Source organism: Macaca nemestrina, chromosome 5, assembly GCF_043159975.1.
Source record: "Macaca nemestrina isolate mMacNem1 chromosome 5, mMacNem.hap1, whole genome shotgun sequence".
Taxonomy (NCBI): domain Eukaryota; kingdom Metazoa; phylum Chordata; class Mammalia; order Primates; family Cercopithecidae; genus Macaca; species Macaca nemestrina.
In genome coordinates, this window is record NC_092129.1 from 141,916,859 (window position 1) to 141,988,636 (window position 71,778).

At 46.5% G+C, this 71,778-nt stretch overlaps 3 long non-coding RNA genes across 6 annotated transcripts; 2 read left to right on the forward strand and 1 right to left on the reverse strand.

Annotated features, from left to right (window-relative positions):
* Nucleotides 1-1,262: 1,262 nt before the first annotated feature.
* LOC105489653 (uncharacterized) lies at nucleotides 1,263-4,928 on the forward strand. Its single transcript, XR_011623134.1, has 3 exons — nucleotides 1,263-1,538; nucleotides 3,677-3,791; nucleotides 4,723-4,928. It is a non-coding gene; the product is annotated as an uncharacterized lncRNA (long non-coding RNA).
* Nucleotides 4,929-23,699: 18,771 nt separating this feature from the next.
* Nucleotides 23,700-43,785, reverse strand: LOC105489654 (uncharacterized). Of its 4 annotated transcripts, XR_011623748.1 has the most exons (7): nucleotides 43,543-43,785; nucleotides 42,689-42,865; nucleotides 42,546-42,609; nucleotides 42,189-42,274; nucleotides 37,436-37,550; nucleotides 35,549-36,457; nucleotides 23,700-24,929 (listed from the first exon to the last, which is right to left on the reverse strand). It is a non-coding gene; the product is annotated as an uncharacterized lncRNA (long non-coding RNA). The 4 variants fall into 4 exon arrangements; XR_011623746.1 differs by lacking the exon at nucleotides 43,543-43,785 and having other exon boundaries at nucleotides 42,689-43,375; XR_011623747.1 differs by lacking the exon at nucleotides 43,543-43,785 and having other exon boundaries at nucleotides 36,984-37,550; nucleotides 42,689-43,375.
* Nucleotides 43,786-53,276: 9,491 nt separating this feature from the next.
* On the forward strand, nucleotides 53,277-55,929 carry LOC139363182 (uncharacterized). The gene is made up of 3 exons (XR_011623135.1): nucleotides 53,277-53,393; nucleotides 54,112-54,213; nucleotides 54,738-55,929. It is a non-coding gene; the product is annotated as an uncharacterized lncRNA (long non-coding RNA).
* The last annotated feature ends 15,849 nt before the right edge of the window (nucleotides 55,930-71,778 follow it).

A 71,778-nucleotide genomic window follows, 5' to 3' on the forward strand; every position in this document is an offset into this window, starting at 1 on the left:
GAGGGCAGGGGGAGCATCTTCAGAAAGAGAGGTCAGTACAATCCTGACCTTCTGTCTCATTCACATTGAAGATTTTTTGCTTTCCGTTGCTTCAAATTCTCTGAAGGGAAGAGGGAGGGAGGAAGGAGGGGACAATCTGGTTTGGATTACATATTGATCTCTTGAGCAAATGCATCCAGCCTGGACAGCCTACTGTCTCAAAGACTGCTCTCCTCTCTTTCTGAGAGCCTGGTTATCGACCTGTGATTTCATCCAGGTCCCTGTGGGCTCTACCCAAATGGATGGAGCCACTGCCTAGCCCCTGCCCAGGAATTCTTTCAGGAAGCCAAAGCTTTGTCAGCCTCCTCTGTCTGCCTCATAGAGCCATAGACTCTAGGTTCAACCTTGCTCCGAAGTCGCCACCCCTCTCCCACTCACCAGGAGAACAGGCTGCCTGCTTTGATTCTAACCCCAAAGGGTGTTCTGCTATTCCCTATACATCCTGCCATCGCCTAAATGGCTCTTAAATATCCTACACTCCACTGATCTCCAGTACCGAGAGCAAAACGCTTCATGCTGTAGTAGGCATGTTTGTTAACTGAATTGTTAAAGCATTAGTGATCCGCCTTGGGTTGTTGGAGTATTCATTACCTCTTAAAATGCAAGTATATTATCTTAGTGCCCTTGATGTATTCCTGTGGTTTCCTTTACCAGGGTAGCAGCTTGCCACCCTGCAGAGAGCAGGAATGGCGGGGAGTGAAGCACAGAACAGGTAGGTGTGGGGAGGGAGGGGGTAGGTGGGAGAAGTGGAAGTAAAGGTGAGGCCCCAGGAATGGGAGTGTTTGTGCTGACAGTGGTGGTGGAAGCTGGTGGGGGGTGGGCACCCAGGGCAACCCTCTTCTACTTCACTGCTTTCCCTGGGGCAGGGGGCACTGTGCTCCTCCACCAACGGTTTTATACCAGCATTGCTGGTGTCATCCTTCCCCCTACACAGTATGCAAAAATCCTGGTTATCCTCAGACACCCCAACCTAAAGTCTCCATCCACCAAGTTCCCAGTGCCAGTTCTGCCAGGCCACTTTCCTCTGTCCATTCCTGCCAGGGAGAGCAGGTGTCTGGGATGCAGGGTCCAGTCCTCACTCCGCCCTTGGCAACATCTCTCTCCCCCATGGCACCCATGCCACGGTTGGCAGTCTTGGCAGGCTCTTTGAATGGGGAAGCTGGGCCCTCCAGCCCAGCCCTGCTTCCAGCCCCCTTTCAGTTATGATCCTTGCTTCTGGCTCACCCTTGGACCAGTGTTCCTTCCCTCTTCCTCTCTCCCAGGCTCCAGATTCTCAGGAAGCCGGGTTTTGCTCTCTTCACAGTGTCCTCAGCTCACCTGTCAGCCCAAGGCGGGAATCTTCTCTGGAGCTCTGGAAGTTCAGCTCCTCCCTGACACCAGCAGCAGCTCTGTGAGAGGAAGCCCCCTGCAGAGTTTAAAGCCTGCTCAGCCTCACCCCCCTGTGATGCAGCTGGGGCCGAGCTGTTTTCCTCTGGGCTTCACTTTCCTCTTGTAGACAGGTCTGTCTCATGCGTTTAACACCTTTGGAGCCCTTGCCATAGTCCGAGGAGTTACAAGCAAATATCTCCTTGTGGAATCCTCATAATAACCTGAGAGTAGTGCTGTCATCCCATTGTGCAGTGATCCATCTGGCCCCTGGGCTTCACTAGTGAGGCGCAGAGAGGTTCAGTGACTTGCCCAAGGTCACAGAACTGGAAATTGGCAGAGCTGGGCCGGGAACCAGGCCAGGCATCTGGCTCCTGAGTTTTAGCTCTAAGCCTAGGCCATCCTACGCCGACCTCCAAAGCCTATCTGCTCAAACAACTCCAGGCTATTCCACCCCTTATTTGAAAACCTAGCTTGGTTTTCCTGGACTAATTCATGCTTTTATTAATCCTCTCATTTACCATGTATTCACTCAACCAACAACCATCTCCTGTGTACCAGACACTGCTCCGAGTGCTGAGGACATAGAGAAGTGTTCATGCCCTCAAGGGAATTGTATTTAAGCTGGAGAGACAATAATAAAACAAGCATATTATACTTATATATGTTCTAGATAGTGTGTTTACCGTATTTAATAAAAAATGTGGCAGGATGTGATAAGTGTAATAAAAAGATATGGTAGTAGGAGGAGGTAACGAGTCCAGGGAAGGCCTGTCTGAGGCGGTGGTATTTGAGCAGAGACCTGAGTGAAGCCAGGCAGGGAGGCTCTGGGTCCAGGAGGGAGCACTGCAAGGAGCAGGGCCTCTCAGTGCCAAGGCCCCAAGAGGGCAAGTGTGGAGTGTGAGGGACCCCCATAGTTGTGGCTAGAAGGGGAGGGAGAACTGGTGGGAGGGCCATTTCCTCAAGGGGACAGGAGAAGGCAGGGGTCTGGAGGGAGTTGAGTGGTGGAGAGGTCTCCCCGGGAGCAAGAGAAGAGCTGAGACCCAGAAGAATGAAAAGCCAGCCTTCAGCTAGCTTCTGAGAGAGACAGGCTACATTAGGGAAGGGTGCAGTTTTGAAGACTGCCTTTCTCTCTGTCCATACCTACAGACGGGTGGGGAGGGCTGTGGAACAGCCTAGCGGTGCTGGGAAGACCAGAGAGCACAGTCCCAGGAGGCCAGCTGTTGGGGGCGAGGGAGCTTGGGGAAGGAGGGGAGGGAGAGAAGCTGGAGCCATAGATATCAGAGATGGAAAAGACCTGCTAGGTCATCGAGTGGGTCCCGTGGGGCCCATGGAGGAGACACAGCTGCAGGAGAAACCCCGCCTGCTCGTTTCATGCTCCAGCTGAGAGCTCGAGCTGGAGATGGGAACTAGTTGAAATTAGATGGGAATTTATTTAAGGCTTTTAAACATTGCCGCACTCAGAGGGCCTCAAGAGAACCACAGATCATTCCCTCACAGCCTGCCCTGAAGCCATAGCAGTGACACATCTGGCCCCTGGGCTGCCCTAGTGAGCTGTGGAGGATGGGGGAAAACAGGCTGCCTCCACCCCCGTCTCACCTTGCAGCCCTCTCAGTCTGGAATGCCACTGGCTGGAGTGTCCTGGAGCTTGCAGTGGGCCACACCTAACCATGTCCCCTGTCTGGCACATACAGATGTGGAGGGCAGGTACACTGTATCGTCTCAGCCATCCTGTTTTCCAGGGGAGGGCTGAGTGTTAATGGTGGAGGGTCAGAGGAGGGCAAGGGCTGCTCTCTAACTTCCCCAACTGAGTCTATCCCAGTGCACTGGGGCCTTAACAGCCTCTTTCTGGCCTGGGGGCCAGATGCCTTTACAAGGTTCACTTTTTCTAGATATTGTTGACTCACAGATTTCTCTAAGCTTCACCCAGGGTGTTCAGAAACCATTTTGCAAAACGTGTGAGAAGGCAGTGAGAAAATGGTATAGAGACAATTGTGTGCACAGCTATGAGCATAGACTCTGGAGCCCAGGCTGCCTGGGTTCAAATCCCAGGTCCACCCCTTAGAAGTTGTGTGACCTTGAGTCAGTTACTTAACCTCTCTATGCTTCAGTTTCTGAATCTGTAAGGTGTGGTTACCTATAAGACCCATCCAATAAGCAGTTGTGAGGATGAAATGTATGAAGGTAATCAAGTGCTTAGATAGGTGCCTGGCATATAGGGAAGGAGTAAAAAATGTTAGCGATAATTTTCATCTGTGTTTCTAATAATTAGTTCCTTGAGGTGGTCCTGATGGAAACTGGAGAACCACTGTTCTACTGAATCTCAATGATGATGGTAAAGCTCCTGTCCTCAGCCTACTCCAGGAAGGATCTTGGAAAGCATTCAGGTGAATATACCATTTATTTGCTATTTACTCATTCATTCATTCATTCATTCATTCATTCATTCATTCAGCAGACATCTGTTGGGTACCTTTGAGCCATGGGAATCCAGACTACTGCATGGCCATTGTTTCTGCATGCTTACACTCACACCCACACACAGATGTGGACTCTCTTGTCCTCACACATTCACTTTCACTCATGTCCCGACCTCGAGGAAGCAGCTCTCAGTTCAGAATCAGTCCAGAAGGAGATTCAGCCACGTAAATACCTAATTCCAGTACAATGCAGCATGCTAATGGAGGTGCACAAGCCATTGTGGGAAGGAGAGGACAATGAATCCTATTTGTGGCAATCATAGGGCTAGTGGGATCGGGGAAATCTCCACCAAGGAGGTGACTTTTGGAACAGGAAGAGAAAGTCAGGATTGTGGGCACTTACTGGCAGGAGAACCACAGTGGTTAATTAAGAACGTGGACTCTGGAGCTCAACTGCCTGGGTGTGCATATGGACCTGCCACTTCCTGGCTGTCTGTTATGTACCCTCTTTGTGCCTCTGTTTTCTCATCTGCAAGATGAGGATAACAAAATACCTCCCTTGTAAGGTTATTTCAAGGCCTATATGAGTTTATATATAAAAGGCATTTAGAAGATTGCTTGTTACATAGTAAATGGTATATACTGTACACGTAAACTATTGTTATGACTTTACCAGGTGTGCATTTGACTATAAATAGCAGAACACTCAATTAATAGTGATTAAAATGAAAGAGGCATTCTTTGTGCTGGCCAACAAGAAACCTGGGGATTGGAGACTGTGGTAGGCAACCTCTATGATGACTCTCAGTGACCCCCAACCCCTCTTATTGATGCCAGCCTGTCATTTCTGGGACTAGGCTGTGACTTCTAACCTGGGTGCTCCCTGGCTGTCTCCTAGGTCATCAGCTGCTATGCTGTGAACATATGCAGGCAACTCACAGAGAGGCCTGTGTCTTGGGAAACTGAGGCTGCCAGAAAGAAACCACCTGAGTGAATTTGGCAGCAGATTCTTCCATCTCAGTCAAGCCTTGAGATGACTGCAGCCTTGACAGACAGCACAACTGCAGCCTCAAGAGAGACCCTGAGCCAGAGGCACCCAGCTAAGTTGTGCCCAGATTTCTGAACTACAGAAGTGATTAATAAATGTTTGCTGTTTTAAACCACTAAGGTTTGGAGTGCTTTATTATGCAGCATAGGTAATGGATGCAGAGGCCATCAAGGTCTTGTGTGGTGGCTCCATGCTGCCTCAGTAGGGGCACCACTGGAACTCAGGCCCCTGATGTCTTTCCATCCCTCTTCCTTAGCTTGAAGCTTTCATTCTCATTGTTCATTCATTCATTCAATCCAGGGCTGCTGCATTTCCAAATGTCACACCTCTTTCTAAACAGGACAAATGCCTAAAGCCAGACAGATGGCATGCTCATGGAGTCTGTCCCTTTTGCACGAGTTTTCCTAGAAGAGCCATCCAACAGCTTCCAGTTTTATCTCATTGGCCAGAAGAATTCTGTGGCCACCCTAGTCCCACACTGAATGGAAGGCTGGACCAGATGACTCTAGCATTCCAGGATGCCAAAATTCTATCCAGGAACCCAGCAAGGGCAGTTCAGGTAGCATTAAGAGAATGCAGCTTCCTTGAAGGTAGTAACTGTCTAATTTAGCTGTAATTCCCAAAGCCTAGCCCAGCACTTCACAAATAATGTTTATTAAATGAATGAACCAGGTTATAAGCTCTTCAAAGGCAGGGATCATGTTTTCCTTATGTTTATATCCCTTGTACTTGGCAGGAATGTTAGAGAAAGAGACAATTGCATTATGTTGCACATCGAAGGCAGGGACTATACCTTACTGTCTGCATACCTCCGTGCCCACCACGGTGCCTGGCACACATAGAGGAGCACAACTGGGTATGTGGAATGGTTTAATCCTTGGGTTGATCAAGAACTCTGGCCTCCTGCCTCCTAATTCATGACAAATGCTTGATCTTGTGGTGCTGTTCATTAGAAATAGAAAGCAGGTACATTACCCTCTTGTTAAGGAAGCAGAATGTTTTCCTCTTTAATGTGCCTACTCATCCCTAGCTAGAATTGTCACTGCCTGCAAATTGGAAAATGATTAAAGGCAAGCCTACTACTGTCTCTCTCTGGCTTTACCCTGGGAAACTTCTCTGTCAACCAGAGTGGGAGAAGGCTGGGTCCTCTAGGACGCCTTGCCCTGGGGAGCCTTTGCTGTACAATTCTTGGACTTCTGAGCTCAGAAGAGGAAGGCAGGGAAGAGAGACCATTTTTTCAAAGGTAGGTTCTTTCTGGGAGGCAACCAGAGGGTGCTTCTGACCATGATGCCTCTGTTGGGGCATACCTGGGTGTGCTCAGAGTGGTCCTGAGAGCAAAGTTCCAGATGCCACTTGCTCCCTGAAACCCCACCTAATTTCCCTATCTCTGACTGCTCAGCACTCCCTGCTCCATCTGCTTTTTAATCTGACCTTCCAAAATAACTTTCTGAACAGAATAGACAACTTCATACAGAAGAGGAGTTTTGTCATCAAGAAACATTGGTCAGACCCTAGGAATGTTCTGGGAGTTCGTCATTAGAAAACTACTCATGGAACCACCATGCACCCTTTTCCTAGAGATCTGTAGAGAAGGGAGAACTCTCTTATCTTTTTACAGTGCCAGGGAAAGCACCAGGTGAGCACTAGAAGGCCTTTTCCTCATCACCCCCCATCTCCAAGAACCTGATGTTTTTATTTCTTTGCAGAGCATTTACTGCTATGAGCACTACGAACTTGGTATGTCCCATGTATGTCACACCATGAACCCCATGGAACTGTAGAGATGTTTCCCTATCTATCCCAACTTGACAGTAATCACCTTGAGAGTAGGACCATCTGTGGTTTATTCCATAGCTTCAGTGCTTTGTAAACCTTCAGCGATTAAACAAATGAATGATGGAGCCCTTAGAAACCATTCACATCCATCCCTTCGATTTTTATTTTTCCCCTTGCTTTGTGAATGAGTAAATAGGTCCCAGTGTCAAATGAAGACTCACTGTCCTCAGCAGCCAACTGGGAGAAAAAGCAGGATTTTTATATTCATGTGGAGTCAGGTCCATCATCAAGTTACTGTGAAAAGTGAAAACACACTTGGAGACACACCTGAACATGGATGTGCTTTCTTAAATTAAAGGGAAAATGAACAAAAATACCATGCATTTTGGAGAACTCATCATACCGTTAGGTATCATTATCCCATTTATTGAAAAAGAAACTGGGGTTCAAGTAGTTGGTATGATTTACCCAAGATCACATTGAGCACGTAGAAGACTTGGGATCAAACCTAGATCATCTACTTGCAAGCTCAGAGCATGTAACTTACTCTCCTGCCTTTTAGGCAATCTCTAGTAGGATATTCTGTGTGGGGCATTGTGGTAGAACTGTGAGAGTTTCAGAGAACCGTGAGACATGAGCCCTACAGTCTAGTAGTACTGATATGAAGGAGGGAAACCAAATGTCTGTATTAGAGCACCATGTTAGTGTCCTGCTGGTGCTGTCACCACAAACTTGGTGACTTCAAAGAGCACAGTTTATTACCTGATTCTGCCACTGACTATATAGGACCCTAAGCATGTCACTTACCCATCAGTTTCTTATCTTTAAAATGAGCTCATCATCATCATAACTATCTCACATGGTGGATGAAAGCACAACATAAGATACGGCCCTGAATTGCCTACTTGGTGCTGAGGTTTGAAGGTAGGTAGAAGGTAGATGTCTGAAATTCAGGTGTCTGCTGGTTTTGTTCCTTCTGGAGTCTCTGGAAGAAACTGGCTTTCTTTGGCTTTTTGAGTTTCTAGAGGAAGATTATGCTGTGACCCCTGGACTCTTCTTCACATCACTGTGACTTCTGCTTCCATTATCACATCTCCTTCTCCAAGGGATCCTCCTGCCTCATTCTTATAAAGATGCTTGTGATTACATTGGGCCCATTCAGACAATCCAGGATCATCTCCCCATCTCAAGACCCTTAATTTAATCACATCTGCAAAGTCTCTTTGCAGGTCCTAGGGATCAGGATGTGGGCGTCTTTGGGGGGCATTATTTAGCTGACCACACAAATCTATCAGTGTCTAACCTCAGCACGGAGTATGTAATTCAAGGCCATATCTTATTTTGTTCTTACGTCCACCATGTGAGATAGTTATGACAATGATGAGCTCATTTTAAAGATGAGAAACAGATGGGTAAGTGACATGCTTAGGGTCCTATGTAGTTAGTGGCAGAATCAAGTTTCTCATACACCAGGGCCTGTACTTTTAGGAATCAGAATAGATGAGTTGGCCTTGAGAAGGGATAGCTGTGAGTAGGGAGGATAATCCCGTCCTGTAAGGTGGGGCTGGACGGTGTGAGACCTGGATGACAAGCCAAGCCAGTGGGATGTTTAGGACAACCCATTTTGGACACAGAAAATGAAGTAACTATAGGTGATTTGTTTTTTGTTTTTGTTTTTGTTGTTGTTGTTTGTTTTTTTTGTTTTGAGACGGAGTCTCGCTCTGTCTCCCAGGCTAGAGTGCATTGGTGCCATCTCGGCTCACTGCAAGCTCCGCCTCCCAGATTCATGACATTCTCCTGCCTCAGCCTCCCTAGTAGCTGGGACTACAGGCACCTGCCATGGTGTCTGGCTAATTCTTTTTTGTATGTTTAGTAGAGACAGGGTTTTACCGTGTTAGCCAGGGTGGTCTCGATCTCCTGACCTCATGATCCGCCCGCCTTGGCCTCCCAAAGTGCTGGGATTACAGGCGTGAGCCACCGTGCCCAGCCAGGTGGTTTGGTTTTGGGGAGATAACTCAGCTGAGGGCCACTGTGAGTGAGCCCCAGGCTGCTGGGGACAGGACTTGGAGACCAGGTGGCAGACGCTGGTTTTCTGCTTGTCTCTGCTCTGCTCCACCTGGCCCCACAGGCTGAGACTTTCCAAGAATGAAAACCTGAAGGGCAGAACTCATGCTGAGTCACAGCATCCTGAGACATGCCTGCTTGACACTACTTTGCAAGATTAAACGCCCCAGCAGTAGGCTTCCATCAGCTTCCCACTTGGCTACCAGCAGTGACATCTTAGATGAATTGGCTATGTGACCTGGGAGCTGGCTGGGTGGGAGGAAGGTAGGAGGGAGTGGCTTTCTTTCTCAAGGTGCAAAAGGGAAATTCTTAGCATCTGTTGCATCTTACAGGCCACTGCAGACTCCTTCCTCTCTGGGATGAAAGGAGACTGACCAGGCTGTGACCATCTGCAGGACTGAATCATCATCGCTAAATGGTGACCCTGGTGGTATGCACCCCATCCCTCTTTGTTGGGAAATCCCATATCGGACTCTCAGATCCACACCTCAAGACCTTCCTGGAACTACCTAGACCTGTTTCTATATTGGCAAAAGGGCTTCCTCATAACAGTGCCTCCCTCACTGCTGTTGTAGAGGGTAAATGGGATAGGGCACAAAAGGCCTGGAAGGTGGAATTGTTGGGTAATCAGTGTCCTTGCTCTTGGGGAGTTCTTCCAAACTAACCCTTGACCCCTCTTTGGTCATACCGGTTTCTTCTTGTCTCCATCCTCTCTCCCTTTCTCCTTTCCTTCCTTTCTTCCTTCAGTCTTTCTTTTTTCAAAAAAAAAAAAATTGAAAACATCCAGTTAGTAACTTTTACCCCAAGATTACTCAGGAACTTGAAGCTTCATACCCAGCCTTGTCTTTTACATATTTCAGGTTGAGTACCTGTATTCTGAAAATCTGAAATGCTCCAAAATTCTAAATTTTTGGAGCGTTGACATGATGTTCAAAGAAAATACTCAGTAGAGCATTTGGAATTTCAGATTGTCAGATTACAGATGCTCAACCGGTAAGTATAATGCAAATATTCCAACATCTGAAAACATCTGAAATCTGAAACGGTGCTGTCCGAAGCATTTTGGAAAAGAGATATTCAACCCGTAGCAGATGTAACCTCTTTCATCTGTCCCTAGACACATGCTGGACTCATCCATGCTCTTTCATGCCCTCTAAAGGCATGATGTCCTTAAGTGGACACAGAATGTCAAGGGACCCAAGGGCACGCATTTTTTTCAGCCTCAGTCTCTTTTAGCTAGGTATCATCTGGCACAGTTCTTGGTCTGGAATAGGGGCTTGATCAATCCTGGTGAAGGGAGGAAGAAAGGGAGAGAAGAGAGGGAGAGATGGAGGAAAAACAAGCACAGCCACGTTGTTGGGTGTGTGTGGCACCCTGTCAAATGTTGCTCTGTAGACCATTTTTGTGCCCTGGGACATGTGATAGATACCACCATGCAGTTCATTTATTTAACAAGCAAGTATTGAGCACCTGGTACTGTGCTGGGCACTGTGATGAAACAAAGATAAATAATAAGTGGGGCATGCCCTCAGGGTGCCTTCAGTCTAGCAGGGGAGTGAAGATCTGAACACATCATTTTAACTCAGAGAAAGGAAAAAAAGTCGCGCTTCCAAGAGAGATGTGTGGATCTGAGCCCCAGGGCTTCAGGCCAGCAACTTGGCAATTTTTCATTATTGATTGGCTTTGCAGGTGTGGCAGTAAAGTAAGAAAAGTGGGTAGGAGGGCCGTGTCTGCATTTACTGTCCCACCTGTGATCCACCCTCTTGGGAAAGGACTGGGTTGCACCATTCAACACCATTCAGGAAGTATTGATTATGTGCCTTCAGAGAAGCAGGCAAGGCTCTGCCTGGGATAATAAGAGCCCTCAAAAGCCCCCTGGATTGTTCCCAGGCCATCTGCTTCCTGCCTTTGTGCCTGTGCTCTGTTTCTGTGCCATTAGTGCTCATGAGCACACCCCAAGAGGTGTACACACACACACACACACATACGCATGCACACATGCACGTGCACACTATGTCATTACTATTATTTAGGATCTTAAAAATTGCAGCCTGAACACAGTCCCTTCATGGCTGCCTCTCTTTCCTGCATGACTGGCCGCCTCCTCCATTCTCTCCCTCTGAGGATCTCACACCTCCACACCTCCCCTCCTCGACTTCCTGTCCTACCAGGCCTCCGCACTGCAGAGAGCCTGTGTCTCTTTTTGTTTCTATTTCCTTTTATCTCCATTTTTTTTCTCTCTGCATTTTTATATCTGTCGTTGCCTTTCTTTCTGATTCTCTCTGGTGGGGTGGGGTGTGTGTGTGTGTGTGTGTGTGTGTGTGTGTGTATTTGTGCAAAGAAAGAGAAAGGGAGAGGGGGAGACCATTCTCTTTTGGAGTTTTCCTCCTTGATTTAGTTATAGTTTCCTGCTGCAGAATCACAAATGCAACAGAGCCAATTTTAACAGCCACGGAAAAGAGTGATGCATGATTCTTGGCAGGATGAGACCAGGGTATCTGAATGAGGCAACAAAATCTAGCCTGAGTGCCTGAAGGCCTCCCCACAACAGGCCTGCCCCTGCCTACCACATTGCCTGGCTTTTAGGACCACATCTTAGCTTCACAGAGAGAAGGAATACACCAACTTTGGGCAATGGTGATGTCTCTTGGCCCAGGGCCAGGGTTGGAATTTCCCTGTCCTTGAGGGTGTTACAAATCTACGTAGAAGTTGAAGGTTGTTTAGAACCTGGCAGTGTGCTCTGGGCCCTGGAGGGGTAAGTCGGAGGTGCAGAGGGAAGACTGGTTGGCTGATCTTCATTCACATGGATTACCTCCTTAAGCTAATCCTCCCTGTGCCTCTGAGAAGTCTGGGTCAATTATTACAGGATCAGAAATGAGGACACGGAGACCCAAAGAAGTTAAATGACACCTCTGAGACCACATAGCTGCTGGGTCATCTGGTAGACCCAGATCCAGTTCTTCCTTACTGCTTCTTTCCCAGTCAAAGCGCATATAGTCTTTTGGGAAGGGAGATGCTGAGACAGGGTACATATGCACTGACTTTGTATATTGGGGCTGCTGAGATGAAATCTCCTAATGAATTCCAAGTCCTTGCTTGAGGCAAGGGCTTGAGGAGGTCCCAAGATGCTCAGGCTTTAGGTTGTCTATTGAGAGATATGGGTTGTGGAAACCAGATCCTAAAGTCTGTCCCCTCTTAAAGAAACCCTGTGCAGTAAGCTTAAGACTTTCCAATCACAATGTCCATGATGATTCTCTGTTTTTTCTACTTTATGCAAAGGTATCTGCATTTTTAAGTTATGCAAAGGTGTATTGAATGCCATCATGCCTCTCTTTTACACACTGACAGCTTTCACTGTAAACTTTTTGTAAGAAAGCCTGCTTAACCCGGGGGCAGGTAGCATACTTGGGAGCAGCCTACAACCAATAAACAGTGGGGATTGGTAGATAAATATCACAACTTTCTCACCTTGCTGGAAGACAGCTCTGAGGCATGAGTTACACAGTCTCCAAAAGGTTCTCCTGACACTGATCCCACAGTGGTAATCTGCTCTTTAACCTACCTTCGATGGGTTTCTTCCCTTCCTTGTCTGACTTTCCCACTCTGCTATGGGTTCTCTCTAGAATCATCTCCATATAATCCTCAGATCCTTGAATCACGTTCTAGTTCTGGATAACTCAACCTAAGACAGTCACTTTGCAAGGTAAGGGAGTCAGAATTTAAACCCTATTCTGTCTGACTCCAAAGCCCATGCACCTGTGTTCATCCTACACTGCTACATAGCTAGTAAAGCTATCCCCACATCTATGCTTATCTTTTGTTATAGATAGACATGCATTGTACCAAGTCTGTTCCTTCCTCCATTATTCAGAAGGCACTTGGTGAAGTTGCGACAAACTCAGGGGCCCTCATTTACCTTTTGCAATGTGGGTCCTTCTAGGTATTAGCTTATAGCATGCTCACGAACTATCCGAGTTTAACCAAATCTCCCATCTCACCAAGCCAGAGTCACTTTCTAGGGTGCAGAGGGAAGCTTCTCTCCTCTGCTTGCTAGCCTTGGTCAAGGGTAGATGGGCCAGAAGGATACATCTACTTACCTTCAGGCATGTTAAGCAGCTTTATTAAGTTTGTATGAAATGGAAGTAAAATCATGCAGAGAAAAGAAGTGAGTAGTGTTTGCTTGCTCCTCTTGCAGAGGAGGCAAGTTCAAGGGAGAATGGGGAAAGGGGCCGGGTTACTGCATAAACTCTTTTTGTCAGCTTTTGTGCCTGGGGAACTTTTAGACCTTGCAGGGAATTTATACTATGTTCCACTTCTGTTATGTTTTTATCTTTCCTTTTAATCAGAATTTGCTCAACCAGCTTTGATGGGTGGATTTTTTTTTACTACTGAAAACTGTAGAGGGAGGTGGGGTTCTTGAGGAATCATGGAAGGAGAATGTGGAGGTGGAGGGCACTGTGCTGTGACTGCTTTTACAGCTAGTGAGGCTGGGTAGAAGCTACAGTCCTTAACCACCCCATTCCTCCCAGACCTCCCGACAAAACCCTGCAGAAGATTGCACTCTGGGACAGGAATAAGCCAACTGGACTTCACTAGGAGATGAAGGAAGGAATAGGCAGTTGTTAGAATGTGAGTGAGGAAGAGTGGTCCAGAGACCAGCAAGGGGGACAGGTGAGATGTGAAGGAACCCATTCTCAAGGCAAGGCGTCCTGTCTCCCTTAAGTGAAGGCCTCCACAGAGGTGTCATCAAAGTCCTCCTGGATGGGAAGAAATTAAAATAACTTTGAGAGCTTGTTTGGAGGTTCTAGCAGGGGAGCGCAGCTACTCGTATACCCTTGACCGAAGACCGGTCCTCCTCTAGCGGGGATGGTCGTCCTCTTCGACCGAGCGCGCAGCTTCGGGAGGGACGCACATGGAGCGGTGAGGGAGGAAGGGCACACCCGCCTAGCCAGCCAGATCAGCCGAATCAACCCTGGCGATCAATGGGGTGACAGATGTCGCAGCCAGATCGCCCTCACATCATTAAAAAAAAAAAAAAAGAAATTAAAATAACTGGGGCAGGGAGAGAAGGGAAGATGATTAGTTTTTTTGTGCATATGTGAGAATGAAGTTCAAGTTTCATACCCAGGAAATCCATATCCACCAACTAACTTCCTACATGCTGCTAACAAGTATTGCAGATTCCCTTAGCCTAAATCTATATCTATACATTTGCTCCTCGGCTTAGGATGGGGTTTTGTCCCAATAAACCCACGGTAAAATAAAAAAAAATTCTAAGTCAAACTATAATAGGTCAGGGACCATCTGTGTCTGTCTGTACTTAGCTGGCTAAGTCATCAGGCCAGAGCAGAATTTTATTCATCTGGCCACTGATTGTTGTAAGCCATCAAAATATGTATCCATCAGTTGTCTCACTAAGGTAATAACCATTCTCTCCTGGTATTGCTTGACAGTTGATTGATAGAGGCCATTCTCATTTGGGCCCCTAAGAGGTCTAAGAGGAGAGAGGGATCAGTTTGTGTCATTCCCATTTACTCAATGCTCTTTGTTTGTTTGTTTTGAGACAGAGTCTTGCTCTGTTGCCCAGGCTGGAGTGCAGTGGCGTGATCTCAGCTCACTGCAACCTCTACCTCCTGGGTTCAAGCGATTCTCCTGCCCCAGCCTCCCAAGTAGCTGGGATTATAGGCACCCACCCCAATGCCTGGCTAATTTCTGTATTTTTAGTAGAGTCAGTGTTTCACCGTGTTGGCCAGGCTGGTCTTGAACTCCTGACTTCAGGTGATCTGCCCTCCTTGGCCTCCCAAAGTGCTGGGATTACAGACATGAGCCACTGCACCGGCCTACTGAGTGCTTTTGACCTCTCGTGGGGATATTGTTCTTTCTGCTCCAGCCCGATGCTTCACTGGGAGCAGTGAGTGGGGATACGACTCCCACTTGGGTAACTACATCAGCCCAGACATCAATCTTGGACACTAGTGGGTGCCAGATGGCCATCAAATCTATTTCCCTTTCTGCAGATGAGAGAATGGGTGTTCAGGATGGGAGGTGGCTTGCCAAGGTTCCCACCACTCTCACTGGTAGAAGTCATCTAGATTTTTGGCTCATGTTCTTTCTATTCTTTTCCTTCATTTATTAAGCCTATTACATGTTGTACTAAGCACTGAGGATGTTGCAAGCTAGACAAATGCCCTCTTTTCCCCATGCTTATGATAGAGAGGAGAAGATGGGCAATTAAAGAAGAAGTAACAATATGATGTGATTGGTCCCATGATTAGGGAAGCACAGGATACTCTGGAGCATAGAATGAGGGCTTCTTACCTAGTCTGAGTGTCCATGATTAATGAAGGCTTCCTGGAAGAAATGACATTTAAGCTAAGCTGAAACCTGAATGATGAGTAGGAATCATCTGAAGAATTGGTGATGGGATAATGGGGTTGGGAGAAAAATATTCTAGGCAGCACGAACAGCATGGCAACATCTTGGCAATGAGAGAGAACATGATGCAATTAAGGAATTTTTAACAAGTATGATATGGTTGAAAGACACAGGGCATGCTGGCTGGACATGTGGGGCTAGAAAGACGTAACACCGGAAACTCACCTTCCCATATAGATCCTAAATCTTTTAAGAGCAAAGGCTGTGTCTTTTGTCCCTCTTGTGAATTGAACAGCTCAGGGCTGAACATTAATGTTTAATGTTTGAATGAATTTATGAAGGTAAAAATCATATGCATCTATACAAACTCCTAAAAATGTCCAAACCTCTCATTATTTAAGTTATGTATTAGCAAAAATACAATTTCTTAAAAGCACATCGCATTTGAGGTAGACTCACGTTTTCATCAATGTTGGCTCCCTTGAGGTTGAGAAAAGCATCTTCCTGCCTCTATGAGAATTTTGCCTTTCATCTGGCATTTCTGCCAGGTTCTGGGTGGCTGAATGAACTCGACCCCCAGCTTTCCCTGTCAGTATTTACCTGGTTGTTTCTCAATGTCCTATAAATGGTCACCCCAGTGTGGCTGGGGATCCTCCAACTCAAGGCTAAGAGCTCAATGCACATTTGGAAATTTGACTTGGGGAAGTCATTGCAAACAGACGTCAAGCCCAAAGGCGAGGTCAGAAAAGGAGCAGATACCGGGAGAATAATTCACATTAACTATTTATAATTCTTACAGCCATGGATCCATCCATTGCTGGAATACTTGAAAACACACATACGCACACATGCACGTACATGCAAATCCTAATGAATACAGGGTGGGCATTTTTGTCTTGGGTCTCACTTATGGCATGATGTTTTCTCATTCCCCCTTGTTATTTTATTCCACATTTTCAGTCATCTCCCCTAATGAAACGATCATGCTGAACTAATCCAAACATCGGCTTAATTAATCAACATTTGGCAGTCTATGACTACACGCTCCAGTCCAAATTACTTGTGACAACTTTCTTAATACAAAACCAAAACATCTACTGGGAGGCAGTGGCTCTGTCAGCTGGCTGGAGAGCATGCCTCTTCAAGGTATCTAATATGTTTTAATAAAGTTGCAATAAACCTTCAGTCCCAAGGTACGACAGAGAGAATTTTGCTGCCAGAAAATGTCATTATTTTATTTTTAACTCAATAAATTAAAAATGAAGTGCCTTTGTGGTATAGATGCGACCTCACTAAGAGCTACCCCTCCAAGAAGACCTTCAGGTCAGGTGCTCAAGCCAACAGGGTCCTTGGTGGCTGGTGCTCTAGCCAGCTAAGAAATTAAATGTAGCCAGGTGGTTCCTTCTAGAAGCTGTGGTTCTCTTTTAGAAACTGACCCCACAATAGGAAGAAGAATCAGAATAATGCTTTTTTCTATTTGTTTACTCTTTTATGATTCACGGAATACTTTCATGCACTTGATCTGATTTGATCTTACTGTATCCCTGGGATGTAGGTGAGGGAGAGATTCATTCCTTTGTTTGGCACCAATATTTCCTAAGAGCCTACTCCATGCTAGGAACTGAGCTACACACCAGAGATTCAGGGGTGAGCAAGATGGACATGGTCCCTGCCGGGCTAGACATATTAATTTATCCCTCCAGGTTTTTTCTCCATCCTCCTCCACCCGCCCTGTGCCCCGAAGGCTGAACAGTATGAACTGCATCACCTGAGCTTCCTGCCTTGTCATATCCAGTTGGGTTTAGCCATAGAGACTGAGACATTTATCCCTCTTGTTTCTTCCCTGCTGCTCTGTAGGCTGACAGGGTGTGCATTCCTCTTCCCAAGGCCACAGCTGCTATTTCTCCTAGAACACCCACAGATCTCCCTAGTTTCTAGGAACCACTCTCTCTTCTTGCCCCTTCAAGCCTTGGAGAAGTAATGGCTCCACACTCTTGCTATCCCTGGGGTGCCTCAAACTCTTAATTACCCCATTAAAATACACCTGTTTCCTTCCAGTCTGACTGGTATACCTAGCGTCACATAACATGTAGCCTGATGGCCATCTAGCAAATCATGGCACAAATAATTAGTTGCAACTGTGATACAATGTTTTTTAAGAGTATACAAGAGGGCGTCTGACTTACTCTGGGGAAATTAGGAGTAAGTATCGGCACAGGTGATATTTAAGCTGAGCACAGAGGGCTGAGGAGGAATTAGTCATGAAGATTTTAGGTTGGTGAGAGGTGGGGTGTTATTCCAGGCAGAGAGAATAATATGTTTGAAACCCCGAAGGCTGGAAGAAACTGCTATTCATTGGAAGAAGACTGGGAGGCCATGAGCGTGAATGGAGCGTTTCTAAAATGGCAAGATGTGATTATGGCTAAAAGTCCTGAGGATCAGCAGGTAGAGGAGGGGAGGGGCCAGGATACTGGAATTCAGGGCTGGGACCAGGGTGAGGCAAGTAAGGTCTGAGGACACAAATGATAAGAAGGTGCTTATTCTTAGGGTCATGCAAATGTGGGGTCAGCCCTGAAAGTGAGGCCTCTTTAAATTTTATCCTTTAAATTGTACCCTTTAAATTTTGTGCCTAGGGGTGGAGATGGGGACACGAACCAAGAAATATGGTCTGAGCAGAGGGGCGAATTTGAGTGGGAATAAAGTAGAGAGGAAAATACTCCCCAGGAAGTCATGGGCAGCATTACTTTGCTGACACTGACAAGTGACAGTACACATGGGGTACTGCCAACCAGGGAAGTTCACCTAAGCCTTTGGTGAGCCAGAGTTTTTACTGGGACTCCGCCACATGCTGCCCACGTGGCTGACATTTGGAGGTGGAAATGACACCACGTGGCCTAGATCTCTGCTCACAAGTCACACTGTTAGATTGTTCAGGTAACCAGAGCCCCAGGCAAACAAGGACACTCCTATTAGGCATGGCGTTCCAAGTGCCTAGAGATACCTCCCAGTAGCTGAAGACAAAGGCCAGGCCTCTCCTTGGGTGAAATTAATTCTTCACTACACATCAGCCCTTTGCAGAAAACCACCGTGTATCTGTTGACAGTTCTGCAGGCCTATGGAAAGCTTTACTTAGACGGTGAGCTCTAAGCCTGGCTGGCTTGTATCAGTTTCTCAGATAGTAGATAAAAAATCTAGGGGTGTTTAATCTAATTTAAAAAAACCTGCTACTTGGGAGGCTGAGGCAGAAGAATTGCTTGAACCCAGGAGGCAGAGGTTGCAGGGAGCCGAGATCGCGCCACTGCACTCCAGCCTGGGTGACAGAGCAAGACTCCGTCTCAAAAACAAACAAACAAAAAACAAAATTTATTGTTCTGTTTTATTAGAAAATTAACAAATGCACATAGTAAATATTTTTAACAATACAGAAATGAATAATATAGAAAGTCCTTATCATAAAACATAATCTAGAAGTATATATAAAACAGCAAGTTCCCCATAATTCAACAAATAACTATTTCTAAAAATTTAGTTTATATTTTTCCATTTTTACTATGCATATTTTAACATATAAATATGTAATTACTTTTAACAAAAATGATATACGGTACATCGTGCTCTGCAACTTGCTTTTTCCCCTTAACAGTATATCATAGATACAGCATAGACATGTCACCACATAGAAATAAACCTCATTTTTTTTCAATGCTTGAATAGTATTCCAGCATGAGTGTACCACAGTTTATTTAACCAATCATTTATTGACAGGCATGCAGGTTACTGCCAATTTATTTTTTATTGCAAACAATGCTGCAGTGAACATCCTTGAGCATATATGATTTGTCCCTGTGTTAATATTTCTGTAGGGTAAATTCTTAAAAGAGGAATTGCTAGATTAAAGGATATATGTAGTTTATAATTTAATAGATCTTGCTAAACTGTACTCTGAAAAGCTAATCTAATTTATCCTCACATTAACTATGTATGGGAGTGTGGGATGTTTGTCACCCTTGTCAAATCAGTTGTTATTAATCCTTTTCATAAGTTCAAATATTTAAAGAGAAACCAGTGTTACACTCTTCCTTTTCCTTGGGGTATGGCTGCTGCTCCCTTTTTGATGACACAGGCTAGCCCCCATGAGGGGACAGCTCTCCTTGCCCCAGCCCCAACCAGTGAGGATTGGGTGGTGAGGAACGTGGGTGGCCTAGGAAAGCTGGACTCCGGAGTAAAGCTGATTTAATATTTTGTTCATGTGGACACTGGATTTAAGATTGAACATTTGAAACTTACTCTCCTGGGCTTGCCTAATGCCCCCATGATTTTTTCCTGTTAGATGTGTTAGTTTTCTATACACATGTAACACATCACAAATTTAGTGGCTAAAACCAACATGGATTTATTATCTCACAGCTTCTGTAAGTCAGAAGTCCAAGAACAGCATAGCTCCGTTTTCTGTTTAGGGTCTCACTAGGCTGAAATCAAGATGTCAGTCGGGGTTGCAATCCCATCTGAGACTCAGGTCCTCTGCCCAGCCTTTTCATGTTGTTGGCATAATTCAGTTCCTGCGGGTCTTAAGATTGAGGGCCCCATTTTCTTCTTGGCTATTAGTTGTGCGCCACTCTCAGCTCCTGGAGGCTGACCCCAGGTCCTGGCCAGTGGGCCTCTCACAATATGGCAGCTTGCTCCTTCAAGGCTGGCAGGAGAGTCTCTCTCCAGTTGACAATGAGTGTCACATACAGTAATTGTGGAAGTGAGTATGTGACCACTTTTGCCATATAATGTAATCTAATCACTAGAGGGACCATCCCAGCATACTCCCAGGTCCCGCCAACACTCAAGGGGACGGGGGTGAAGACAGGGATGGGAACCTGGAGGGAAATCTTACATTTCTGCCTACCACTGTAGCTAAAAATATGAAGTCTGTGTGTGTGGAGCGGGGGGCTTCAGGGGAGGGACTGCAGCTCAGCTCTTATCCCAGGTTCACTGTCCTTTGGCGGGATAAATATAGTCCTCTTCTATTTTTGTCTTCTGTGTAGTTAAAATGGAAAGTTCCTGATGGGCCATGCAATAACACGCATTTTGGGTGTCTGTTGGCCCTCCCCGCTTTTTCTGTTTTTTTCCTGTTCACTTAAAAGGATAGGCCCAGGTGGCCATGATTATTCTACTTGGGTGGGTGTGAGACCTGAGACAGAATAATCAATTTATCCCTCCTGAAAATTTGGAGCTAGTATTGAGGAAGTGCCTTAGTTAGGTGGTGGCAGGTACTGAGGTTGGCAGCTTCCCAGGCTGGGATAGAGACTTTATGCCACATGCATAGAGATAAAGGAATTCAGCCAGGAGTGAGAAAACAAAACAAAACAAAACAAAACAAAAACAAACAAACAAACAAAAAACTGAAGCCAATAGGTAAAGAGAAATGATGTTAGAACAACCAAATATTGTAGCTTGCTCAAGACACAGGACTTTCAGTGCTAAAATCAGAACATCCCAGGGAAACCAGAATCAGGTGGTCACCCAAAGTAGAGAAGAGTGACCTGCGATGCCCAAGAGGAACTTCCTTGAATCTGGATGCTCCCCAGTGCCTATTCCTGGTTCTGGGAGGAGGCTGCCTGGATTTCTTGCCCTGACTCTCATGTGGACCTCCCTGTAACTTCCTGATTCTCTTTTGTCTAAAGTCGTTTGGAAGTTGAACTTCCAGGAAGATCGCACTTTGTCATTAGCATGAGCCCTGGTAACTGGATACTCCCTGATGACATGAGAAGATGGGATGTGTCACTTCCAGTCCCAGGCAGCTAACACCGAGTGACTGTGCTTCATGCACTCCCCCCTCATCCTGTGGCTGTGAGTGAGGAACTCAGGAATGCAGAACCCAGATCCCCAATCACAGAGGAGGGAGAGCTGCTGAGGAGGACTGTGCCACCCTTCTGGGGCTTCATGTGAGAGAGAAATCAAGCTTTTTGCATTTGGCCACTGAGATTTCAAGGTTTATTTGTCCTCAAGCTGAGTCTTCTGCCTAATATAGTAGATTTCTTTTAATCTTAACCAAAAAAGCTTTTACTATGACAACTTGGGTCTTGAGGAGTCTACTGAAAATATCCTCAGTTTTTGAACACCGGGGAAAGTTCTTATTTGATCACTTACAGAATGATCAGAGATGTTGTTCAGTCCACATCCAAGGGCAGGATTCAAGATCCAGGGTGCAGAGCAGGACTTGAGAGATTGCAGTTGATTTTGTTGAGGTTTCTACCTCCCCTGCAAGCTGGCTCTAGTCTACCAGCAAGATAACAGGGGTGTGGATCTAAGCAGGAAACTCTTGTGGCCAGAGCAGGTCGGTCAGCACAGTTACACTTGGGTCAAATGAAGAGACCAGACTCAGGGATCCGAGGACAGGACCAGGCACGGGTGAACTCCTGAGAACTGCCGAACCCAGCAGCAGGAACCCTAGGTACTACCCAGCCATGACGATCTGCTTAGGGAAGGCAAGCTTGGTTCCCAGGCCATAATGCTTACAGCAGACAAGTTCCTAGAAGTCACAAAGTATTAAAACTGGCTTGAGATTAAATAGAAAATATGAACAGATCTATACAAATAAAGAGACTAAATTAGTAATAAAAAACCTTCCAACAAACAAAAGTGCATGACCAGACAGCTTCATTGATGAATTCTACCTAACATTTGAAAAATGAACATCAATCCTTTTCAAATTCTTCCAAAAAATTATAAAGGAGAAACAATTCCTAACTCATCCTGTGAGGCCAGTATCACCCTGATACAAAGCCACACAAAGCCACTGGTGGGGAAGCACAAGCGTGGGGGCCCAATTTCCAGCCCACTCGACACAATGAAGTGGAGATGCTGGGCTGGATCGGTCTCTGGGACAACCAGTTCTGCCCCCTTCTAAGTCACCAGCCAGTCCCAACCTTTACTGAAAAATGTCTCCTTTGACCTCCCCTCCTGCCTCTCTTAGTCACCCAACCCATTACCTCATGCACTCAGTGGGCAGGAATTCCTCCCCAGGTTGGGTCAATATCCTTCCTGTTGCTGGTTCATCTTCCTGCCCTAGCCCAGGCCTTCTCAAACTTTCCTATGCATCTGACCACCTGGGGATCTGGTTAAAATGCAGACAGATTTAGTAGTTCCGGGCTAGGGTCTGAGACCGCTTTTCTAACAAACCTTCCAGTGGTATCTATGCTTCTGCTCCTGGAGTAAGATTTTTGAGTAGCAGGGGTCTAAAGCACCCATCCCAGGAGCACCTTTTGAGCCCAACTCACATGGCTGTCTCAGGGAGTTCAGGGACATCATCCCTGCGTAGAAAACCTTGGAAAGCAGGACTGTTCCACCTGCACCAGGGGGCACTCAGGAGCCCCTGACTTCTTTTAGGGCAAAGAGGCCACTGCATACCTGCCTACCACCCCCCACACACACACTTACTACAGCATACATACTGCAACATGCCCAACATCCCCACATACCCCCTCACACATGCTACAACATCCTTAACACCTCTATGTGCCCCTACACATGCACACATGCACACACATGCACACACACACAAACACAGAAGAATAGGGCCTGGTGGTTCACAAGACCACACTTTTGAGTCCAAGGCACTTTCTAAATCAAAATGCTTCCAAACAGAAGACAACCTTTTGGCTCAGAAAGGGCTGGAGCACTTGGTAGTTTGGACAGAGTGGTGAAGGTCAACAGAGGCTGGGGGAGACACCAAAGAGGAGACCCTGATGGGCCAGAGGGCTCGTCGTCAGATTTGGAAGGAAAGGAGAGTAGAGGCAGGGAGGTAGAAGTGGGACCTCTGGCTTCTGGATGGTGCCGATGGCTGCCAGAGGCTGCTGTGGTAATAATGGCCAAGGTACAGGGCCTGCTACAATCTCCAAAGCATTCCCACACTTCATCCTCTCAGAAGGCACCATGATCCTGACTTTACAGATGAGGATATGATGGTCCTTGGTGCTAGGTGACTTGCTTCAGGAGACACGGATCCAATGGGAGCCACCCAGAAGCCACATCTCTGTTGCCTGAGCCAGCTTGGAAGCTGGATGGGGGACACTGAGAAGTCCTGTGCATTGATGCCCCTCTCTGAACAAGGAAGAGAACAGGAGGGTAAAAGGGGTGGGCCGTGGGGACTTCTGCTGAACTGTGGTCCCTGGGGAAACAAGGAGAAGCCCTCTATTTCTCAGTGGGGAAGACAACTTGGGTGACAGAGTGATGGAAAATCTCAGCACAATTGTAGCTCCAGCTCCACCTTTCCATTTGGAGAGGGCCAGGCAATACGCAGAACAGACATATGAATGAGTTTTTAAAATATCACTGCCCTGAGTATGCACTTGGAGGAATTATGACACTCAGGGCAATCGGAGAGAATCCATCACTGTCCTGGGGAACATGCCCACTGCATAAGGGATGCTCTTAGCTCTCTCTGGGCCCAACACACACAGGCTCAGACACATACATATGTACATATACAAACACACACAAATACACACACACACGGTCACCCACAGACACACATATACAGACATACACACAGACAATAGATACGGACACTGACACATACACCCACAGATACATACGACACACACACACACACACACACACACACACAGATACCCACAGACACACATATACAGACATATACAGACACACGTAGACACATACAGACACTGACACATACATACACAGACACATACACATACAGACACACACACGTACACAATTACACATACACACACAGACACACACACACAGACATACACATACATATGCATACATATACACATACACATATATACACATATACACGGACACCCACAGACACACATATACAGACAGGCACACATGCACATGCAGATGCAGACACATACATTCACATGCATACACATACACATACACATATACACATACAAACATACACATCCATATACACACATACACACAAACACACAGACACATAGAGACACATGTACAGATATACACATGCACATAGACACACAATATATATACACATACACACATACATACACATCAGACATACACATATGCATACACAACACAACCTCCCCTCCATTCCTATTCCCTATATCCTTATTCTCCACTCCCCCCAACCTCAACACATAAAGACTCACAGAAGAACAGTGGCCCACAAGACCATGGATACTGGGGTCAAACCAGTATCTCACTTGAAAACAGAAATCTCCCATTGTCAAATTTCCTTCCAGCCAAACCAGATCATGCAAGTGCTGGGCTGGGATCCAGAGCCCCTGCTCTTACTAGCTGTGTGCCATTGGGTAAGGCCTTTGACCTCTCTGAGAGTAGGTTTCCCCATCTGGAATATAGGCAGATTGTCCCTGCAGAGCTGATATAAGGCTTAGCTGAAGTAACATGGGAAAGGGCTCAGGAAATTGTAAGGCAAGGCACTGTATTACAATGGAAAGCCAACAGTAACAAATGCAAGCCTGCACTGCAGACATTGTTCTTGGGAACACATGCCAGAATCCTGGGGGATATGCAGCGCTTCATGACTGTGCCTGTTGGTGGATGCTTCTTAGAAGAATGCTGCATTCTTGGCATTTCAGCCTGGCCACTTGACATAGAGGAATGTAACCCCCACTCTCTAGTGCCTATTCTCTCTGCAGCTTTCCTCCCAGAGGCAAGCACCAGGCAGGTGTTGTCACACTGCTCTCAGGGATTACGGTAAGTATGTTATTATCTCCTAGGCTGGGATGCCCGGCATCTTCAACCAGTGTGGCTCCCACTCTTCGGCTTTCCAGACTGGCTTTCCTCTTGAAGACACAGCCTGTTGTTGTTACCAAGATCCCAGGGGTGCTGTTCTGAGAAAGGGACAAAAGAGAACTAATGTAAATCCCCAAGAGTGGTCATAGGCTGCCTGCAAACTCATCCACTCATTCACTCGTCAAACATGGAATGTTGGCATGGAGCATCTGCTACATGCCAAGCTCTGTGCTGGGCTGGGGGATGCTGAGATGGAAAGACCCAGTCCTAGCCCTTCAGGAGCACCCAGGCTGGAGGAGGCAGAAGTGGAGCATGTGAGCAGTATAATAAACAGAGAAGAATCAGAGTGGGCAGCAGCATCACCACAAGGGGCTTCACAGAGGAGGCAATGCTGCAGTAGAGGCTGAAAGGGTGAGTTGGACTGTGTCACCCATAAAAAGATTCTGGGAGCAAAGAAGGAAGTTGGAGGCAGAAGGAACAGCATGTGCAAAGGCAAGGGGGTGTAAGGGAATGGCAGGAAGGTTGGTGTGGCTGGAGCACCAGGTCTGTAAGGGGTGCTGAGGTTCTAATGCTTACATGGCCAATTGTCTTACACGTCTGTCCTGTTCCTCAACTAGACTCCTTGAAGGCAGAGACTGTATATTTTATATTTGATTAACTTTTACTAAGGTGATGTTGTATGCAGGGTACTGAGTTATTTCCTGAAGAGACTCTTGACCTAGTCTTTAACCTCCTGCCCTAAAGGGGATCCCAGCCTAGGAGACCAACACAATCACTTGGAACCACAAAGCAAGGCAGCATGCGCAGGAGCCCAAGTGAAGACACTGAGGGTTTAGGGAGTTTGGGGGTGGAGTGGAAAGAGATTGATGCCAACTAGAAGGGATCAGGAAAAGTTTATGGAGGAGGTGGTGTTGAGCTGGCTCTTAAATGTCAATGGGAAAGATGGTGGGAAGTTTATCTTTACAAGTGGAAGGCCAGCATATGTGAAGTCTCAAGATTTGAAAAATGCAGGTCAGTTCTGGAATAATGATGAAGCTCCTGTAGCAGTGATGTTGGGCATATGGGTTGTGAGCATGAGTGTGTGTGCGCATGTAGGATGGGAAGGGAGTTAGGAAGTAGCTAACAACAGCTACCCCTATATATCATTTATGTGGGCTGGCCTCTTACATATTACATATATTTGCATAGCTTACATATATTACCTTACATAGTTTTTATAGCACCAAGAGGTAGATTATATTATATTCTTCAAATAATTTGAGGCACAGAGAGACAAAATAATTGTCTTAAGTCATGCAACTAGAAAGCAGCAGAGCAAGGATTTGAACTTAGCCAGACTAGCTCCAGTGTTCAGAGTCTGTTCTGAACACTACACTTCTTCTCAGATGGTGATGATAAGATGTGGCAGGTACTGTTGAGTGCCTGCCCCCTGCCATTCTCTTCCTCTTGCTGGCAGATCCCTGAGTTTGTTTGAATGTCCACCTCTCCCCATAAGACTCTAGGGTAAATCTCAATTTATTTAAGTCAATTCTGATAACCCCACTTCCATTGCCAGTCATTGGTTAAGAAAGGGACATGTGGCCTAATCCTGACCAATGAGAGGAGAGAATTCTTCTGGGAGGCTTTGGAGAAAATGTTCTTCACTAACAAAAAGGACAACCAGGAGGAAATGGCTCATCTTCTATGGTGTGATGTTATGTCTTGAAGTGAGCCCTTGAACTGCAGCAGTTGTCTTATGACTAGGACGGGAGCTCACCAACATGCTGATGATGTGGATCAAAAAGACACAGAGAGCCTGGGATAACAGATTGAGCCACTGAGTGTACCAACTTTGGCAGTCCCCCTACTCTGGGCACCCTGTGGTGCCAGAACATTAACCTTCCTGGTTGAAGCCAGCTAAGGTGAAGGTCTCTGTTACGTGCAGCCCAAGCATCCTCTGATGCTTAAAGACATAGGCCACCAAGGGGTTTCCTCACAGAATCTAGCATGGTGTCTTATACCCACATGGCAGCAGCTGGGGAGACAGGACCCTTCAGGATCCCAACAAATCACAGAGCACAGGTAGACACTACAATCCAGTCCTAGATAGGGCTTACCACCCTACAACAAAAGTCAGTGACTGAGGGTGATATGGTTTGGCCATGTCCCCACCCAAATCTCATCTTGAATTCCCACATGTGGTGGGAGGGACCTAGTGGGAGGTAATTATATCATGGTGACAGGTCTTTCCTGATAGTGAATAAGGCTCATGAAATCTGAGCAGTTCCCCTGCACAAACTCTCTTTGCCTGCCACCGTCCACATAAGATGTGACTTGCTCCTCCTTGCCTTCCACCATGATTGTGAGGCTTCCCCAGCCATGTGGAACTGTAAGTCCAGTTAAACCTCTTTCTTTTGTAAATTTCCCAGTCTCAGGTGTGTCTTTATCAGCAGCATGAAAACGGACTAATACAGAGGGGCTGGGGGATGAGAGCTGGTAGCTAGCAGTCTTGGGCTCTTGATGTAGCTCCACCCTCGACTTGCTGTTGACCTTGGGGGAGTCATGCCTTTCTCTGAGTCTTGGCTTCATTATCTGTCTAGTGAGTGGGTGGGACTAGATATTCTTCTAGGGCCCTTCCAGTTCTTTGATTTTCTGATGAATTGTCATCTGTCTAAACCCATTAATCTGCCTTTACTAAAAAAATAAAATGGATGGTGATGGCTGAAGTTGGGGGTAATAAATGAGAAATTTAGTCTAGTGACTGCCTTTGTGCCACCAAGACTGGCTGAGAAAAATGTTTTCTCTGCTGAAATGGAGAAGGATTTAGAACTGTCCCATTTTCATAGAGAAGAGGGAGAGGGGTAATGAAGAGATAGTGGAATTTGAGGCAACTTCCCACAATGCTTGCATGGTGAAAAAGCTCTGGGGACCACAGAGAGAATACTGTTCCCTTCATAATAGGGTGAGGGCAGGAGTGGGAAGGGCAGACACCCAAGAGCTAGCTTTCTGATCCCTCCTGATAGAGCATCCTGGAGATGGAACAGCATCACCAACTAACTGCAGATAGAAGTGCTAGATTGCTTTAGGCGGAACATCTGCCTCACATTTGTTTCCAAAGCCTCCACTAGGCTACGTTTCAAGATGTGAAATATCTCTTCAGGGTTTCTTTCTGATCTTTGTTTTGTTCCCCTGCCTTTACCTACTTCTTGGACTCAGCTTGCTGAGGTTGCTTTTTGGTTGCTGGGTGCACCCCTCGCCCATTCCCACCCTGTCATTCTGCTCTGGATATTCCACCCAGCCCCATCCTTCCTTGACATGCTCTGAAATGGCCTTTTCCCATTTAAAATCCTAATCCACCCACATCTCTATTTTCCAAAGTGGATCAATATCAGATACATGTCAGAAAGGCAATCTGGCTTAACAAATTCACACTGAATTATGAATGACTGCCAGCTTTTTGCTAAAACCACCTTTTTCTTTCCTTTATTTCTTTTCCCCTACTCCTTCACCCCCTTCCTTCTTTTCTTCCCTTTACAATAGAAAGTTTACTTAATTGAATTGATGTCTAATTGTCAAAAATATTGAGTAGCATTACAAAAGTGAAAAGACCATTTTCTGGCAGAGCAAAAGAAATTTCAGAGGAGGTAGGCATTGGAACATGTATTCAACTTTGTCTTTTATGTGGCTGTTTTTTTGTTAACCTCCTACACATTGTATAAACTGGGCTTCCCAAAGCTATAGGTCCAATGTGCTTAACCTGAGAATGTTAAAAATATGCTAAAGTTGACATACACACTGGTCTGCAGGTGGAAGAAAATGGAATTGGGTGACTGTCATAGTCTCTATATCATGAAGGAAAAAGGGACTAAAACATGGGAGACCCAACTTGTCTAGACTGTATTGGGATTTGGATCACAATCAGCCAGCCACTATCCTCAATGATTTGTATGTATTAACTCATTAATCCTTTCAAAGAAATTAGTGTGGTAGGCACAATTATCAGTCCCATTTTACAGGTGAGAGAACTGAACTGAACCGCAGAGGTCACAGAGTAGCAGAGCCAGGTTTTGAAGCCAGTGTGACTCTAGGGCCTATACTTATGACTATGTGGCCCTTTGAAACCTATAATATGCATGGAATTTGTCCTTTAAATCCTTAACTATGTGTTGGCTTATGGTGGTTTAGAATCCTGCCTTTATCTAAACCTTGTCCTGTATTTTCCATCAAAGTGGCCTATCCCATGTTCTATTCCTCCTGTTTCATCAGATGGAAATGTAATTAACCAATATCAAGGTATAAAAATGAGTATTGTTAAAAAGCTTCTGCACAGCAAAATAAACAATCAACAGAGTAAACAAGTAACCTACAGAATGGGAAAAATATTTGCAAAGTATGCATCCAATAAAGGGCTAATCTCCAGAATCTACAAGGAACTCAAACAACTCAACAAGATAAAAACAAATAACCCCATTAAAAAGTAGGCAAAGGACACGAACATTTTTCAAAAGATATATAAGTGACCAAAAAACATATGACAAATGCTCAACATCACTAATCATCAGAGAAATGCAAATTAAAACCACAAGATACCATGATATACAAGTCAGAATGGCTATTACTAAAAAGACAAAAAACAACAGATGTTGGTAAGAATTGAGAGAAAAGGGAATGCTTATTTATACACTGTTGGTAGGAGCATAAATTAGTACAACCTATATGGGAAACAGTATGGAGATTTCTCAAAGAACTAAAAATAGAACTACCATTCAATCCAGCAAAACTAAAAGAAATAATTATATCAAAAAGATACCTCACTTGTATGTTTATTGCAGTGGTATTCACAGTAGCAAAGGTGTGGAATCAATCTAAATATGAATTAACAGAGGTTTAGATGAAGAAAATGTGGTATATATATAACATGGAGTATTACTCATCCATAGGAATGAATGAAATAATGTATTTTGCAGCAATATGGATGGAATTGGAAGCCATTATCCTAATGAAACAACTGAGAAACAGAAAGTCAAATACTGCATGTTCTCACTTATGAGTGGGAGCTAAACAATAGGCACACATGGTCATACAGAGTGGAATCCTAGACGTTGGAGACCCCAAAATATGGGAAGGTAGGAGGGGGTGAGGGTTGAAAACTTACCTATTAGGTACAATGTTCACAATTCAGGTGATAAGTACACTAAAAGCCCAGACTTTACCACTATGCAATACACGCATGTAAGAAATCTGCACTTGTAGTCCCTAAATATATAAAAATTAAAAAATTTAAAAAGTTGCTGTCGTGCTTTGGTTATTGAATAAACATTTTCTGCTTCCTCATTCCATGTCTAGATACTGTGCAGAGTAAACAGATCAATAACATAAGGTCTATCCCTCAAGGAGGCCGTAGTCAAGCTTGAAAGATGAATGTAAACAACTATAGCACTGGATAGAAAGGGATGTGAGTCACAGGATAGGTAAGGAAAAAACAAATAAGGGGCCAGGCAAGGTGGCTCACACCTGTAATCCCAGCACTCTGGGGAGGCCGAGGCGGGTGGATCACGAGGTCAGGAGATTGAGACCATCCTGGCTAACACGGTGAAACCCCATCTCTACTAAAAATATATTTTAAAAAATAGCCGGGCGTGGTGGGGGCACCTGTAGTCCCAGCTACTCGGGAGGCCGAGGCAGGAGAATGGTGTGAACCTGGGAGGCGGAGCTTGCAGTGAGCTGAGATCGTGCCACTGCACTCCAGCCTGGGGCGACAGAGCGAGACTCTGTCTCAAAAAAAAAAAAAAAAGAAAGAAAGAAAGAAAGAAAGAAAAACACAAATAAGGAAGAGCAAGAGATTACAGCAGCCTGGGGGATGATGTAGCTTTGAGCATGACTTTGAAGGCTGAGCTGAAGGAGCAACCTTATGGACAAAAACAGCAGGAGCAAAGGCCTAGAGATGGAAAGGCATGAGAAGATTTGAGGATTGGAAAATGCCCCGTTAGGTCAGGGCAGTGGGACTAGGAAGCAGAGCAGCTGGCAGAGAGTAGGGGTTGGATTTTGCCAAAACCAAAATTGGGGGTACAGACTGCAGACAGAGGGTGAGCTTTTGCCCTTTAAGTGCCATATGCAAAACTATGCCATGATGTTTTGACGACAGCACTTTAGATCTTTGATTCTCAGATTGAATTGCCCAGCTACCTGGGGCGGGGGGTACCCAGCAAAGTGCTGGAAAGACCAAAACCATAGGGTGATCATTGTACATCTTCTTGCAGCAACATTTTTATTTCATAGAAACTATTTTAAAACATTGCTTTCATATGAAAACAAATATGGGTGAATTATGGCATAGAATACAATTTGCTGTCGTTTCTCAGCTAAAACAGGAGAGCCTTTAGATGGATCATTTTGGGCTGCGATCTGAAGGAAGTGATAGTCAAAATATTTAACCACCAATAGGAGCAGCAACCAATAAAGCTGGAGCAGGGTCTTGGAGGACCCTTGCAACACCAGAGGTTAACCCTTTAGTAGCTGGACTGAGGGCAGTACTGGAGCCCCAAGGGAGGAGCTGGGAGAGCAGCCAAGGAAGGAACTGGGGGGCTCTGGACTGCATCCATTTACCAACTGGTAGGGAAGTTTTTCAGTATTTTAACAACCAGCTGGATATCTGTCCTGGCTATCCTACTACAAGCCCCAGGGAATCCGCTGGCATTCATCTTCATTAAGCCAATGTTGAGGGAAACTTGGAGAAACATTGCTTTGACCTAAGAGGTGATTCTATGTGAGTTAGGGATCTGGGGTTAGTGGGCATAGCATGGCCCAAATCAAAATGTCCAGGCAACCATCTCCTTTATCCTTGCTGAAGGCCTGTCCTACCTGGTCTTTCCAATACCAATACAGCCAAGAAAGGTCCTATCTCTGAGCAGCAGCCCCCACAACACAGCTTTCACAGAAGACAACAAAGCTTACTCCATAGGCTCACCCAATTTTACCTATAAGTATTTTTTTCACAAGAGCTTTGGAGGAAAAAAACCCTATCCAGACACTTAGCAATACATCAAGGATACTTGAATGCATTTGAAATATAATGAGTATGCAGCCATGAAAGACATGCCTCATAAGAATCTTTTGAAGAAATAAAACAAATGATCCTGCCTTTGTACCTTGCCTCTCTGAGGCAGCAGTGAGTTTCCCAGTGCTTTCCCCAAATAACACACTCAGGTGTAAATTACAACCGGTAACCAGGATCTTGCATAGGAAATACCATTGTTAATGCAAAGCAGGTGGACCTCCCACCTTTGGCCTGGCTGCTTCAGGCAGTGTCCCTCTCTCCAGGCTTGGTGGGGAGGCTGAGATGCCAGCCCTTTGCAGCAGACACAACCCACTTCCCAAGATAAAGAAGCAGGGAGACCTTGCACATGGTCTTCTCATCTGACCTGCAGCCAGAATTGGCCACGTGACCCAATTCTGGCCCCTGAGATATAAGGGGCAGTTGCTGGGGCTCCTGGAAAAGACTTTGCTCTTTCCTAAAATGGGAAAGATGATGAGAGGGTGACTTTGTCTCCCCGCTTCTTCACTGTGTTTGGACACTCACATGATGTGGGAATTATGCTAGGAACTGCAGAAGCTGCTTTTTGAGCAGAGACGAGACATGCTGACACACTGAAGGTGGCAGAATTGGTGGATGGAGAGAGCCTGGGCCCTTCTTAATGTGAAGGAGTTGCTGTTCAACCCCAGACACCACCTACCTCTGCAAGTTTTATCATCAGAGATGAAAACTTCTATCTTTCCCCCACTTTCACTTATGTGCTCTTACTTATAGCAAAGGCATTCTGTATTAGTCAGGACAAAGCAGACTTCCTTTGGTTCACAAATCTCAGTGGTTAAGCACAAAATGTTTCTTTCTCATTCCCTTAAAGCCTGGAGAGCTGGACAGCCCTCCTCCATCTTGTGGCTATGTCAATGTGGCCTTCAAGGTCATCGAGGCAAAGGAAGAGAAAAGTGGGATTGCATGAGTTGTGTTTAAGGTCAAACTTGGAAGTAGTTGACTTCACTTCTGCTCACATCTCAAGGGCCAGACCCCATCTGACATCATGGTGGTCTGAGAGATGAAATCTCCCAGTGGCCCATAAAGCACTGTCTCTGCCATACTTCCTCACCAGCACATTACCTTGCCTATCTTTCTTCCATCAGAAAGTCTTTCACTAATTCAACAGATCTTTGTTAAACTTCCTTATGACAGGTAAGCTACAGGGAATATAAAAGGGAAGACTTGGCTGTTTTATATATTGTCATATCCCTGGTCCTCAGAGCATCTGACACATAGGAGACACTAAATACATTACTAAATAAACATATATATATATAAAATATTAAAATATGTGTGTATATATATTAATCTATGAATCATGTCTACCCTCCAGAAGCTTAGCATCAAACCTGACAAGAACAAGCAATGGGGAAAGCACTCCCTATTCAATGAATGGTGCTGGGATAACTGGCTAGCCATATGTAGAAGATTGAAACTGGACCCCATCCTTACATCACATACAAAACCTAACTCAAGATGGATTAAAGATTTAAATATACAATCTAAAACCATAAAAACCATGGAAGAAAACCCAGGCAATACCATCCTGGACATAGGAACAGGCAAAGATTTCACAACAAATACCCAAAATTAATTGCAGCAAAAGCAAAAATTGACAAATGGGATCTCATTAAACCAATGATGAGCTTCTGCACATCAAAGGAAACTATCAACGGAGTGAATGGACAACCTACAAAATGAGAGAAAATTTTTGCAAACTCTGCATCTGACAAAGGTCTGGTATTCAACATCTATCAGGAACTTAAACAAATTTACAAGAAAAAAACAAAAACAAATAACTTCATTGAAAAATGGGCAAAGGACATGAACAGATACTTTTCAAGGGAAGACATACATGCAGCCGAGAATCATATGAAAAAAAGCTCAATATCACTGATCATTAGAGAAATGCAAATCAAAATTATAATGAGATACCATCTCACATCAGTCAGAATGGCTATTATCAAAAAGTAAAAAAGCAACAGATGCTGGTGAGGTTGGGGAGAAAAAGGAACATTTATACACTCTTGGTGGGAGTGTAAATTAGTTCAGCCACGATGGAAAACAGTGTGGCAATTCCTCAAAAACCTAAAAACAGAATATCATTCAACTTAGCAATCCCATTACTGGGTATATACCTAAAGGAATATAAATTGTTCTATTATAAAGATATATGCACATACGTTCATTGCAGCACTATTCACAATAGCAAAGACATGGAATCAACCTAAATGCCCATCAGTGGCAGACTGGATAAAGAAAATGTAGTACATATACACCCTGGAATACTATGCGGCCATAAAAAAGAACGAGATCATTCCTTTACAGGGACATGGATGGAGCTGGAAGCCATTATCCTTAGCAAACTAACACAGGAAGAGAATACCAAACATCATATGTTCTCTCTCACTTATAAGTGGGAGCTGAATAGTGAGAACACATGGATACACGGGAGAGAACAACACACACTGGGGTCTGTTGGAGAGTGCAGGGTGTGAGGAGAGAGAGAATCAGGAAAAATAACTAAATAACTAATGGGTACTAGTCTTAACACCTGAGTGACGAAATAATCTGTATAACAAACCCCCATGACACAAGTTTATCTATATAACAACCTGCACATGCACCCCTGAACCTAAAATAAAAAAATTAAAAACAAAAGAATCTTTGCATCTAGCTAGGAGTAAGATGACTACATGACTGGAGTACCATGTGGCAGAGGCAGCAGCACAATGTTTTGGGTAGGGCTCAGCTTGGCCCAAAGAAATCTAGAAAGGCTTCAGAGAGGAGACAACATGTGGCTAGGGTCTTGAAGGGTGAAGAATTTGCCAAGCAGAGATAGAGGGTGAGAAGGAAGAATGGGAACCCCGGAGTACATGTGTAAATGCAGGACATTATGAAAAGGGCTGGACTCTGTGTGTGGAGGGCAGGAAGAGGGTGTGGAGGGCAGAGCATCTAAGGCAGAAGTTCTCCATCTCAGCTGCACATTAGAATCACTTGGGTAGCTTTTGACAAAATACCAATGCTCGGGCTCCCCTCCAAACCAATAAAATAAGATTCTCTGGACTGGGGCTGGGTGTCAATACTTTTAAAAAGCTCCCATATGATTCTAATGGGCAACCAGGGCTGGGCATCACTGATCCAGAGGTAGGTCAGGGACAGGCTGTGAAGAGTCTTGTTTGTCCTGCTGAAATTGCAGTGGAACACTGTAGAAACATGCCCTTCCTTCTCCCTCACTAGTTTCAGACTCCTTAAAAGGAAGCCCTGTAGGATCAGATGCAGGGAGAAAAGAGTTGCCAAAATGTTTGTCATTACTTTTTCCTTCACTTATTGTTCCTTCTCTGAATGGGAAGTCCCCCTTCTCCCTTAGCTGTAGTACTCTAGGGTCTGGAGAACAGCTGTGCTGACAGCTGGCAGGAAATTTCCCAGCCTCGGGAGGCTCCTGAGACAGAGCAGGCAGATGCCCACCTCCATTCCCAGTTAACTACCAGGTATAGGGAGGCCTATCGGCTCCTGGGCCTCATTAGGTGTACAAGCAACTTCCTCTTTCACGCAGAACATCCCGCCTCACTCCCCAGATCCCCTCAGATGTGCTGATGGTAGAGAGCATCTTTGCAAGACTCTGACCAATACTACTTACTCTGGATTTGGTCATTTACCCACCAGATAGTTACAGGTTCTCCCGTTTGTGGTGCCCTACTCATTAGACTCTGCCGTCGCAGGACCACATCCCCTTTCTCCTTCTCCCACAGGGTCTTGGAGCTGTTTGCCTCCTCTCACCACTCTGCACATGTTCCCAGAATGCAGACTCATTTTACTACCAGCCTGCAGTGAATTTGCTGCAGGAACAGTTGTAGAGTGCATTCTAAAGTCAAAGAGAAGCTTTGTTTGCATTTACTGTCAAGTGTGGCAAACAGCAGCCGCTCAACATCCTGAGGCCTCCTCTGAAATTCTGTCTTTGGCCCATCTCATTAGGGCTGCAGGGCAGATGTGAGGCTTTAGTTCTGAGGCACTCGCACTGTTTCTGCCCTTTTGCGTTGCACTTTTCTCGGTTTGGATTTCCAGTTATTGAATGGTCTTTGTTCCTGAATTCATTTATTCACTCATTCATTCAGCAAATATACTGTTTACCTACGATGTGTCTGCCCATTGCTTCGAGCTGGGCATGCAAAAGTGAGTGGCGCCTCTACTCAAGGACTTACAGTCTAGAAGGAGCTATGATGGAGTAAAACCAGCAAAGGAGAGAGTGTGGTGAGTTCAGTTCTAAACTGAATTAGCTGTGTGACCAGTATAAGTTATCTAACCTCTTGAGTGAAGGTCAAACTCAATGGAAACTAGGCCAGTGGTTTTTCAAACTGGGTTCTTTGTAGCCTCTGCAGCCACTGCAGGGAACAAGAGACTGTACTGTGAGTGGGCCCTGTTCCCCCACTCCCTCTTCAATGATGGCAGGTTCTCTTGTATCTATTTCATATACTGGAGTTCTGTGAAAGATCTTGTGATGGTTAATTTTGTTGATCATCTTGGCTGTGCCGTGGTACCCAGATATTCAGTCAAACATTATTCTGGATGTTTCTGTGAAGAGATTTTATGGATAAGATTAACATTTAAAAATTGGTGGACTTTGAGTAAAGCCAGTTGCCCTCCTAATGTGAGTGGGACTCATCCAATCAATAAGTTGAAGGCCTTAATAGAACAAACACTGACCTTTTCCAAGCAAGAAGGAATTCAGCCAGCAGATGGCCTTCAGACTGACTACAGACAGCATTGCCTCTTCCCTGGGTCTCCAGCTTGACAGCCTACCCTGCAGATCTGAACTTGCCAGCCTCCATAACTGCATGAGCCAGTTCCTTGCAATAAATCTCTCTCTTTAGATATATACATCCTATTGGTTCTGCTTTTCTGGAGAACCCCAATTTCATCAGACAAAGATTCACCTACTAAACAGAACTTTACAAACTACCAGGCTAGAAGATCCTGAGGTTCTTTCCAGTTCCACTAGTTTTTTGATGCTAAGTGTTCTTGTCCTGCCTTTAGCCCACTGCCCTGCCTCAAACTCTGGCTTCTCTGTACTCCCTCTAGCCTTTTATTACACTCTAACCTTTGGATGCAGCCTCCTTCCTGGTTCCAGTTGTCAGCCTGGTTTGGGTCTTGGTTGCCTGGGTGCTGGCTTAATAACAGGTGCAATTTTAACATGTCTACTGATTTACTGTTTTCAAAGTGTGCTGCAGACATTATCTCATTTAAGCTTCACAATATCCATTTTATATCCAAGGTTGTTGAGGTTAGAATGGCTTAAAAATGACTTGCCCAGGGCCATACAATTAGTAAATGGCAGACCCAAGAGTTGAATGTCTTTGAACTCAAAATCCTTGATGTTTCCCTCTGTCCCATGTTGTCAGATCATTTAATCTGTCGCATGGGAGACCCCTAGCCATTTAGTATCTGTCCAGTATAAGGGAGCTGGAGACCCCACCACCAGGAGGAGAGTAACTTGGTCCCTGATTTCCAGGACAAGCAGGTGAAAGGACCCTTGTAATCATGAAAGGTGACCTCAGATGAATCGCAGCAGCTGCTAATCAAGCAGACACCCTCAGAGCTGGCTGGGCTTCCGGGCTCTGGCTGGCAGACTGTCCGTGATTCATGGCAATGTGGAGACTTTATGAGCCTGTGATAAAACAGTAATAATCGGCTGTGAGGTTGACACGAGATTATGGAGCCACATAGTTGAATTGAGTTACTGCACTTTCCTGGGCTGTTCACGTGACCAAAGGCAGTGTTGCCCTAGCGAGGTATCTCTGGATATAGGGCTCAGGATGGAATCTCACCAAGACATCTTTCCTGGGATGGGGCCTAGGGAGTGGGTGGAGGATCTGAGGTGCTTCTGCCTCTGAGTCATACCTTCAGGGGCAGTGTTGTTGCTGTGTGTGGGGGCATGTATTAGTCCATTCTCATGCTACTATGAAGAAATGCCTGAGACTGGGTGATTTATTAAAAAAAAAAAAAAAGAGGTTTAATCGACTCATGGTTCCGCATGGCTGGGAAGGCCTCAGGACGCTTACAATCACTGCGGAAGGCACCTCTTCACAGGGTGGCAAGAGAGAGAATGAGTGCCAGCAGGGGAAATGCCAGATGCTTATAAAATCATCAGATCTTGTGAAACTCACCATCATGAGAACAACGTGATTCAATTATCTCCCACCTGGTCCCTCACATGAAACAGGGGTTGTGTTTTTCCATTGGCCCAAGGAGTAGCTCTTTAAGGGCCAAAAGCATGTTTTCTCCATTAGATGGGAGGCTGCCCTGAGGCAGAGACAGTGCCTTCCCCAATTGGGGAATTTTCAGGAGGAGGATCCACTTTTTGATTACACCATGTCCCTTGGTCCTGCCCTTGACCAAACACTTTTGTGAACTACAGCCTGAGAGTGGAGCGAAGTGAGACAAGGGTCCTCACAGGCCTGGGGCCTGGAAGTCCAGCCATGGCAAATGGGTCCCTGTGTGCTTTCTCTCCTTGAGCTGATGTTGCCCACAAGTCTATGGACCTAATGTGTTAAGGGTATGGCTCAGGGGACCCCCAACCTCCCTGACCCCTCTTGACCTTGGGTGACCAGTTCTAAGGTTACATCCCTGCCTAGTTTCTTTCTCCTGGTTTTATGTGGTCCTGTCTAGCATTCAATACATTTTATTTTTTCTTTGAGACGAGTCTTGCTCTGTCACCCAGGCTGGAGTACAGTGCCGCAATCTTGGCTCACTGCAACCTCTGCCTCCTGAGTAGCTGGAATTACAGGTGCCCGCCACCATGCCCGGCTAATTTTTGTATTTTTAGTAGAGACAGGGTTTCACCATGTTGGCCAGGCTGGTCTCAAACTCCTGACCTCAGGTGATCTGCCTGCCTCAGTCTCCCAAAATGCTGGGACTACAGGGGTGAACCACCATGCCTGGCCATTCAATACATTTTTAGGGAAGTCTTCTATCCCACCCAGTGACTGGGGATGCAAACTCTGGCCAACCCTGTCCATCTGCCCCATCTTCTCCCCAACCCTGGATGGGTCCTACCTCCCTCTGTCCTGTTCACCCACAGGGTATTTGCCTCATGTGGGCAACACCCAAATGCTGCCTGAAAATCACTTAATATTACAATTGTTTTCACTCACCTGCCCTATCCTTGTTAGCCATTGATACCAAATCTGTTTGAATAAAGGGCAGCCATCTGACATGGTAGAGATTGAGAGAGAGAGAGAGAGAGCGCATTGATGTGGTGGCACTGAAAAAGCACCTCCCAGATCTCTGCTTGTGGGGAGCACAATGGCCTCGCACCTCCAACTGAGTGCTCTGAAGTCTCTCACTGCTGCTGTGCTCCCAGCCAGTGCCTGTGCATGGCAGAGCTGCTAAAACAGGCCCACTCCCAAGACTCAGGACCCCTCTGATGGGCCACTTTGGCTGGAGAATTCTGACAGCCTCAAGGAGCTATCTCATCACTGGTTCTGCAATGGAAACTGCTCCCATGCAAGCTTCCTTCTCTCTTTCCTTCACCCTGGGGTCAGACCTACATCTGGGTCTCACAGCTCTCCTAGCCACCCCCAGCTTCCACCATGCTTTTTCCCTTATGGGTGTTGCCCCTCCTAATTCTTGTGCACATTTAGTCTTATCCAGGAGTCTGCTTCTTGGAGGACCCAGACTAACACTTCTGCCTTTGGAGTCAGGCAGACCCAGTTTCAAATTGTGACTTCTGAAAGCTGTAGTTTCTGCATCTGTAAATCAGAGCAAATAATCTCTACCCACCCCCACTGGGCAGATGGGAGGATTACACATGTGGGTTGAAGTGGCTCACTGATACTTTTCACTCCTAAGCTTGTTTTGTACTCACTGCCTTGCCTGAGCTGATTCCACCTGCCCCTGATTTGGGTTGGCCCTAGTGACCTGCCCAGACCCGGCTCCTCCCACCACTTGAGTTGCTACTGCCACCAGTCTCAGCCTACCCTCCTTAGGGCTGGAGCCTATGGAATCTCAGCCAAGCAGGTCAGGAAGACAGTGGGCTCCTCCAGGGCCTGAGCTCTTTAAGCGCGTGGGGTCCCACTCAGGATGACAGCTCATCAGCTTCCTGCTGCTTAAGCAGAAGCAGCACATTTGCCCACATTACTGCCCCACCCCATCCCACTAATGGGTGTTTTAGACGAGTTTTTCCACTTGAAGTCTTTTTTTTTAAACCTAAAAAGGGAAATTACTTGCTTAATTTAATTTGTTTAATATTCCTGCTAAAAAATGAGTTTCAATTAAGAGACCCAGAAAAATCGCAATATTCATTTAACAGTGGAATGGAATTTGAGTTCCACAAATGCATTTTTTTCTCTATTCTGTTTTTTTTTTAATAACACAAATCCAGCTAAGTAAATTACTGATCTTTATTGGATGCTTTAATTACATGTTGTTAATGGAAATATTACTGAAATTAAACTCAAATGTGTTAACCAAGGAAAATGCTTTATGTGTTACTAAAATAACCAAATTTCAAGACTTTGTCGATATGGTCAATTGAAAAAGCACCTGGGAAATTAGCCTCTTAATTGTAATACAGTAAAAGACTTTCTACTTAGGGCTGTTCTCTTAGAGCCTTGTGGTGGACAGACACTACTCTCATGAGACAGGGGCTTCATGTAGGTGGGTCAACTCTGCACATACATGTGTGCAGACCCTGCACAGAGACCCAGACTGTCAGGATGAATTAACTCTCCAAATGTCTCAACAAGCCCTTGACACATAAAGGCACAAACACAACTGAAATACATACACTATGCAAATTCAGCCAACTCCGGAGATACTCTGTGAAAATTCAGAACCTTTCCATGCATTTATCCATGAAAACCTTCCTGCATTTCCTCTCCTTGAACACACATTGATATACCACATCAGAAGATCCGGCTTTGATGAAACAGGCTAGGCACTCTTAGGAGTTTCTCTGGTGTTCCAGAATGCCCACTTGCCAAGGGATTGGTGGTACTGGGGTGGTGGGGTGTATTCCATAGCTTTTTCTACTCCCCCTGGTAGCCTTTTCATGTGGTACTTCATAGAGTTCAGTTGTTTGAGGAAAAATGATTTTACTCCAGGATAACACAGTCTTGTGGGATGAGCTAGCACTACATAGAGAGTCTCATGTTTTAAACTAGCTTGACTCACTTGACATGAAGTTGTGTCTGTCTGTCATACTAAGGCTGATCAGCTCATTCTTCACCTTGTCCCTAGGAGTCTTTCTGTCTTTTCAAATTGGGCTTTAGCTATGACTTCAAAATTTCTCATGAAAACTACCCTCCACGAGGAGGCCTGGGCTGGCTGTTTCAGGGGATGCTTGTAGGATGAGGTTTTCAAACCAGCAGGCCTGGACTGGAATTTTTGCACTCCTACTTACTGTCAGCATGACCCTGGGCAGGTTGTCAACCTCTCTGGACCTCAGTTTTCTTAGCTTCTTGATGGGGATAATTATAGCTCTCTATTTCTCATAGTTGTCCCCTCCAGCTCTTTAACCTTCTCAGTGCTCTCGCTCCCTAAAAATATCCTTTTGTTGACCCAAAGCTCTTCCATCTTCCTTTCCTTCTCCTCTTTCTCTTAAAAGCTTAGCCTGGGTCAGGCCTGGTGGCTCATTCCTGTAATCCTACCACCTTGGGAGGCTGAGGTGGGAGGATGGCTTGAGCCCAGGAGTTTGAGACCAGCCTGGACAACATAGTGAGCCCCTGTCTCTACGAAACATTAAAACATTAGCAGGGCATGCTGGCACATGCCTGTAGTTCCTGCTACTTGGGAGGCTGAGGCTGGAGGATCACTTGATCCTGGCAGGTCAAAGTTGCAGTGAGCCATGATTGTGCCACTGTACTCTAGCCTGGGCAACAGAGCAAGACACAAGTCTCAAAAAAAAAAAAAAAAAAAAAAAAAAGAAAAGAAAAAAACCCATAATCTGCTTTCCTATACCCATGTCTTCACTTCCCAGTCAGCTCTCACATCAGTAAGTGTCCTAGTGACAAGCAACAGAACCTACTCTAGCTAACATAAGCAGAAATATAATTAATTAAAAGGTTTCAGGAATATTCCAGAAACTCTTCCAAGAGAAGCCTTGGGGTCTGTCCAGGGGGACTGGTGCCCCAAGTCTCCTACCCTGGAGGCCCTACTAACCTTGACTACTGACTGCAGAGCTGTGACTGGCACTGCTGACGATTGATTCTGGATGCCAAAGAGCCTGGAATTGCTCAGCCCAAAGCTGGCAGCTCCCTATCACCCTAATTAGGAAACAGATTCCCCCCAGCACCTGTCTGCTTACCTTGCTCTCCTGCAAATCCACACTTCTCACTGGTAGGGCTGATTGGTGGAGCCCAGGTCACATGCCTGACCCAGCTGCAAGGAAGGCTGGGAAAGAGAGGATTTTTCCTTGGGGAAGGGAGACTCATAAACAAGAAATTTACCAGGCCCAGGAAGGGATGCTGGCAGGTGTGACAAGCATTTGCTGCATGACCAACCAACTACCCGTGGGTCTTGAGTCCCCCACCATGGCTCCATTGAAGTGCTCTAGGGGGAGTAGCATGTTAGGCATCTCCTCTTTGTCATTCCATGTCCACTCCCCACCCTCTTCCACCCTGCTCTCTGCTCCCAGAGGTTGACCTGGGGATCTTGCATTTACCTGCTGTCTCACTAGCCTTGTGGCTTCCTTGTGGGTAAGGCCCATAGGGAGCCTCTACTGGAGACTGGAAGGAGGAGAGAGAGATCAGAGAATTGATCTCCACAACTCCCTACCTTTGGGGTATCGCTCTGCTGGAAGCTCACCTTCATTAGCTTCACAAGCCCTGACAGCCCCCTGCATTCAGCCCTCCCTGGCCCTGGCTTTGGTGTTCTCCTCTCTTCTTGGTGCTCTGGTCCAGGGTAGCAGCTGCCCATGCTGTCCTTCTGTGACCTCTCCCATTGTCCTGCACTCTCCTTGGGGCTTCCCTGCACCAGGCCATGCTGTTATCAAGATTCCGTTTACTCAACTCTCTGGAAATTTCCCAAGTTAAGAGCCCCATCTCTTTCCTGCCAGGACCCTGATAAGACAGCCACAGTGACCTCCACTCTGCCAAAGTCAGTGGGCACTTTTCAGTCCCGATCTTCCTCCACCTCTTGGCTGCATTTAACTTTGGGGCTCCTTCTGTAACACCCTATGCTCCCTTGGCTTCTAACTCTCTGGTTGTTTTTGCTTAGTCTCCTCCATGGTTGTCTCTCCTTCTGTCTACCTCCTAAGCATGGCTGCTCCCTGTGGTCTGTTTATGGCTTTTCTCTCTTTTTTTCTACATGATCTCTGTAGTTTAGCTCACTCACTCTTCGTTTTTAAACCTATCTTCTTGCTCATTTTCCCCAATTCTGCATCTCCAGCCTCTCCTCTGAGCTTGATTCCAGGTATCTACTGAAAGCATCTACCTAAATGTCACTTGATTATCATGAACTTAACCAAATCCAGAATGCCCCATCATCCCCTCCCACCAACCTGCTTCTCTCCCTGTGTTCCAAATCTTAAAGGCAACACACTCATTCAGTCACCCAAGATAGAAGTCTACAGTGGTCCAGGTGCCTCCTTCTCTGTCCCTGGTCTTTTCTCATCTCTTCCCTTTTTCAGTGTTTCTTAACCCAGTCCTCTCTTCTCTAACCTACTACTAGTGCCTTGATCTGGGACTTCATCATATCTTGGGTGAAGTATAGCACACTTTTCCTTGTCAGCCTTCTAGGTTTCAGTCTTGCCCAGTGGAAACCCTCGCCCTCTTTGTTGCCAAAGGGGTGCTTCTAAAATGCAAAGCAACCAGGTTACATCCTGCTGAAAGCCCTTCAGTCCTCTGAAGGGTTGAGCCCAAGCCCCTCAGCCAGTCCCACAAAGCCCCCTATGGTGAGATCCTGTCCACCTCTTTGGCCTCATCTCACGCCACTCCCTGTCTCCAAGGATGTGCTCTAATAACCTGACCGGCTTAGAATTTCAAACACAAACTGCTGTTCCACACCTCTATGACCTCGCATATGCGATGTTCTCTAGCCCGAGTGCTATTCCCCCCTTTCCTCACCGATCACCTGCTCAGCTTTCAAGGCTCAGCTAGTGTGTCCTTTCCTCCTGAGCTGATGTCCCAAGTGTGGAGAAGGACCATGAATTTTATCTTTGCATTTATCATTCATATTGATTTTTTTCTATGTGTCTATCATCTTCACTAGACTATAATCTTTCTGGTGGGAAGCACTGTCCCTTAATCATTTCTAGCACTTAGTGTCTGGCACATGTTTATTGATCCAAATTGAACAGAAGGTATTGGATCAACTGGGTCAAAGAATCTCTAAATTCTTGATATCCTGAAGTTCTTGGGGGTAGGATTTATAAGGAGACCCTTCTGCCCTTACTTAGAGGTGGTTTGGGTTTCCCAGAGGGGGTCCTGAGAAATCAGAGAACCCCAAATCCCCTCCCCTATAATGAAGCAATCTTAGGGTTGGGGACAGTAACACACACACGTCCTAGAAAAGACAGTCGAGTTCTTACTGCTGGCCTGGAAACCTCCCTCCAGCAAGACTTAGATCGTCCTGACACCCTCCCATCTTCTTAATGCTCTGACTCTGTGGCAATGCCCTCCTTTCAGTTATCCTTCCTAGAAAATTTTGCATATTTTCAAGGTTGGATGAGGCCATAAAGCATTAAGTTTCAGAGCCAGGGTTTAGGAGTCAGACAGGCCCAGCTAAAAAGTGACACACCAGCTTGTGACCTTGGCAGTTCCCTGACCCCTCTGGGCTTGTTTCCTCATCTAGAAGATGGGGTGGTAATTATAATGCCCAGATCATGGGGTTGTTATAAGGATTAAATGAGATAATTGTGTCAAACACTAAACTCACAGCCTGGCATCTCGACAGCATGCACTGAACAGAGATTGTTACGAAGGCTTAGTCCAAATCCCACCTCCCCTGAGAAATCCTGGGTGACTCAGAGCCAGCCCACAAGAGTTTCCTTCCTCCGAAGGGTGTGAGTCTGGTCCCAATCACTCGTTCCGGCATTTAATCACTCACCACTCTAGCGTTTATCATTTCCCCATATGCTAGCCATGTCTATCAGGCTTGTCTTGTCCCTCCGCACCCCCACTAGATTTTAAACCACTAGAGGACAAAGATCACGAAGCAAATAATTTCTGGAGACCTTGCAGGCACCTTGGTTGGCTTCTTCCCTTCTCTCCTTTGACTAAATACCTTTAGGTGTCCAATTTAGGGCTGGGGGTGGTGTGGGGGAGCAGGAGTATTGATTGAGAAGACCCAAATGTCTTAAACTGCATGGAGGAGGCAGGTGAAGGGGGAGGAGGAGGGACAGCCCTTGAAGACTACTGCGGGTGGGGAGGGGGAGGGCACGTTAACATACTCTCCCCTGTCACAACACTGCAGGCTGAGTAGTTCCTAGAAAACACTTCGCTCCGATGATTCACAAGAAGGCTGCCAGGAGAGAAGCAAGGCAGCCTACTCCTCCTGGCGTCTGGAGAAAGATGCCTTGACATAGCCCATTTCCCGAAGCGGAGGGCACCAGCAGGCCCCTGTTTATATCCCTGAAGGGTGTCAAGGAGACACTGGCAGTTTCACGGGCTCCGGATCCAGGGAGCTAAAGCAAGATTAGGTCTCTTTTACAGCAAACCAAAGCCCGGGGATGCTTCCACAAACACCTGCCTGTGCGCACCAGGGCGCGCCCCCCTGTGTGTTTCTGTAGCTTCGTTAAGTCCAAACAGGAGCGTGAGGAGGACACCTAAAGAGCTGAGCGCACTTCGCCTCCCTCTTGGAACAGCCCCCACCTCCCACTCCCCGCTCCGGCTGGCAAAGCCAGAGCCCCCGAAGGAGGCTCCAATCTCTTCCAGCAGGAGAGATCGGAAGGAGCCCACACGCTCGCACCACTGCCGCTTGGGCCCGCGCCTTCCTCCGCAGGTTCTCGGCTGGAGCGCAATGCCCTTCTTCCCTTTCTGATATCTGCCCGGGGTGCCTGGGCGGAGCTTGGAAGCTGGATCCCTCCTCGCCACCAGACACCTGGAAGCTCAGGCTCCTCAGCTCTTGGGTGGTAGGTCATCGCAGCCCCCACTTCCAACCAACACTCCCAGCTGCGCTTGTCACGCCTGCGGCGGACAGGGCCTCCCATGCGCCTTAACTGGATGTGAAAAGTTAATTCAGGTATAAACGTGAAGACTTAATGAAAGGAGAGCGCTGCGGCTTAATTATGCCCCTTTCGGCCAAGGGAACGGGAAGAACCCCCGCAGCCCGGGGCAGCCCCGCGTCAGCAGCTCGCCCGCCAGCCGCCGCCGCCGCTGCCGCTGAGCCTTGGCCTCTCTCTGGTGCTTTTCGGGGCAGAAGGCAGGCAAGCTCCTTCCCTGTCTAAGAGGCGCCTGGGGGCTGGGGCGGAAGAGGTGCAGTATTAATTATGGCGTTTTGGAGAAGAAATCTGCAGGGGCAGCGATAAACAGATGCGTGGCATGTGCTGTACTCTTGCCAGCAGTGAGTCTGACTCCTCCCACTCACTCCCCAAATCTTCCATCTTGCTGCTTCTCCTTTGGTGTATTTGACCCTTCACTGGGTTCTAAGACATGCTCCTACCCTCAAGGCCCTGGAGCATAACAGTTACTATTACTACCACTACTATCATCATCGTCGTCATCATCATCATCATCATCATCATCATCATCATCATCATTTATTTACTGAGCAGGTCCAATGGGCAAGGCACTGTGCTAGCAACATTACAGGTTATTTAATTCCACATTGTCAGCAATTCTGTGGGGTGGGTTTTCTTGTCCCCATTTCATTGATGACGACATGGGGGGTCAAAGAGGTAAAACTAAATTGTCCATGACTGCACAGCTAAGAATCAGTAAAATTGGCCTTTGATTCTTGTTCTCTCTGACTCTGAGCTGTTATGCTGCCCACCCCATTAGCTGCCCTTTTTTTTAGAAAAAAGTCACAGCTCCAGTGATGGAAACAGCCCCAAGTCATACTCATGCGTGTGTAATTCTCTGCAGACAGCTTACGATGCTTAGAAGTTCCAAGCAGGATTGCAGGAGGCTTAAGCAGTCAGGAAGCAACTCCTGCCTTGAGTGGTTTTTTAAAAAGCACGGAGACTTCCTTCCTCATTTCCCCACCTCCAGAATCAGCACAGATTTCCTCCTCCCTCTCTCCACCATGACCCCATCCTGGGAATTCACATTTCTTCTATGATGGGAGAAAGTGACCCAACTAGCTCCTGGGACCTGGGGAAGGAAGCTGCAACCAAAGTGCCATTTTCCCATCTATGCAGAATGCCGCATCAATGATGAGTACCCTGTCATGCACGCTGGAGCAGAAGTGACCTTCATGCCCTCATTCCCCCTCCCAGAGCAGACGATACAGAGCGAGGGCCCTGGAATCTGACCCACGCTGCGGCTGTGTCTTGGGGACAGAACTGTGTCAGTTAGAGTAGGGATTTTCCAGGGCAGGTCACATCAAGAGATTTTTCCCTCCACAGCCACATTTCTGTGCTTCACTTCCACACTTCCAGCCTGAGAGTATTCAGGCTGGTCAGACACTGCCTGGAAGTCTCAAGGGCAGCTGCCATGGTCAGCAAAGCGGACTCCTAACCCAGAGAGCCACCCGATATGCTGGCAGGTAGGGAGAGGGTGGCTGGTGGAGGTTAGAGGTTCAGAGAGGTCAGGAGACATGCTCAAGGTCACACAGTAATTCAGCCCAAGCAAAACCACAAATTTGCATTTCTTGGCTCCCAGTGTAGGCCTCTGCTCCTCAGAGCTCCTGCTGAACTCCATATTTTTCCTCTCTGGGTGAGCCTTCAGCCCAGGGAACCCCCATTTTAAGGATATGCAAATTGAGACTTAGAAAGGTAGGTTGACTTGCTCCAGACCTCCCAGTTAGTAAGTAGTGGGACCTATATTGGAAATGTGAGGCAAGTCAGGGTACCTATGGAAAAAGGGTGACTTAAGTTTCACTCAGTGTATATTTATAGGATACCTACTATGTACCAGGCAGTGCAATGAGAGTACCGCAGTAAACAAGAGAGAAGGGATCTCAGCCCTCATGGAGCTCACAGTCTAATGGGGCAGGTGCCTGTGCCTTCCATGAGACATGGTAGAAATTGGTGTGGGTTTTGTTCACCTCTGAGTCTTCTACAGTGATGGTTCCCCACCCTGGCTGCAAAATAAGATCATCTGGGGAGTTACAGAAACAAACAATACCAGGGTCTCACTCCAGACCAACAAAACCCATATCTCTAGGGGCGAACTCTGGGCATCAACGTGTTTCAAAAACTCTCCAGGTGATGGAAATTGACCACAAGGGTGAGAACCACTGTTCTACAGCTGCTACAAGAGCACATTGAACAAAGCAAACCAGAATGTGTGTCTTCAACGAAAGAATCTGGGGAGTGTGGCTGCCATCAAGATTGCATATTTGGGAGTAGTGGTGCCCCTCAGAAGGCAGGAGTGGAGGGTACAGAGGGCTGCTGGGGTGACCCCACACACAGGCCTCTCTCAGATGACAGAACCAAGGTGGCAGAGTGACAGGCTGATATGAATTACATTAAGGCTTCTGGCGGCCATCTGCCTGGAAAGAATTTATTTATTTATTCCAGTTTCTAAAGAAGGGACTTTTGCCAGAGTGAATTGAGATGTACCTGTAAGATTTAAAGCATGAGTTAAAATACATAAAATAGAGCATGGAGCAATTAGAGTGGCAGGAAGTGGCTTCAAGAAAGTTCATAAGCTCTGAGTGTTTAGACTGGGAAGAGACCAAATACCAGGCAGGGCCTTGCCCAAGGCATTGAAGGTCAGTAGTGAAGAGGGAAGAGAGTGTCCCAAGGTCCCTGCTCTTCCAAGTTGAATGTTGAGAGATGGTCTCTAACCACATGGAGCTCCAGGCTGAGGGAAGGCACAGCTCCATCCTCAGGGAGCCCCCGCAGGCTGAGGGGGAGATATAGCCCCATCCTCAGAAAGCCCCAGTCTGAGGGAGATGCAGCCCCATTCTCAGGGAGCCCCAGTCTGAGGGGAAACACAGCCCTGTCCTCAGGGAGCCCCAGTCTGAGGGAGACACAGCCCCGCCCTCAGGGAGCCCCAGTGTGAGGGGAGATGCAGCCGCGTCCTCAGGGAGCCCCAGTCTGAGGGGAGACGCAGCCGCGTCCTCAGGGAGCCCCAGTCTGAGGGAGACGCGGCCCCGTCCTCAGGGAGCCCCAGTCTGAGGGGGACGCGGCCCCGTCCTCAGGGAGCCCCAGTCTGAGGGGGACGCAGCCCCGTCCTCAGGGAGTCCCAGTCTGAGGGGGACAGAGCCCCGTCCTCAGGGAGCCCTAGTCTGAGGGGAGACGCAGCCCCGTCCTCAGGGAGTATTGTGTTGAATGTGTCCACATTCACGTGTGTGAGCCTTAAGTTTATTTGAGGTGAAGGTACCAGTAGAAGTGCATGTGGTTATTCATGTTCTCACTAGAAACTTTGTTTGTGGAGGCTGAATCCCAGAGTTTTAGTTGGATTTGTTTGCTGTCCTTTTCACATTTGTGATTTAGTAACACTTTGTCAAAAATGTCTTTTTTTTTTAAGTCTCTTCCTACCAGCTAGTAGCCAAAAGGAGACCCAGAAGTTACATGTTTACCAATAATAATAAAAGCTAATATAGCTTTGTGCTAAGAACTCTTTTAAAAACTTCATGCATCATAAGTCATGTAATACTTTTTTTTTTTTTTTTTTTTTTTTGAGATGGAGTCTCACTCTGTCACCAGGCTGGAGTGCAGCGGTGCGATCTCAGCTCACTAGAACCTCCACCTCCTGGGTTCAAGTGATGCCTCTGCCTCAGCCTCCCGAGTAGCTGGGACTACAGGTGCGCGCCATCATGCCCAGCTAATTTTTGTATTTTTAGTAGAGATGGGGTTTCACCATGTTGGTCAGGCTTGTCTCGATCTCTTGACCTTGTGACCCACCCCCCTCAGACTCCTAAAGTGTTGGGATTACGGGCATGAGCCACTGTGCTTGGCCAAGTTATGTAATTCTTACAATTCAGTTTGATGGATATTCCCAACCTATATCACACAAGAGGAAACTGAGGCACAAAACCTAACTCCCTGGATGTCACATAAGCAGGTTAGAAGCCCACCTGGGTACAAACCCAGATGCTCTGAAGTGTGGGGCCGATTCCTGCTGGCCACCCCCTGTCGTCCCTGAGGAACTTCAAGCCCCACTGTCAGGAGTGTGTTCAGACCCCACCACTGGGAACCGCGTCTTCATTTTGTGCCACAGGGAGTCAGGGTCCTGGGTCAGATACCAGCTCAAAATGTGACCTGGTATAAGTCCCTTTGCCTTTGGGCCCTCAGTTTCCCATCTATAAATGAGGGAGCTGGGTTGGATGGACCAGGAACACCTGGAGAAACTTTCAAACTGTGGTCTCCTGAGGATTCTAATTCAGCGATTCTGTGTGGGCTCCAGCTGGTATTGAGGACTCTAGGCCACTGTCAACAACAAGATGAGAATCACAGTATGTACTGTAGCAGATGTTAGCAGATATTATTTATTGAGCATCTATCATGTGCCAGGCCTTGTGTCAAGTGTGCTTTACAGAGATTGTCGCATTTTAGTGTCACAACAATCCTGTAACAAAGATGCTGTTTTAATCCTAATAAGGCTTAGAGAGGTGAAGTGGCTTTTCAAGGATACCAGCTAATAATTACAATAGCCAGGATTTGTACACAGACGTCATGACTGGAGCACTCACGTTGTATATTCGTTACACTACACTATTCCTTTGCTTGTTCAGCGCACTGCCTTGCCCTCCCCCAGGCCTTGCTGAATGGGCTATGGGCGATGTGACTTATTTCTACAGCTCATTGTGCCAGGGGTGGGCAAGTGTCTCAAACTAGCCACTGAACTGGATGGCTAGTAACCAATCAGTGTTTCTCTTGAGAACTTGAACTGAGATATTGAGAAGAGACATTGAAACTTTGGATGACATTGAGTCCCAGAGTGACAATTTCAGAGCTGGAGCCAGATTTGGCACCATAAGAACTCAAAGTTCCGTTGACACTGAATTTATGTGGAGCTTTTCAGAGGAGGCTGGTTTGCAGAGAGGAGAATGGAACAGATAGAGTGAAGAGAGACCAGAGATGAGAAGGAGAGGAGAAAGAGAGAAGAAAACCTGCGGGATGCATTTCTAGGCCCCTGGAGACCAGCCTGCACTCCCTGATATTAGGACGCACATTCTGTACCAGTTCCTTTCTAATAAATACCTTCTACTTATGCGAACTCCACGGGTTTCTGATCCTGGGACTTGAATTATTCCCTAAAATACTTGTCCCGAATTCCCTACAAAGTTTTTAGGATCAAATTAGCTCATGCGCATGAAAGAGCTCAGTGACCTGCAAGGAACTATACCAATTATGAAATATCTGGAAAAAAAGTTCTAAGTTTAAATATAATCAATGGATCACTGTGAGAAGAACTCAGAGATGGGAGACTTACTGTGGGGAGAGTTTAATGAATGGCGTTCTACAGAGGCAGTGGTTCTGCACAGAGATTTGGAGAAGATATAGGATATGGATGGCAAGAGAGAGAAGACCCTCCAGGTAGGGGAATAGCAGAGGCAACCAACCCTGTGAAGAGCGTATATGGGTGTGCGAATGCAGAGGGGGCAGCAGGGGTGGCAGGGGATTACTGTGGCTGCTGGCTAGTGGGGGTATATTTGGGGAACTCCAGTGAGTGGATGTTTATTGTATATACTGGGCAATAGGGAGCCATTGGAGTTATTGACCAGGTGGTTTTGGGAAGGCAGAAATGATCTGATGAATTAGTTGGGGATGGGGATGGTGAGAAGTAAGCAGGAAGGCATTGTAAACTCAGAAGGCCTGGAAAATCACGCAGGAGAGACTGCATGAATGAAGAGTAACCAAGACTAGGTAATAGGTTGTATGTGGGTCACCTATTCCTTCATTCAAAAAACTTTCAAGAGCCTTACTATGCCAGGCACTGTTCGAAGCCGAGGCGATTTAGAGTGAATGAGACAGGTGTGGTTCCTGCCCTCTGGAAGCTTACAGTCTGGTAAGAGAGACAGACATTAATGCAGTGATGCTGCAAATCAATAGGGGATCACATATAGCAAGACGAGCCTGTTACAGCAACTTGATCAAATTGGAAAGAGGGAGGAAGTGGGTCAGGGAAGGCTTCCCTGAGGAAAAGAGGTGTCCCTGGGATGCAAAGTCTGAATAGAAATGTTCTAGGTGTAGAGCAAGTGGAAGGACATTCCAAGTTGTGAGAACAAAGGCCTGGAAGTAGCTAGGACTCAGAGAGAGCAAGGAGGTGGGGAGGGTCTTGGTAAGAGAGGAGGCTGGGAAGGCAGGGGAGGACCTGCAGGGCCTGGCAGGCCATAGTGAAGATTTTGGTCTTAACTCTAAAAACAGTAGGAAGCCAAAGGAGCAGGGATGAGCTTGATTCAGTTTGTGATCCTAGAAATCTACTCTGCTTGAAATCTGAAGAAAGAATAGGAGTGGGTCCAAAGACGATTCTCGGAGGGCAGTTAAGAAGGTTTGGCTGTAAGCCATGGAAATGAACGCTGATTATCTCAGCCACAAAACGATTGACTGGAACCAGTTAGCACACTCACAGAACTGAAAAGAAGGCTCTGGGGACCTTGGTGATTGGTTTGGGTTTAAGTCCCCCAAGACTCTTTTTCCCCTTTGTCGTCATGTTCTCGGGTCTCTCCACATGCTGAGGATATGGCTGCCAGCTGCTTTGGGGTCATATCTTTATATTCATTGCCCAGAAAAAAAAGAGAATATTCTGCAAAAGGACTCTGATTGAGCCCCATGCTTGGCCTCAGGATCTAATGGGATGGGAGATACAGTGGGGCAGGAGTACTGGGACTGACGACCACACCAAAACCAGATGGAGCCTGGGAAGAGCACCTCCCTAAAGGAAGGGGTGAAGGACTTGGGGGATTCTCCTGCCAGAAAATGACAGAAGGGATATGCACAGACAGAGGGGAAAATAGACGTTTAATGCAGAAGCGATGGCAACAATCTAGATGGGGAGAAACAGAGCCCAGAGAACGGTTTGAAGGAGAATGGAAAGGAAAGGGACTAGCATGGATGAAGTTACTGTGTGCCAGATATTGAGTTGGGTCATGTTCCTTATTTTCACAACAATTCCATGACGTAAGGTTAATTTTATAGAGAAGAAAACTGAGGCTCAAGAGAAACAGGGTTGCTTGCCTGAGATCTCACAGACATTCAATGGAGGGGTTGAGAGTTGATTCCAGGATTTGGGGGTTAATTTCAAACCCTATGCTTTCTCGTAGTCAATGTGTATCTTCCCTGGGAGTGAGTTTGGGTGGAGAAAATAATATTGGCTTTTGACACTGACTTTCCAATTACAGGGAGGCCAACCAAAGAGCATAGCTTTGGAAACAGCTTAACACCCAGGTTGACAGAGAGAATGAGGGGTTCAGTCTAGATTTGGAAGTTGAGAGGTCATCTGGCAGGCTCCCAAGGCATGTGAGTCCCCATTAAAATGGATCTCTGTGCACCGTCTACCTCCTTTTTCTCCCCCATGCTCCCCGCCCACCCCCCCCACCCCCGCCGCGATGTGGTTACCTGACTGGCCCAGTTTTTGCTGATCTTCTAATTAACAAAAAAGCCAATTGCTTGTTTTTTTTAATTCTTATTTTAGGAAAGGAAGCAAGATGATTTTGCACAGGTTTGTCTGATTGCTGGATTAGCAGGCGCCTTCCAACTTGCTTAATCCTTATTTAATTCCTTGATCAACCTGGTTCAGCTCAAAACAGCCTGCGCCTAGAAAACTCAGAATAAAAGCTGTGTTTTCAGGCATTAAGCACTGGCATTGTGTTTATTCTTTAATGTGACCAAATGTGCCTGTCTGTAATGAGAGCGACAGGCATACCAAGAAGTGGTTGCCAGATACAGAATTCAAAGACTGGGTCTGGAAAATGAGGTCAAGGGGAGACGGAAAGGGGCATGAACTTGGGGGTGGAGTCAGGAAGGAAGTGTGACTGGATACTGTGCCCCAGGCCCAAGCAGAGACTGCTCAAATCATAGTTAGGGTTCAGATAGGAAACAGATGCCATATGGCAAGTGAGGAGTTTGTAGATGATTTAATAAAGGGACCATTTAAAGAGGAGGGCAGGGTACAGAGAAATCACAGGAATAATGTGGTGTCCAGGGCTAGTAACACAGAGGCCATTCTCACTCCTAGATCTGAAGGGCCAAGGGGATGGAACAGAAGAACAATGACCAGAATCCAGAGGCAGAACAAACTGTATGAAGAGAACCACTGGACAGAAGCTGCGGCCTCCAGGTGAGGATCCTGCAGGGTGGGAGCTGGGAATGAGCACACCAGTCTCATTCTCCTTCCTCCTCCCATCTCCTGTTGGTGTTCTTCATTAGCAAAACCCAAATGGAAGCCTGGGGGCAGAAGGCCCAGTGAGGGATCCCATAGACTGGACAGGGTTCTTGTTGGGGAGGGGTTGGGAGGAGGAGCATATACAGAGGACCCAGCACAGCTCCCTGCAGTCATCCTCCTGGCCTCTCTGGCTGTGGGCTGTGGAGAAATGCTATGTGTGCATGGGAAAGAGGGGAAGGAGGACAAGCTTCAACCTCAGTCATTGCTGTCTGAGCCTGGCCTTCCAGCTTCCTGCACACCCAGGCTTGCCAGTCGTGTCTCCATACCCTTCCCTCCTTTCCTTACCTTTACCAATGTGTATTTGTCTCTCAGGGCTTGTTAGGCAAGTGGAACTAGTCTGACAGATAGAACCTGGTTTAGATGTGTTTCCCCTTCATGTTCCCATTCATAGAAAACCAAAAGCAACACTTGCCTTTTAGGCCCTGCTTTGGACTTCAGGGGAGTTTGGACACAGCTCCTCTGAGGAAGAGGAGAATCTACCTGACCCAGGTGTGCCAAGCCTGCCTCCTTGTTTTGACTCTCATCTTTTCCAAGACCTGAGAATTCCTCAGAGTGGAGCATAATCTGGATATGCTACCCTTTTCTCACTCCTGACTCCATACAGACTGCCCATCTCTCTCCCTTCCTTCTAGGAAGTCTTCCCTGATTACCCCACCAGCATCTGCTCACTTCTCTGCACCATCAGCAATCATCATTCACAGGTTCCTGTTGCTCCTGCATATGGTTCTGGAAATGTGGGTTCTAAGCCCACTGGACTGTGATCACTTTCATGGAGCATCTCTTTGGAATGTCCCCAACTTTTCACCATCTGCACCAGCTGAGCCAACATCTCTAGGACATGTGAGGTTGCAGGGGAGGTACGGTGTTCTGCACAATCAATCATCTAACCTGACCCCAGAGACACAATGCTGAGTAGTAAAACATAATATATTCAGGGTTCCATGGCTTTGGGAACAGAGAGAGACCATTGAACCAAGTTCTAGTTCTGGATTTTGAAAACTGAGATTGTTAGAATTGGAAAGAAGCAAAGAGATCACTTAACCCAATAGTTTACACTAATTTTTAGCTACAGAATCTTTTATTTCCCACAAATTAAATCTTTTGTGGATTCCAATAGCTAACAGAGAAAAGGCAGCTTCTTTGATTAAGGAGGTTTAAGGGTCAGAACTCCACTCAGCCTCAGCTGGTCTTCAGGTATGAGAGTCAAGGGCTTTATGTGGCACAACGCCAAATCTCTGAGCAGCCCCAGTGTGAACATTGAGGCCACAAAGGAAGGTAACTTGTCTTAGCTGGTTGCTGGCAGAGGAAGAACTGGAACCCTGGTCTCAGCATTCCCAGGCTGATGTCCTTTCTTTCTCACCTGGCCTCTTCTGAAAGTCATTTGCCTTGGTCATTCGTGGCCCAGCTCTCTCCCCTCCCTGTAGACCAAGAAGCCAGGTCTGTGGGGGGACAAAGCATAGCCCATGAAGCTGTGCTGGGTCTATGGGGAGTGCTGGACATCTGGGACTGGAACAGACCTCAGAAGCACCTCCTGATTATACCCCCAGCTCGTTAGACCCCAGTGGCTGAGCAATCCAGTTGCCAACAATCCCGGCCCAGGACTTTGGGTTGTGAAAAGCCCAGGCTGGATTCTCTCACTCTTATATGAGTGCCTTCCTCTGACCTCTCAGGAGTTTATTGGTGACCTGGCAACTTGGCTGTGTCGAGATCCTGTGTGAGGTTCAATTAGCATGCAGGGCCAATGCTGGCTGGCTCCACGTATTATTTGCACAGGTTAAGTATTCCTGATAAGGCTTCTCAAATCAAAGGGCTGAAATGAACTTAATTAGAACTTGGAATACTCAAGGTAGAGATAAAAGGAAGCACCTACAGTTCTCTGAAACAACACACTGGGGGTGGGGAGAGCAAAAAGGAAATGGTGAGGGAACTGGTCCCAAGCCATGATAAAATCCTTCCGTGTGCAGACAAGGAGGCTGGAGGCCAGCCCTTGAGTCCTGGTCTTCCTTCTAGGGATCTTCTCTTCCCACCAGACTTAAACTCAGACCATCTCCCTGGAAAATGAATGTCAAGTGTACTCAGGGGTCAAGCAGCATGAGTGTGAGGAGAGTGGGTGGGTTGGCGGGCAAGGAAAGGAAAGGGAATTCAATTTTTATTCCATTTAGAAAGACCAACAGCCCCCAGTGCTCATAATTTCCTCCAGGTTGGGGTAGGAAATGCAATCATCAGAGACGGCAGCTTCTTAAGCCTGGGTAAGAGGGCAGGGGAAAGAGAAACTAGTTAGTTTTCTCTAATTCTTTCAGATTTTCGTGTTAGTTCTCTCCCAGATTCTACACTTCCAGGGGTCTGAGTCCCTTCTAGTGGCACTTTCAGCTCATTCCGCAGTGGGATAACTAGAAGACACTCTGCTATTCCCAGTGGGGCCGGGACTCTTGGTGCCTCACCCATGTCCCCACACATGCTCATTGCTCAAGCGTGAGGTGTGTTCTGCACAGGGCCCCTGGCCTCCCCAGCAGGACCGAACCCCAGTGGCCCACAGCCGTCGTCTACTCAATACTGCACCCTGAAGTGGCTGCCTCCCTTCCCCGCCCAGTTCCATGCTCCCTGTGCTCATGGCCCAAAGAAACCACTTGCATTCAAATCCTTGTTTCAGAATTTCCTTTGGAAGATGCAAGTCAAGATGCTTAAGAATAAAGAATCTTCAAAGAATGGGGGTGGTTGTTATTATTTTCCTCCTCAACTTTCTCACAAGCTTGGACTGAAACATTGCAGCTCCTGCATGATCTCCCTGGTCTCACGTCTCTTTATCTCTCATCTGATTGGTGCTGAACCTCCGGGGGGTGTGACTCACCGTGGCCTCCTTTTCAGCTTCTGCCATTGCCACTGGAGGTCATCTCATTTCGGCCTTGGTCTAGAAAGCAGTTTCAACTCATGTCCACTTGCCCACATGATGCACTGGTAGCCAGAAGCATGGTATCCCCCAGAAGCCCCCACTCGTACCCTTTGCCTGCAACCCTAACCTCTGACCCCTTTGAACCCCAGTCTCACTTCTCTGTCTCTAAAGTCTTTATCCACTCTCTGCTATGGTTAAAGATACATATCTTGTCTTGGGGAGGACATTTGAGAGCAGAATCTAGGTTGGATTCATCTCATGGCCTGTACAGTCACAGACATTGTTGCCCTCAGAAACATTTCTCCCCCTTCCCCTGTTCTGTTCTATAATAGGGGGCTGACCCCTACTGGCTGTGTTTCTCAGGCTCCCTCATCAGCTTGACTGTCTTCTGGGTCCACCGATAGGAGGCCCTGATGAAAATTGGAGGGTGGGAGGAAGGGAGAGTGTTTCTGCTTTTTATTTCCAGCAGTGCCTGCCTTTCCTCTGGTTCTAGTTTCCTTCTAACAGGCTCATAATGTTCAAGGTGACCCCTACTGCTAGGGTTTGGTGATTTCCTTCTTTCACCTCCAGCCCTAGGGGTGACAGTGGCTTTTTGCTATTGCTAGCCTTGCTGTTGTCTTACTTTCCCCTGTTGACTTCCCAGCTCCCTGCATCATCCAAGCAACCAATTTTCTGCATTAAATTCCCTCTGGTTCTGTACTCTGAGTGGTTTCTATTTACTGGGTTGGACCTGCCTGATTCATGTGCCATTGCCATATAACCCTCCGGATGCAGATCTGTAAAATGGGGGTAACATTAGAATATACCTCAAAAAGTGGTTATGGGGGTCATACGACTCAACCCTTGTAAAGCACAGAGCACAGCACCTGGCATGTGGCAGGTGTTCAGTAAATGGATGGTGCTATTATTAGTGAACTGTGTGTGTCAGTGAACTATATATGTTAATAAACTGTGTATGTGTGTTATTACTAGTGAATGTAACTGATAAATCTCTGTGGATGTGAGTGTGCATTGGGGAAAGGATGTCCATTTCTGGGGGCAGCTGTGTGTGCCCTGTGTAAAAGGGTGCCTCTGTGGGTAACCAAGCCAGATTGAGGAATTGAGAGCCCATGTAGAGTGCTGTCATTGGAAATGCCCCTTGTCACCTCATTATCCCCTTGTACAATCACCTTTCCCTTTGCAAGCTTATAAAATCAAAGAACCTGGAAGACTCTGGGGGCAGAGAATAGGTGCCAGCCTCAGCCCTCCTGGGGTTGGCACATCAGAGATATGGCTTGTCTGTGGGGAAGACAAGGTCTTCTGTGGCTGAGTGGCCAGAGGAGCAGGGATAGGATTGCCTGGAGCCCATGGAGCTGTGTGGGCCATGCAGGAATTTGTGCTGGACTCGACAGAAGTCAGCCCATGGAGCTGTGTGGGCCATGCAGGAATTTGTGCTGGACTCGACAGAAGTCATCCCATGGGACCAAACTTTCTGATCCTTCAGCATGTGCATCCTTGGTCCAGGCATGGGGTGAATCACATAAGAGCTTCAGTCCATGGGCATTGGCAAGGGACCTCCAACTCCTCTGATCTGCAGACACATGTGGAATTTAGAGCTCATGAGCGTTAGAGACTCATTCCTATCATAACGCAGAGGAGGAAACTGGCCAAGAGAGGGGGAATGGCTTGCCCAAAGTCACTGAGCTGGAATTAGAACTCAAGTCTCCTTATTCTATGCTATCTTTTTTGTTTTGGGCAGAGACAACCTTCTCTAATTTTCCAGTACAAATGGATATTTCAATAAGAGCAATTATCTTTTACCTTTGTTTTAGGCTTTACAGTTTACAAATACCTATCTCATTTGTGATGGGGATAATATTTTGCAAATATGAAATCAGTGCATTTTAATTTCCCCTCTAAATTGTGTTCTCATCCAGTATTCTTTCTCCAAGGCTGAGCCATGAGATTTGTCACTCCAGTGAGGGGAGAGTGGTCCTGCTTGGAGCAAAGACTCCATGGAGTTGGCTTAGAGGACTCTGGTGAATCTAGTAGGGCTCAAATCCTGGCTCATTCGCTGGGCAAATAACTTCTGTATGTCTTAGCCTTTTCCTCTGCAGCCAGAGGATATATCTCAGACCTCCCTTATAAGGTAGTTTTGAGATAGGAACAGAGTAAGTGTTGCATACGTGCTATCAGACCTAGAGGACTTGCTCATGGGGCTTTCCATAGGGAACACCCATCACCCACTCATTCCAGTTTTGAGGCTTGTAGGGGAAAGAAGGGAGCTGGAGATGAGGAGGGAGGCAATAAGACCTGAAAACTGGACTTTCTCCAGGCTAAACTCCCCTGTATTAATGGAGAAAACACCAGAGTAGAAAGGATTCTGCCCCAATCTCTTTTAGGATTCAGGCAGGTCATTGGCCTCTCAGGCCGCTCCTGCCGTAGCATGAGGTGGCTGCACTGAAGCTGACTGGGCAGTGTGGTATGGTTAGTGGGGAGAAGGCTTGAGTTTTGGTCTCCAAGTACCTCTTGATTTCTGCGTGCCTATGATGGAGCCCAGAAGTTTCTGCTTGCCTGAAATAAGGTAATTCTAGTTTGAGAGTTTCCCAAAGAGTTCACAGAAGGCTGCAGGACAGGACCTCAGAGGATCTTCAGCATCATCAAGAGGCAGAACGGGACCTGTTCCATATGGGAGTATCAGGGGCAGTCCTGCCCTGATGGAGATGGAAAAAAACATGCCAGAAGGTTATCAGTCTTGCCCATCAGCAGTGGAGGGCTGCTGAACACTCATAGACCACCCACCCTCATCTTGCTGGGCACCAACCCACATATACCCAAGGACTGCTTGAGGCCACATGTACCCTTCCCTCCAGTGCCATAGGAGCCTCTCACCATCCACAAAGGTTCCACCCTGGAGGGCAGGACGGAAAGAAAGATTGGCATTTTATCCACAAGAAACTGAGTGGTTTCTTTAAAAGACTGTTTAAATCACTGAATTGAACTTAGATGACCGTATTGGGCTAAAATTTAGTTGCCCCTCCCCCATTCCCACAGACTAGGGGCACACACTCCAATCAGCTAACAGAAAATAAAGAAAAGTGCCTTCTCTGCACATCTGAGTGTGCTGTGAGTACATCTGTGACCTTGCCACACATACATTATCTTGTTTGATTCCCATATGTGCTGGAAAACGGCCATTGCTGGGGGTCAGCTTAGAGTGGCCATATGGTAGGGAATAGCAGAGGCCATGGTGGTGTGCCCAGAATTATCTTCATTATCACCATTTCCACTTCTAGTGGCTCCAGAGGCCTTGGGCTCCTCCTGCTAGCACCTCCCTCCATGCTGGGTTCTGAGTTGAACTGAGTTTGGTGAAGGAAGGTGGATGCAATGTAACTCACAGTAATGTAACAGCTCAGGCTTTGGACACTCCCAGACCAGACCTGGGTGGAAATCCCAGCCTTCTTGCTTACCTGCCATGTGAGCCTGGGAAAGCAACTTCACCCCTCTCAACCATAAAATGGAGATCTTAACAAAGTTAACTTTGCAATTTGAATGTGAGAGTGAGGTGCAGGTAGAGTACTAGCACAATGCCCTGGGCATGGCAGGTTCTTGGTAAATGGTAGCAAATTTAAGGATGAATAAATGAATGACTGAATGAGCCACTGCAGAGATAAATACACAGGTAAGGGTCTCACACTGACAGGCAGTATAATGTTGTGTTTAGGAGTGAGGGCTCCAAAGCCAAGTGGCCTGGGCTTAAATCTGGCCTTGGTCACTTACTTGCTATATGGAAAAGTTACTAAACCCCTCCAGGCCTCCGCACCCTTGCATATACAATGAGAATGGGGATAATGATACTCATCTAATGGGGTTGCTGTGAGGATTAAATGAGTTAATGTACATAAACCTCTTATAGCAGTGCCTGGCCCAAAATGAGTGCTCTGTAACTCTTAGCCATTGACATGATGATGATAGCTGCCATTTCATTTCACTCCTGCCCTGTGCCCAGCATTGCTCTAGGTCCTGTGAAGAATATATGAGAAGCATAAGACATGACATCTGGCCTCAAGCAGCTCGTTGAGGAGGCCAGATGTTCATCCCTGCAGCAACCATGCTCAGACTGGCATGTGGGCCAGAGTGAGGCTAATAGAACCAAGGACCCAGGGGAAGTGCACATAAAAGATGGCACTGGGAGCAGAGGAGCAGAGTAGAAGTAGGTGGGCGACTGAGGTGATGGTGCCTCGGTCCTCTTGTGCTATCCAATTTCACACACACCCCTTGTATCCCCACTAAAGTTTCTCATTATGGAGGCGCCTGCGGTAGCCAAGCTAGTGACAGTGTAGCAGGAGTCCAGACACCAGTGGCTTTTGTATTTGCCTCACCTTTCTGAGAACAGAAGACTGTGGACAAGTCACTTGCTGCCTTGAGCCTCCATCTCCATAAACATAAAATGGGAATCATAGCACCTGTCCTTCCAATTTCTCAGGGTGTTCACATGGTAAGATAAACCGATAGAAAGTACCAGGTGGGTAGTTAGGATCTTCAAATGAATTGGCCAATGCATGAACCACCAGCCCATGGACTACTGGGAAGATAACTCAAATGAACCACCCTCTGAAGGAGAAGTTGGGGTACTTTCACCCCTGATTTGGTGAGAAAACAACTGTCTCATTCCATATACCTAAAGATCTTCTGTTTATAGTTTTAATCTCCTCAGACCGCTGACATTAACTGTGGGGTAAATAGCTGACTTTGTAGCCTTCCTGCACCGCAGCTGCTTGCCCATGGATATCACAGCTGGGGAAGGCAGAAACACCAAACTCAAAGCTCCTTAGCAAAGAAGATAATGCAACCCACACAACCCTCTTTGCTGGATGGTGACCTTTGTTTTCTGCCATAAGATGCTGGCCTAGGGGCCCCATCTGCCTGCTGCCCCGTGAAACCCACCCACCTCTGCTCACGATTTCCACCCTACTTTCTGTCTTCTCATCCCTCAGATATCAAACTTAATCACCTTCTGTCTGGCTTCTGCATTGCGATAAATAGTTGCGGCGTGCTTCTGAGGAGGAAAAAGATATCCAGCATTTAAAATATTGAGCCACTCAGAAATAATTATTCACGAGGTTTTTGTGCATGCATTAGAGTTTCCCCTCGAGGCTGAGGGCTGCCTGCTGGAATGAACTTAGCCACAACTTGGCCTTTATTTCCTTGTTTTATTTTTTTCTTTCTCATTTTTTCCTCTGTGAGTTTATGATTCCTCAACACATTTGAGAAATTGAAACATTAAAAATGCTCATAAGCATGACATGGGCAGGGCATTTCTGAGCTCATCAACAGAAGAAGCTTATGATGAGGAGGAGGGACCTTAGAGATGTGAGGGCTGTGCAAGAGGGCGCTCAGTCGAGTGTGGGAGGAGGCAGAGCCCCGTCTTCAGGGAACTCCAGTCAGAAAGGAGATGTAGCCCCGTCCCTAGGGAGCCCCAGCCTGAGAGGAGATGCAATCCTATCCCCAGGGAGCCCTAGCCTGAGGGGAGACGCAGCCCTGTCCTCAGGGAGCCCCAGTCTGAGGGGAGACACAGCCCCATCCTCAGGGAGCCCCAGTCTGAGGGGAGACGCAGCCCCGTCCTCAGGGAGCCCCAGTCTGAGGGGAGATGCAGCCCCGTCCTCAGGGAGCCCCAGTCTGAGGGAGACACAACTCCATCCTTAGGGAGCCCCAGTCTGAGGAAAAGGAAACCCAGGCTCTCTTGGGACATCCTGTAAGAAGGGAGATTCTGTTCTGCTTTAGAGATGCTGTTCTCAAGCTCAATGACTTTCTGATTGGGAGATGTGTTTAATAGTGTCATTTTTCAGTGGGCAACGGAATTGACTGATTTACTTATTTATTCATTCATTTAACAAATATTTATTGAATACAGTTTTAATTCTGTGCCAAGTAGTCATAATACTGAGGGATTCACCTGAAAAAATAAGACACAGTCTTTTTTGCTCAAGACCACCAGCCTTATTTGGGAGACAGATAGGTAGGTAACAGTGTTCACTGTAAGTTGTAATAAGTGCTCTAACAGAGAGGAGCCCACAGGTCTGGGGAGAGAGACAGGCACGGCCCAGTGTCTCCAATTTTGCTGTGGAGTCTTTCAAAAAGATGGAACAGGAAGAAAACAAGTGTCGAATGTGGAATATCGGAACCTCTCTAAAGGATGTTTTTCACTCATTCATTTATGGATTTATTCAGTAAATATTTTTGGAGGCCCTCTGATTCCAGTACTGTGCCAAACGTAGGGATAGAAGGGGGGCAGGCATGACTCCCCCTCTTCAGCAGCTCATTGACCTGTGGAATCTTCAGCAATTCTTCACTGGCATATTCCAGAACTTTAGAGCAAAAGCCACTTGGAGGCCCTCTGCTTCTGTCCCCCAACTTGAGACACAAGGTTGTGTGGGCAGACCAGATCCCAGCACCCGGCATAGTGCTCAGAGAGGAGCACTCTAAAGCCAGGGAAATCCAGCTGCTCTTACCTGATCCCCACCTTTTGTTTGTTTGTTTGTTTGAGTCTTGCTCTGTCACCCAGGCTGGAGTGCTGTGGTGTGATCTCTGCTCACTGCAACCTACGCCTCCCAGGTTCACACCATTTTCCCACCTCAGCCTCTGGAGTAGCTGGGACTACAGGCGCCGCCATGATGCCCGGCTAATTTTGTTTTTGTAGTTTTAGTAGAGATGGAGTTTCACCGTGTTAGCCAGGATGGTCTCAATCTCCTGACCTTGTGATCTGCCCTCCTCAGCCTCCCAAAGTGCTGGGATTGCAGGCGTGAGCCACCACGCCCCGTCACCTGATCCCCACTCTTAACAGAGCTCTGTTTAGGTCTGATCAGCTTTCCTCTATCCCTCTTGCTGCAAACTCATCCCTTTTTCATGTGGGGGCACCATGGATGAGCTCTTCACCCTCCCTGCCCTCCAACCTCCTCTGCCTTCCTGGCTTCACTACAGCACACTAGCCTAGCCTTCTCTGTGGTTTGTGCTCACTGAAAGGCCCTGAAGATGATCAGATGATAGGTTTCTAGGAGCCCAGAATCAGGATCTTCCTGGGGCAAAGGTGCGCCACCCTCTGGGGAGCTGGGGGACTGGGGTGGGGGTAAATCAAGAGCACACTTTGGGAATTGGAACAATATCCTTAGGAACTGCTGGGCCTGCCCTGGGAGGCAGGGGCGGTGGCGGGTCTGGGTGAAGTGGTCCCACCTGGTCCCACCTGCTGGGCCTGCCCTGGGAGGCAGGGGCGGGGGCGGGTCTGGGTGAAGTGGTCCCACCTGGGGTATAGCTGCCTTTAGAGTGGGAAGTGTCCTTTAGGATAACTGAGTTAGGGAACAGGTGAAGCTGCTGTAATAGAGGCTCAGAAGACAGTGGGTGACATACATGGGAGTTTACCACTCTCTTTTGTGATAAGCTGGAGGCAGGTGGGTAGTCTGGGTTATCTACCCCAGACTGGGGGTGCTACTCTGCCACTGTCAGCACAGGCCTTCCGTTGCAGGCTTCATGAGGGCTGCTCCAGTGGTGGCCAATCTCCGGCTGGTGGGAGGTCAGGAAAGAATAAAAAGTATTCTCCTTTTTCTTTTTTTTTTTAAGGACACGGCCTGGAGATTGCTTCTGCCCACACTTTCACTCACATCCCATTGGCCAGAACTTAGTCACAAGGCCAAGGGCATCTTGTCAGGGCATCTTGGAAATGTAGTCTGCATCAGGGAAGCTATGAGCTCTGCTAAAGCTTGAGCAATACTAAAAATGAGAGAATGGACACTGGGCATCATTCACGGTTTGTGTCACAGGGATCACCTCAACGCTGCCGAAGATCCATGGCAGCTTTATTTCCCCCAAACACCTCAGCAGCCTTTCTGTTCCCAAGGAATAGCAGGGTTCGAGGGAAAAGCCTGCAGGGCAACCAGCTCCGAGGCAGGAAGAAGACTTTGATACTGCCTAAAAATGAGGTTGGTGATGGGGTCCCTCAGAAGCCAGGCTGAGACCCTCAGTCCACCAGGGCTGGTGCCTAAAGCTTATGCTGTGGTAGCAGGGGCTGAGCACCGTGCAGTTGTGGCACCCACAGGGGCCCCTCCAGGATTCTGGGGGGTTCACACTGTCCTGCCCCAGCAGTTGCATTTGGTGCCCTCCTCTGTCCTCTTAGTGTGCCCTTTTAAATTCTATTTCCAAACGAAATGATGGCTCCTTTGTGAAAGCTCCTGTGCACGCTGCCTGAGGGCTTTCTCTGGTTACTGGAGCGTGCATGTGCCCTCCCACAGGACAGAAGTGCCAGGGAATTACCCTGAGGAGTAGCTCCCAAACAATACTAAATGGAAGTTGGTGCATAAATAGCCAACTCTGGAATGTGTTCTATGCAGTCTCTGAGATTCCCAGTGGGACTGAGCCCCAGTTACCCACAACAGTAACCTGCTCCCAGTACTGGCTTTTTTTCCTTTCTTATTTTCTTTCTTCCCTATAGGTACTTTTTGGGGTGACTTCCCAAATCAACTATTTGTCCTAACGTCATTGTCTCTGACTCTACCTCTGGAGAACCCAGACCAAGAAACCTGGGTTGATTGGTTCTCCTTGCTCTCTCCAGAGAGAAGATCTGACAGCCAAGGCAGAGGACTCCAAACTGGGAACGAGCAGGAGCTGCGTCTTATTGTCTCTGTAGTCCCAGCACCCGGCATAGTACCACACACAGGACAGGTGGATACATGCCCAGAAGTTATTCCATTAGATTGAGTTAATTAATTAAAGTGTATTCTCTCATCAACTTGCTATGTGATTTTGGGCTAGTCACTTTACCTCTCTGAGCCACACTTTCACCCTCTACAAAAACATCACCTACTTAGAAGATGAAATGAGATAAGAGGTGTGAATGAGCTTTGTGATTCTAACATCTTCTGAATCTTAAGGGGTGAAAGATTAGAAAGCTGCCTCTTATTCTTGTTGCTGCTTTTTGAAATGACCAAATGAGAACATTTTAATGACTAAAAGACAGCATCAATTTTCTCATTGAAATTCTTTTATTCGACAAAGTGGATAATCTTAGTGGAAGGAATATACATTATATTTTCTGTAAGATGCATTAAAGTTGTTTTCATTTTGAATTCAACATGCCGTTTCTGAATATTTGTTCTGAATTGGTCTTGTGCCAAAAAATAAATACATAAATAAAAAAGAGGAAGGCTGCTTCCCACTAATTTTCTCATTTGATAGCTGAGAAAATGGAGCAGGGAGGATTGTGTCCCTAGGGCTACAGGCTAGTTAGGAAATTCGTTCATTCTGCAGATACTACGTGGGCACAGTTATGACCAAGCACCGTGCTGGTTGTGGGTGTGCCTTGGTGAGCCCAAATGGTCACAGTTCTGCCACCATGAAGCTGTCAGTCTCATGGAGGCTGTGACTCTGAACAGAACAGTCACACTAGGGGTTGAATAGCAAGTACTATGACAGAAAGGAGCATGTTTCTTCAAGAACTAAAGCAATGGACCTAAGCTTGTGGTGGTGGGGAATGGAGAGAGAAGGTACCCAGAGAAAGACTATTTGAACTGAAGTCTGAGGCATTATCTGGGAGAAAAAGGAAGGGACAGCCTAGAGGAGATAGGATATGCAAAGATCCTGTGACCTGAGGTGGTACATACATGGTGGGTTTGAGGAAGTGAAAGAACGTCCTTGTGGCCAGAGTATGGAGCACAAGGTGTGGGCTGATGAGAAATGAAGCTGCAGAGGTGAGCAGGAGGGTCCACATGGGTCCTTGGAGAGCATGTGTGCTAAGCCAGCTGTGGGAATCCAAGTTTTATTCATGTTTTTCTGCCCAAAATTGTCTACAAAAAATTTAAAATACAGAAAAGTTGCACAGTGAACACTCATATACCCACCACTTGGATTCTACAATTTGCATTTTGCTCCCTTTGGTTTATCACATATCTTTCCATCAATCCATCCCTATTCATCTATTAATCCATCTTATTTTTCATGCTCTTCAAAGTAGGTTATGACTTCAATGCAGTTCAGCCCCAAACACTTTGGCCTGCATATCGTATCACTGGCAAAAGCACACTGGTGTGCAGCCCAGATCCTTATCAAGACACCAAACATTCCATCACTCCAGAGAGTTCCTTTGTGTCCCTTCTCAGTTAATTCCTGCCTTCAACTTTCAGGCAACCACTGTTCTGATGTTTTGCACCGTAAATTAAATTTACTTATCCTAGAACTTCATATAAATGGAGTGATTCATTATATCCCTTTTTGGGCAATGCTTTTTTAACTCAATGTTTTAGAGATTAATTCACATTGCATGTATCAAGAGTTCCTCCCTTTTTATTGTAAAATAGCATCCCTTGTATGTATGTCTTACAATTTGGTCTTCCATTCTAATGTCGACATTTGGGTTGTTTCCAGTTTGGGGTGATTAAGAATAACACTGCTATGAACATTTTTGTACAAGTCTTTCTGAGGATGTGTGTTTTCATTTCTCTTGGGTAAATACCCAGGAATGGAATTGTTGGGTCATAAGGTTGATATATATTTAGTTTTATAAGCAACTTGCAGACTTTTTTCCAAAGTGGCTATACCATTTTGTATTCTCATGAACAGGGTAGAATTCCAGTTGTTCCACATACTCATCCGTACTTTCTGTCGTCAGCCTTTTACATTTTTAAATTGGTGAGTGTGTAATGATAGTTCACTATCATTTTAATTTGCATTTCTCTGGTGGTTAGTTGATGCTGAGACCTTTTTCCATGTGCTTATGGGCCATTTGCACTGACTTTTGATGAACTATCTGTTAAAATCTTTTGTCTACTTTAAAAAAAGAGAATTATTTATCTCCTTATTATTAAGTTTTAGGGGTTTGGGGTGTGTGTGTGTCCTGCATTTAAGTCCTTTGTCAGATAGATACAGTAATTATTTTATCCAACAAATGTTAATTGAACAACTGCTAATACCAGGCAATGTGCTAAACTAGACTGCCTGGGGTCTGCCTGTGGAAAGTCACAGTCTAGGTCCCCTGACTAGCAAATCCAAAGCTCTTCCTACTAAACTCACCTTCTTCAGAAGAAGAAGGCTTTAGATTTCATGTTTCTTTAGGCTCCTTGAGCTAGCAGGAAGGGCCTCAAAGGAGACATCAGATCCCAGCTCAGCCACTTACTTGCTGTGTGATTGGGGGCAAGTCACCTAACTTCTCTGAGCTTTTGTTTACTCACCTAAAAAATGGGGAAGGGAAGGAAAAAAAAGGACCTACCTCATAGATTTGCTATGAAGACTAAAGGAGGCAAAAACACCGGGCATACAGTAGACCCTAAGCCAATGTCAGTTTTCTTTCTTTTTCTTCCCCTGGGACAAGAGACTGTACTAACCCTGAGGTGACTTAAGCAAGGCTTGACCTGTCTTTGCAGGGTTCTAATAGAGAAAAACTATGTAGTTTAAAACTTAGATGTTATGATGGTGCTAACAAAGTAGTGAGTACTTATTCCTCCGGGGTTGTGCTCAATGGCCCCTGGTTTCCAGAACTGATGAGATTTCCTGGGTTTGCTAATGCAGTATGTTTTTAATGGGCTTCCTGATTTCTCTCCATCAGCAAAAAGCTGAGGGAGAAGACGCTGGCCTGGGAGGGAGAGGGCCTATGTTCCTGGCCTGTCTTAGTCTTAACCAACCACGTGCTCCAGGCAGGTTTCTCTCATTCCTTTTGTGCATACCCTTTGGAGTAAATCAAGGAGTGGGGCAAAGCAATTTCTAAGGTCTCTTTCAGTTCAAATATTCTGTGCTTGCAGGTTTCTTGGGTCCCTGATGAATGCTGGACCACAGCTGGGAGACACGTTTTCAAGCAGAATTGACTGTTAGATCAGCAAGCATTTATTAAGCACTTTTTTATGATCTTATGTTTGAGACTTGGGGTGGGAGGACAGAGGCCCAAAGGAACTATTAGATGTATCACAACTCAAACAGTCTCAATCAAACCTAAATTTAAAAATAATTGATAGGCAAGATGTTAACGTTCTTGAAAAAAACAAAGACAAAATAACTGCATACCCAGTTACTCAGACACCTCTGTGTTCAATTTTCCTTTAAGCAACTTCTTAACAGTCAATTAATGATTCTCTTTATTTACCCAATTGATGGAATTAGGGACTGTCTCACTACTCCCTTTATTTTTGTCTAAGTAGAAAACATATATTTGTTGGCTGTAAGGGTTTTGGATGGTTTTTTGTTTGTTTGTTTTCAGATTATATATCCATGAGATGAAAGCCATCTCCTCTAATTTACTAATTTGGTAAATTCAAAGCTTCATGGGAGGGATTTGTGTAAACTGTGGTTGAAAAGGAAGGCAGCTCGTGGGAATAACAGCAGCCAGGCTGGCAGTGCTTGGAGGGGCTTCCTCTGGCCCCAGCCTGGGGCTCCCCTGAAGTTCACAGCTAAGTGGGGCCAGCCCCAGGAGGCAGCATTGCCGTGCTTCAGAGCAACCAGCTGCCTTTGTCACCTCCTAGGTGGGCACATTACTCTGGGACTTGGATTCCTCACCTGTACAATGGAGATGGTGCTAATGCCAACCTTGCCAGATTGTTTAAGGAGTACGTGGGGTGGTGAGTGTAAAGCACTCAGTACAGTGCCTGGCGTATCACAGGCTCCACATCCATGTTACCTGTCGCAATTATCAGTATGAAGGGAACAGTGTTGGAGGCCACTTAGCTTCTAGTCACTTGGATGTAAGGGACCCCTTGAGCAGACACCTAGGAGTCAGCCTCTGAATCCTTTCAGTTCTCCCTCAGGGATATGTTTCCTCTGTATTGTCCCCAAGGCTTTATCCTCAAGTGACAATTTTCCCAACAGTTTTTTCCTTCTGAAACTCTTGGTGTCCATTTATATGTAAATTGGATGTCTGAGCTCCTGAGGCCACAGAGTTTGTTGAATCTGGCTTTCACATTTCAAGGGAGGTAAAGAAATACCACAACAGTGAGGGATATAATTTTCAACCCAGAATAAATCTTCCTCTTCCCGGTCCCTGATAATCTCCCATTAGTAGGTGCTAGGACTAGGCGTGGTGAATTTCCTATTGCAAAGGGTCTCCGCAAGGCTATTCCCTAAGGGGCTCATTTAACAGGGCTTCTGTCATAGTCTATCAACACCTCTCAGGCCTGGCACTTTCTACCTCTTTAAGCTTTTTCATACCTGCAGCAAATGCTTCCAAGCAACAGGAGTCAGGGTAAAGGCCTGCTTGATTGTCTTTTCCCGTAACACCTCCATCCCCCTCCTCCAGGTCCTGAAGTCCCCAAGACCAGTGTTGTGCTGAATTGGAGGAGGCAGTAGAGGGGTAAGTAAATCCTAATAACAAATACTACTGTATAACAGCATATTGGATGCCAGTCCCCATTGGCTAACCAAATGCTTTCCTTACATCATCTCATTTCATTCTCAAGAACCCTGGGAGCAGATACCATTTTTCACTCAACCAGAATCAGGAAGCTGAAGCTCAGAAAGGTTCGCCAATTTGTCAGACACATGAACTTTGCTAATGGTAGATCTGGAATTGGAGTCAGGCGTTCTGACTCCCGAGAGCAGCATGCCATCCTCTGCTGTAAGTGTGATCCTCATGGGAGGGATGAAACCAGGATTTGGCCTTGGGCCTGTCTGACTCCTCAGCCCTGCTCATGCTGCTTAGGAGAGACTCACTGTAGGTATCATACAATGAGTTTTCAAATAAATAAGATGCAGCAAAACCCAGAGAACATCAAAACCCTGTCGGATGCAATTTAATGTCTCTTAGAGATTCAGGGAAGCACATTGTGCTCATTCAGGAATTCAGGACCACGGCTACTGTGTTGATTGCACTGAAGATGGGCAGAGCTAGTCAACTGCTAAGGCTTCCAGGGAAGGAGAACCAGGTAATGGAAAGGTTTCCTGCACTGTCTTAGTTTATCTTCTTATGAAAATGGTGATTGGACTTTAGAGCCAGGGATGGGTGAAGCTCGTAGAGAACTGTTTAGATGTGAAGACAGTTTGATCCCACTCACCAGATAGCCTATAATAAGGAATAATAGTAGGTACCACTGAATTTATATGCTAAGCAGTTTCTAGACACACACACATATATTTAACATAGTATCTCATTCAAAGTTTATCAACTTATGAGGTGGATATTTTCCCAGGTTGACAGATGAAGGCATGGCCACCCAGAGATGTTAAGTAAGTGATGCAATGTCACACAGCTGGGAATTAGAGGGTTTGAACCTGGGCACTCTGGCTCTAGAATATGTGTTTTAATCATGTTCTATATTCTGTAACTATTTAGTGAGCCTCTGATGAATGGTTAGCATGATGCTAGGAATATTAATGTGTTAACCCCCAGACCCCTGCACATCTTCTTCCTTAACAGGAATCATATGGGGACTGGTCCATGGCTTCCTTCCTAAGATCATGTGTATTCCATGGGGCAGGATCCCAGCCAGCTTGCCCAGCTGCATACTCAGCCGTTGGTAGAGGCTCTGGCACTCAGCATCAACTGAGAGATTGAGACACTTCAGCTCATCCCACCACAACTAGCCAGGTGAGCTCCAAGCCCAACGGCTAGAGCTGCAAGAGGACCT